At 44.4% G+C, this 71,567-nt stretch overlaps 3 protein-coding genes across 7 annotated transcripts; 2 read left to right on the top strand and 1 right to left on the bottom strand.

Moving 5' to 3' along the window:
- Positions 1 to 2,400: 2,400 nt before the first annotated feature.
- arhgap11a (Rho GTPase activating protein 11A) lies at positions 2,401 to 10,694 on the top strand. Of its 4 annotated transcripts, XM_071518959.1 has the most exons (13): positions 2,401 to 3,068; positions 4,176 to 4,243; positions 4,335 to 4,431; positions 4,524 to 4,780; positions 5,299 to 5,462; positions 5,555 to 5,695; positions 6,433 to 6,507; positions 6,917 to 7,090; positions 7,180 to 7,309; positions 7,415 to 7,523; positions 8,289 to 8,403; positions 8,521 to 8,975; positions 9,012 to 10,694. In XM_071518959.1, the coding sequence occupies exons 1-13, from the start codon at positions 2,940 to 2,942 to the stop codon at positions 10,032 to 10,034; spliced, it is 2,937 nt and encodes a 978-aa protein (XP_071375060.1). In that variant the 5' UTR covers positions 2,401 to 2,939; the 3' UTR covers positions 10,035 to 10,694. The 4 variants fall into 4 exon arrangements, with proteins under 4 accessions (XP_071375060.1, XP_071375059.1, XP_071375058.1 ...); XM_071518958.1 differs by having other exon boundaries at positions 8,289 to 8,391; positions 8,521 to 10,694; XM_071518957.1 differs by having other exon boundaries at positions 8,521 to 10,694.
- Positions 10,695 to 14,045: 3,351 nt separating this feature from the next.
- Positions 14,046 to 14,688, top strand: grem1b (gremlin 1b). Its single transcript, XM_071518968.1, has one exon. It carries the CDS (start codon positions 14,046 to 14,048, stop codon positions 14,592 to 14,594), a length of 549 nt encoding a protein of 182 aa, XP_071375069.1. The 3' UTR covers positions 14,595 to 14,688.
- Positions 14,689 to 16,507: 1,819 nt separating this feature from the next.
- Positions 16,508 to 67,581, bottom strand: LOC139643720 (formin-like). 2 transcript variants are annotated; one of them, XM_071518963.1, is made up of 18 exons: positions 65,985 to 67,581; positions 58,560 to 58,726; positions 53,102 to 53,222; positions 50,924 to 50,985; positions 48,110 to 48,822; positions 46,105 to 46,246; positions 41,264 to 41,351; positions 38,237 to 38,298; positions 37,884 to 37,972; positions 36,605 to 36,734; positions 36,330 to 36,476; positions 36,119 to 36,178; positions 35,885 to 36,005; positions 29,899 to 29,991; positions 24,565 to 24,616; positions 20,770 to 20,919; positions 19,244 to 19,325; positions 16,508 to 19,140 (listed from the first exon to the last, which is right to left on the bottom strand). In XM_071518963.1, the coding sequence occupies exons 1-18, from the start codon at positions 67,579 to 67,581 to the stop codon at positions 19,096 to 19,098; spliced, it is 3,921 nt and encodes a 1,306-aa protein (XP_071375064.1). In that variant the 3' UTR covers positions 16,508 to 19,095. The 2 variants fall into 2 exon arrangements, with proteins under 2 accessions (XP_071375064.1, XP_071375063.1); XM_071518962.1 differs by lacking the exons at positions 58,560 to 58,726; positions 65,985 to 67,581 and adding an exon at positions 53,506 to 56,051.
- Between the last annotated feature and the right edge of the window lie 3,986 nt (positions 67,582 to 71,567).

Here is a 71,567-nt window from a genome sequence, read left to right as displayed (position 1 = left end):
GGCTGTATTTATAGGGATTATCAAGAGTGTGCAGAAACAGTGATGGTGATTTGCTTCCACCTAGTGGTTGAATCAAAATGATTGAAGACAGTAGTGACCTGCTTATTTACTTTTAGCAGCTTCACAAAATATTTCAGAGCACTTTTCACTTAGCACAATATAAAATAAATCAAAGTCACAGGTTGCTGCAAACATTTCTATTAAAGTTTTCTCAGATTATATTCTTGTAGATGTTAAAGATGAAGATGACTGTAAAAGGATGATATGAAAACAGCTTCAGCACACTTTATTGAAGCTTTTTTTTTTCCAAAATTAAAGCTTGACCTTCATCAGAACATACGATATACTGTACATCAGGACATACGGTATACAGTATCCTTTTGATATTTGATCATGTTGTCACTGTCCATTTGGCATCTTGTTGCCTGAGTAGTGGAAACTATATGAGTAAACAGCCCTAGAAACACTAAACTGACAAAGTAGCTGCACAAACAGAGGTTGTGGCACGACCGCATGGCTGCTCTGAAACTGAAGCAGGAACAGTAAAAAGCTCTATAAGACTCGGCCAACAGGATATGACCATTGAACTGTGCCTTCCAGATCTAGAGCCAACTTTTCTAACCTTCACTGTGAATGAGTTTTCAATCAAAGCTTTCAAAGTGTCCATGTCCTTACATTGGTCTTCTGACCTTGCTAACAAGTTATCAAGGATATGGATGGTCAGTATACAGTATGTCCATCATGTCATTTACGAGCCCCTTGATGCAACAGACACCAGGGACATTGATGACCATGTTAATATCCTGTACAGTTTAAAACAGTCACAGCTGGTGGTTTGGTTGTGGTCTGATTGCTGTGACTCTGTGGTAAACCAGAGTGCAGCCTGCTGCAATAAACATTTTACTGGTTCTTCTGTCATCATATAAAGGACATCAGATGGGAGGCCTTCCCCGTTCCCATCATCCTTAAATATTACTGTCAGACACATTATTTCCTGATGGCACTGTGGAAACTTGATGGTTGCATTCCCTCATGGTGAGGTACTGAATATTATCAGTGAGCTCCTGGGTTGTGTGTTGTGCTCACTACTGGAGAAGAGTGTGTGAAACTGCTCCGACAGAGGTAGCTGAATCAAAAATTACATTACTTCTACTGGCTCAGCACTGAAGGCTCACAGCATTAGTATCTGTGGTGTGCGAGGACTCTCACATCATTTTGTCCAGAAATTCCGTTTCCATAGCAGAAACAGAGGCTTCCCAGAGAGCCTTCATCATATCTTCAATATGTTGCCCTGAGTTTTGGGAAACAGTTTCTACTGTGATAATTGCAAAATTGAATTAGGTTAAACTGTCCCAGGGTGTGACAGAAGAAGAAAAACTCCCCTGATTTTACTATTGGCCTTGATTTCATTTTCACTGCCAATTCAAACAAGCACATAGTTTGTTGTTGTTAATTACCAGTAATATGGCTTTCTGACAATATGTGGAACGCCCACTCAAACAAACACACACTCAGATATGACCTGAAGAGAAAATGCTATGCACAAAAACAGGGTCAGAGAGAGATTGTTTGCCTGCTACATCCCCAATATTAAAACCTCCCTTATTTGCCTATCCATTAGGACAATGATTCTCAACCTTTTTCATATCAAGGACCCTAATTTAGTCCATATCAGAGCCACAGACCCCCATTTGATGAGATTTTGTCTCTCTGACCCAAATCTGAGAATATTTTTATTGTTAGATATAATTTTGTCCAGAATTCCATGACTGTCTGTATTGTAGGTAGAGAGATAACAGAGAAACTATGATCAGAACAGCCACCTACATTCTCTAATTGTGTTAACTTCTTGTAAATGAAATAATGCTGAAGTTCAACAATTCATCAATTTGCAGGGGACCCCCTGGAACCCCCTCAAGGACCGCTGGTGGTCCCTGGAACCCACGTTGAGAACCACTGCATTAGGATAGGCAAATAAGGGAGGTATGATGACAAAATGACAAAATGTATAAATGTTACATTGTAGCTCTAGTGAGGACTGCTGTAAACATGTGTTTAGTTTGAGCCTGAATATAAAAAGTCATTAACATACCTAACCAACTAACATAAGACACAGTACAGTACACTCAAGGAGGTTTTGAGTACAGTTGTGTGAATTTTCCAGTGCATTTTCCATTTTGAAGGGATGCAGGTTTTGTATTACAGCGTCAACCGGTTGACAGGAATCGTCCATTCAAACATTGGGCCAAAGGGGAAAGCCCCGCCCAGTCAAGCTACCATTGGCAGCGAAACATACTTCGTAGTGAAGGATATTCGAACCGTTCCTGGCCAATCACAGCGCAGAACGTAGGGAGCGCTGCCGTTTGAATGATCTGCGGAAACAGCCTCGGAACCGATTTGACGAGCCAGCGCACAATGCAGTTAGCCAGCTAACTTAACGATTTTCGAGCGATTGGGATCGAGTAAAGCAGTAGAAATTAAACAGTTCAATGGTTGATTCGACATACATTGTAGTTTAGGTTGTATGACAGCCATACGCGGCTTTGTTTTTTGTGCGAAGCTTGTTAGCTTACGTAACCTGCTAGCTAGCTAACTGCATTGCAGCCCGTCATATAAATGCGCTCGACATGTAACGTTAGGCAAGTCGTCAACATCTTCTTGGGACTGGGTAGTTAGTAGTTGTTTTCACAGTTAGGTTTAAGTCAGCAAACTGGAGTCTTGACCAAGCGTTTTGTGTGCAGCTAATAAGAGTGAGGATGAATTAATGTTAAAAGGCAGCAGGAAGTGATAGACAGACTCGGGTCAGGACAGGAAAGTTACAGATTGCCAACGGGGAAGTGTCGGTTGTTTTGGTCCTGACAGAAGAGCGTGGATGACTTGGACGAATTGTCTTGCAAAGTTCATTTGAAAAGTAAAGGTGACTTGTGTGAAGTGAAAAAATGAAGGTCATGGAGAGAAACGTGATGCGTTTAGTGGCTGTACAACACCTACGCACAGCGTATGGGATAAAGACAAAGAACTGGAACAAAAACAAAGCAGTCAGCTGCAAGATAACAGCTAGCCACTCGGTAAGTTTGAAGAATATCATTTAACACTATATCTAGTAGCCTACACATAACCATTTTATTTTCAGTGACTGGAAAACTTTCTGACAGTTTGTTATTGTATGTCACGAATCAACAAATTAAGAGTATCAGCCCTGAACAGACTTTCCTATTGTTATGACTGTTGGATCTAATTTACATATTGTTGAAAGCATGTCCACCCCCCTTATCGAGACCCATTTGTTTGCATGTCATTGTTACCCATAATCACTCATTGTAGATGCTACTTTGTAGGCAACTTCGCTGCGATTATTTACACCTGCGTACATTTTTCTTTTACCAGCAATAGAATGCAAAGTCCAATAACCATAAAACAGGACAGTGTGTTCCCTTGAGATTTATGGCTGTAATGGTGTAAGACAATTTGGGCAATAGAGACACATAATTTTCAGCAACAGAATTTAACCTCTTAGAGATATGCGTAATTGAATTTAATGGCAGTCACAGTTCAGAAAGGAACAATTGAAGTCCTGTTGCACCTAGCGTACGTTACTGGTAATTAGCTCACAAGAGTCACAAGGTTTGTTTCAAGACAGCCTGTTGCTTTTCAAATGCACATTGAACTTCCCCATTTTCAGGTGTAATGCCCTAATATGTAGAGGAAAAACTGTGACAACCTTGCAGCTCCAACAAGTTGGATGAATCAAAGTGAACTGAAATGAAGTAATTCTGCTACTCTGGGAGAACACTAGACAACATTTTGAACCAACATGCTTTTGCTATTGTAGCTCTCATCATGGCTCTCTGAAACACATAGGAATGTTTGGCAGTCACTCAGATCTGTTTGATCAAGAGAAGCATAAGTCTGGATCTCGCAGCGTCTGGCAGTGGAATGCCTGTCTGTCACGGGGAACTCTTATGTATTTTGCTCAATACCGACCGAAAAGATCACATGTTTGGGCTTGAATGCCTCTAAAGGTCTGACATTAATGTTTAAGTGAGGCATGTGATGCCATTGACAGGTTATTAGGGTGCCAAATAGATGATTGGGCTAGTTCAGCAATTTATAGCCTTCTCATTTGAAATCTAACATGGAGTAGAATTTATATTACATTTTTTTTCTTCCCCCAGGCGAAGGTTTTTGGGATACCGCTGGAGAACTTGCCGCACTATAATATGGAACGTGGGAGTGTACCAAGGCAAGTGGAGGAAGTTGTTTTTTCCAGAGTTTTGTAAGTTTTTTTTTCCGGTTTTATACATTTTATGCTCATGACATCTCTGTCTTCTCAGCTTTCTGGTTGAAGCATGTATGAAACTGCTGGCGCATGTGGACACAGAGGGCCTGTTCAGAAAGTCGGGCTCCATTGTTCGCCTGAAAGCACTCCGGGTGAGTGATAGCTTATGTTGACCTTACTTTCAGTGAGGGACCTTGACCCTGGGAAAGGTCTAACACAGTTGAGCCTTGTTTTGTCTGCCTAGGCTAAATTGGATGCGGGCGAGGAGTGCCTGCCCACCGCACTTCCCTGTGATGTTGCTGGTCTGGTGAAGCAGTTCTTCAGGGAGCTGCCAGAGCCGGTGCTACCCACAGAGCTGCAGGAGGCCTTCCTCAAGGCCCAGCAGCTCCCCACTGAGGAGGCGAGGACTTCTGCCACCATGCTGCTGTCTTGTATACTGCCTGACAGAAATTTCAGTATCCTGCGTCACTTTTTCGACTTCCTCCACAATGTCTCTCAGAGGTATTTTCAGTTGGACTAATTCATCGATGGAATTTTACATTGTTTGTCTATGAATTATTTACAAACATCCATCAAAATTATTATGGCATAGGCTCATTTTGAGTTGGTCTTTTTACTGTTTTTTTGTAACTTCATACTAGGGCTGAACGATTTTGAAAAAATATGTAATTGCGATTATTTTGATTGATATTGCAATTGCGATATGATTAGCGATATTAAAGGGAATGACATTGAAAAACATATTAAAATGATTATGGTGTGATTTTTGCGGGGATCTGTACCAAATAAAGATGTTTTCTTAAGTCTGTAGAATATGATGTGTAGGCCAGGACATCTCTGCAGCATGACAATATTTAATTTAAAATGGTATTTTGACAAACATTTCGCCTTTTAACAAATATTGCGCCTCCTGCGATTTGAAAATTGCAGTAGGCCATATTGCGATTTCGATAAAATTTTGATTAATTGTTCAGCCCTACTTCATACTTATGTTTTTCTTTTTTCCCTGCCTATCCCAGGAGTGCAGAGAATAAGATGGACAGCAGTAACTTATCTGTGATCTTGGCTCCCAACCTCCTCCACTCTGGTGATGGTACGGAAAAGATGAACGCCAGCACAGAGAAACGGCTCAGGCTACAGGCAGCAGTGGTCCACTGCTTCATAGAGAACTCCAACAACTTTGGTATGACTCAAGACCCCTTACTGACAGGCCATCTGAGTGTCTAAACTGAAGCTTCATAGCACTAAGTCTTGGGCTGTGTCTGTATGTGACAGGTGTGTTACCGCAGTTCCTCATGGAGAAGGTTCCAGCCATGATGGGCTGTGAGGCTGGTATTCTCTCTCCTACTCTTGATGAACTTGAGGAGCTGGACACAAACTCAGGGATGAAGAGGAGACGCAGGTGCAGCTTAGGAGGTAAGACTACTTATTTACATCATTGGAGATTTATTTTTTCTATTAAAGCTACAATATGCAACTTTTTGCCTTGAGATAGGAAGTGTGTTGTTAGTCCCACCCTCCTCCCCTCAGTTGGTCAAGTTTCCACCCCCAACACTTGTCACTCATCTTGATGAGCTGTTTACCTTGAAATGGCATCTAGCCTGAGGCTGAGCTAACTGGCATCCATAAAACCCAGAACAGCCGTTGAAGAAGCAGAAAACAACCACAGAATCCACAATAGATAAAAAGCAATGACAATGTTCACCTGTGTTCGAACGGGTCTGGTCTAATGAAAGCTGGTAAGGTATTAAATATGAAAATGTCCCTTGTAGGCAACAAAGTAAGGGTGAGTTGGGCTTTCAGTGTAATGTAAGCCAACGGGTATTGCAGTATTGCAGTGTTGTGAAAAACACAATGACGCATACAAATGCACATTACAAAATGTGCATTTAATTTTCCCTGTAGGTGGTGTTGTAAAAATAAATTACTGCATAATAATAGTAAAACCATGAAACCGTGATTTTTCACACTATATTCGTACCGTCAACATCTCAAACCGTTGCATCCTTAGCTACAACTTCGCTGTGCTGATCATCAACAATCCCTGATCATCAAAAAGTTGTGTATTGTAGCTTTAAATACATCATGTGGTTATTTTGAAGCAGCTTCAGTCAGTGGATACTGTATATGGTTTGGTTTGTCTCGCATTTCAGATATGGTCAATGGCGCTCTGAATAAGTTAAAAACTAATAGAACACCCACAAAAGCCACCCAGACAGACAGTCTTGGTAGGTATTGAGGTCGGATTGCGTTGCCTGTCATGTAGCATGATAACAGTAATCCAGCTAATCTACTTTGCACATCAAGAACTGAACTTCTTGTTCTCCATTCAGAAATCAAACTCTTTATTTCACCTCAGATTTAATATTCTATTGCGCTTGTACTGAAATGGATTCACAGCTGCCTTGATAGTGAATGATAAGTGTGATTTGGTTGATGTGAAATAATGCCTGTCTGAATTGGCCTTTCTTTTCTTCGCCTGCCTGTCATTTGCGCTAATGGTCTTCCGCAAGCTTTAGTCAAGATCTGCTCATTCTACACAGTGGCTTGGTTCAGAATGAGTTTTGGGATATTTTCAAAATAATTGTGCAAATCCTATAGATTTTTACTACATTAATCCTTTTATGATTTTGCCAGTCTTTGCTTCTGCCACTCCTGTGATTGCAACGCCAAGCTCCAAGCGAAAACTTCCTTTGGAATCTGGTCAGAGTTTTGGATTCTCAAACAAGAAACGTAGATCCATCAAAAAGAACCTTGGTATAGACTTACTTCCCAATACTTTGTTCAGCGGAACCTCCACTCCCGGATCAGGTATTGATGATTGTTTGATCAAATTGGCTTACAGTATTATGCTATTTTGAAAGCTTGAGCTTAAACTTTTCCCTCTATTTATGTTGTAGTATACAGTGCATCAGAAGTCTTGGACTCTTCCCACAATGCCTTGTCCTCAGCAGGGAGGTCTAGTAGGCAATCAACTACCTCTGCAAGGAGGAAGAGCCGACGACTGAGCAACAGGCATGCGGTCAACAGGTATGCACCCAGCATACGCACCGTCAAAGCTATATGTGTATTCTTAGTTTTATATTACATGAGATTATTGTATATTAAGTGTGTTTCAATTCATGTGCTTTTCAGAGTTGAATCTGGAAAGGCTGGTTGCTTTTCTCCTAAAGCCGGCAAAAAAGAAGCACCACGCAAATCTCTGCGCTTGCGCTTTAGCCTGGGGAAGAGCAGTAAAGATGCTGTAAGTGTGGTTGCCTGAAAGACTTCAAAATCCAATTATCTGGCTCACAGATAAATAACAATCACTGCCAATTGGGCATTTTATGTACTTAATTGTATTAATCAAAAAATAATCTCTTTGCATGTGTGGTGTAATTTTAGGGTAAGTTGTTGCACAGTAGCACTTTCATTATGGTGTAATATTCTGTGGTTCACATTTCTCTTAGGTAACATGTTCAAAATAATGCATGCATGGTTTTAAGATGGATCTGCATTCTTTTTTGAACAGCTTTACATTTGTAATCGTACAAAATAACTAAATAACTTAAGAAGATATTTTGAAATGTTCATACTTGTAAGTTACAAAGCCATAGCATGTTTGATCTCAAACCCAATTTTCAATGATTTACCATGTTCAACAGTCAGAAGAAAGAATGCTATATATATATTTTACTAAAAGGTGTAACCTGGTTTGGGTATTTACATTGGGTGAGTTGTTAAATGTTTATTATAGAGCTCATTTTCTAATGTCTTATATGTATATTTTTGACTTAATAAAATTATGTTGACCAACAAAATCCATTATCTTGTTTCTTCTGAGTGAATTTTATCATCCTCTGAAGAACTAACCACAAAAGTAACTAAATTAACATATTTAACGTTACATTTTGGTTAACATCTGTTGGGACCTTTTTAACAAAATAATACTTCTCTAAAGCTTAATCCTCCTTGCGGTCTAAGTAGATTCCTTCATCTTTCATTTCTCATTCCATTTCTGGTGATAAAGGGGTCTGAGTCCATTGGCTGGCGACTTGCCACTCAGGAGAGCACCACCAGTTTTCGCTTCACCAAAGACACAGAGTTCAGCCCGTCTGTTCTGCGTAACAAAAGTGAGTCCAAGAGTGAGTATCCATCCAACAAATCCAATCAGCTGTTTCCTAGAAATTGAGAATATTTGTAAGTTCAACCTAATGCAACAGATAATATGCTAATGCTAATATCCCACCTACCTTTTATAGGCTCTAAGTACATTAGTAAGTCTGAAGACAACTTGCTGACCCCCCAATGTGACTCAAGTGCCCACCGGACCTCGTGGAGTGGGGAGACCCCTGAAGGAGCCCAGGCTTTCAGCGGTGGGTCTTTCACAGATACCCCCATGAACATGTGCCTTAAGAACAACTACATGTCTGAGCCTGCCATCGTTATATCCAAGCCCCCAACAGGAGCCAGCCTTCCCAAGAAGCTGTGTTGTGCCTCCAGTGCTGAGAGCCTGGAGAGTGAGGCTTCCCTCACTGAAGCCCAGAGCCAAACCGGTCCCACCCTGCTGAAAATTAAGAAGGCCTTCACAGAATCGGTCAGTGACCTCCAGGCTGTTGTACAGGACCACAGCAGCTCTACAGGAGAGAACCTGACAAAACCTACTGAGAGCATCCTGATGCCTCCACCAGAGACTCCTATAATCAAAAATCTGTCTGTAGACATGGAGACCTCCAGCTTCCCAACCCAACAGAGGCAGCTGGCTGTTGACCAAAACATAACTTTTGGCCAGATCGAAATGACCTCTTTGTCTCCTTTGCATATCGACAGTGCGCTGTTTGAAACCGGTGTATATTATAGTCCAGCAGTAAAGGCTGATGATGGCTTTCTTTGTGCTGGCGCTGTCAGGAGCCATAATAGCTCTGTGGTTGGTCAAACTGAGACAGACGCTGAGCAGGTGAATTGCAGCAGGTTGATTGATGCTCTGGACATCCAGAGTCCTGCTCACTTCAAACTGGGTGTCTCCTCCGGGCTGCAGTCCACTCCGTACAGGTCAGACCTTGACCTCTGCGATGAGCTCATCACGCCTAGAGTTGCTACTAAGATCAGTATGGTATATGAAAAAGTTGCATTGTCCCCAGAGATTGGTACCAAAGTCCAAAACCAACAGCCCATCTCACCAGAGAGTCTGGAAACCCAAAAGCGTAGGGTGGCAGACCACATTCAACACTTCAACAAGCTCACCCTGTATTCTCCCAAAGCCTCCAAGGCCCAACAAGTCAGGTCACCCCTCAAGTTCCAGCGCACCCCTGTGCGTCAGTCTGTCCGCAGGATCAACTCTCTTCTGGGAGAGAGCAGGAGGCCCACTAGAAACGTGGAGCCTCTCCCCACCAGCCAGAGTGGCCCTGTGGTGAAGGCCACAAGCCTGGAGAGTGGCCTTTACACTCACCCACAGCTCCAGCCTTACCAGGGAGAAGCATCAGTGGGACCGTCACATACCAACATCCGTGCCATAAAGAAACCGCCTCCAGTCCCACCCAAAAAGCCAAGCACCCTAGCCCGTAAACCCAAGGCTCTGGGTGATGTGACCAACAAGGTCCAACCCAAGGCCAAAGTAGACTCCTCTGTCCCTGCCAGTAAGATTGATCCAGCAGAAGCTCAGAAGTCTCTAGTGCAGCAGGTAGCAGAGAAGGATGTGCACCATTACAGAGGTTCCCCTAGAAACCCTCTCAACCAAGGACGGCTGTTGTCTGCCACTAAGCCAATAGATTTATAGTAGATTTATCATCTCCTTTTGCCTTCTATGTTGTCTCTGTACTATGCAGGCCTCTTTGTCTGCTAAGACTGTATATCTTTAAAACATTCTTGCTTTGATTATCCATAGTTTTCAGGGGTTTAATTTATTTTTACCTAGATGCTGTTTGTGTTATGTTAGGGTCTAATGGGAGATGTTCTTATGCTGTTGCCTTAAACTTTTTTTTACTCTAGCTTTAGTTTAAGAGAAGTTTAGCAATATTGACACATCAGCCTTTAAGATTGTATGCTGGTTTGGTAGTGTTTAGATTGTAGTGTGCAGGCCAAAAGATGTACGATTGATGGTATGACTGGAAATTTTTAGATCGAAGTCTTATGCTTTTATTTATACCTTTTTATAATCCTTAGTTGGATATATGTCTAAAAAAAAAATACTGTTTACTGGGGAGGGAGTTAAAGCTATTTCTTTTTTTATTACAGAATATTTTCTTACTGGAGTTTTTCTTTTTTTGTCATTTACAAATGTAAAAAAACAAACAACTTACCTTTGTTGGATGTTATGATTTTCTTTTCTGTGCCAAGCAGTATTGATCAAATAACCTATCCGTTGCAGTTCCTTAATGTCACAACCATCACCGAATGAACACATTGCCATGTGAACTGCTTCAGACAAATAAACTCAAACAGCATTAACATTTCAGCTCGGTTTGTCTTTTTTCTTCAGTGTGATTTGGAGAAATGATGAGTACTTGTTTATGTCCACAAGGGGGAGTTGTACAATCACTTTAGACAGAATCAGACCGACAACATTGTATTCAGTTGTAATGATAGACGTCATTGGCTTTAGAAACTTTATTCTATCAAAAACCCAAGATCACGTGACTGTTCATTCAAAGTAAATAACATAATTGTAACATGTTGAATCTCTTGTAACATATTACACTTAGAGTATTGGTCACCTGTTTGGCTATTAAGATAATTTATTCAAAGCATTGAAACAAAGGGGTTAAATTGAGTGGTTTGTAGCATGATTTCTTGAACCGAAGTTGGGCCACACGTGAAAAAGATTTAATCTGTGACACTTAAAATAATTTTGATATGGGTTTGGATTTATTGCTCAGATTAACTCAAGGTATCTGAGTTCAACAGTTTAAGACTTGGATCCAGTAGGCTAATTGAAAATACATCCGGCCCAAAACGAGGCTATATTTGCCCCAACTACTTTAACATTTCAGAGTAGCCTAGATAACACTCATTTCATATCATCAAGCCTGTATTTTTCTTGTTGGAGAAAAGTCTCAACAGTGAGCTGTGACGGGGTGGAAGGTCAAATTCATTGCATGAGATTTATTCTGCACACCCCATCGAGAGGCTTGCAAGCTTTTTACGTGCAGTAGGATTGATTGATCTGGGCCAAAATCTCACGTCAAGACCTCGCCTGTTCCTGCAGCAGTTTATAACAGTATAATGACAGTATCGTCATACAGTAGCAGCAGCATGCACTTTGATTTGATAGTCCACATTTGCGTTATGAAGCCGTGAATGTTGCAGGCTGGACGCTTGGGCCGCGGCCATGTGTGAAGCAGATGGGCAGCACGGCGAGTCTTTCTGATGCTGGTCTTGTTGGAGAGGATGTTTAAGTGCAAGTGTCAGGTCACCAAATTTTCACTTTTCTAAAACTCAAACACACTATGAAATATAATGTTATCCATCGGGAATGTCGACACAGAGTCTAGTAGGTCTAACAGACATCATGCGTCAGGCTTGTCCTTTAAAAGCCGTAGAAACGTTGAATTGAATTGACAGATTCTATAGAAAATATTTGTACTTCCCTATGACTTCATGGTTTGTTCTGAATTACAGGAAACTATTAATCTCCTGAACCAGCAACAGCGAGTGGGCGCGGGGATGCTATAGATATTAGTCTGGCTGTCTCATTTTCCAGAAGATGTTGATAGGGCTGAAAATGTGTTCTTTCCTCAACATAGTTCACTGGAGCCTGTATAAAATTAAAGGCATCAAATTTTCACTTGACATTTAGTAAAAAAAAAAAAAAAAAGGTAGACGCCAAATATTTTCTTGAATTAATTTTATCGTAATAAGAGCCATTCATTTTGATTGAAGGGGCAGAAAGTGGGCTCAAGATCACGGATAACCAGTTTGCATAATTGAAATAATCTGGGAATGTGCGCACGCATTGCAAATCAATAATTTTGGCAACGAAACGAAACCATATTGGTACCACATCAGTCGAGCAAGACTTGAACCATAGATTTAAACGGAATAAATTATTGAAATGATCTCTATTTCCTAAACCTATTAGGTCTCGTTCTGTAGTTATCATGCATAATTAATAGCTCAATATAACGGTTCTTTGTTGGCAGCATAGGCCTACATAGGACAACCTAATCTGTAATCTATAGGCCTTCCTCCAGGTTCTGTGGGACGTCCACATGTTGACATGCGCTCTGGTTATGCTTCGTCCTATATGTTACACCATCAGATTTTAAATTTAGGCTGTTTGGATGCAGATCATTTCCAAGCATGTTATAGACCTAATGCGTTTCAATTAATGCGAAACACTGCAGGATTATTATACATGTCTCGTTAGATTATGAAATCTAATGAAAAGTTTCTGTCTAAACAGCGAATGACCGGTGGCTCACTAGCGCCTGTGGTAGTCAGGAGCCTATAGTGAGTTTATAGTGACCTTGTCGTAGCTACTTTATAATCTCCCATGGTATCACTATAATATTCTTATAGTTGCGCTATCTGGAATTAAAGTTGTGGTGTAATATCCTTCTAAAGGTGATTATTAGATTATTTCACTCTCAAAAAGGATGTGTCATTTTTACACATGTCTGTGTATTCTTGGGGACATCATAGGCCTACATTTGTGTTACGTTTCAACATGATAATATAACATAGTGGTGGCAATGTATTGTCATTAAAATGTGTTGAAAAGTAGCCTAACACAAATGTGTGTTGTCCTAAAGAATACACAGACAGATGTGTTAAAAATGAAACATCCTTTTTTAAAGTGTAGGCAACAGTTCCTTTGCTAAGGGCGGTGAACGTTTCCTGACACTTTTAATAATTTGTATCTTATAAACAACCTGCGGTGCATTAAAATATGACCTAGTTGTGAAATACAAAATTTCCCCAAATGAGTGCGTATAAGCCCGGCCTGCTCGGTGTCTCCATGAAATCTTTACCCCCCTCCCATTCCTCCACCCCTCCCTGCCCTCGCTACTCCTTGGTTGTCTGTTTTCTTGAAGTGGGTTCAGGGAAGTGTTGAGGGGACGGATAGTTTTGATTTTCCCTACATCGTGCTTAGCCAATAATGTAGAGGGAACTGTTGTGCACATCTCAGCTGGCAGACATTTAAAAAGGAGACAGTCCGGCGCTGGAGCAATTTGTATTAACCCCCCCTCCCCACACCAGCCCCAGTCTATGGAGTGGTTAGTCTCCCACCCATCCAGAGTCCCACCAGTGTACAGTCGACATTATTAGGTGCCTATCACCTCGGAAGGTGCCATAAAGGACCCACAGGATCGGATCATCACACTTGCGGCTACGTGGAAGCTTACACAGGTGCGTGAATTTGGATTATTTCTGATTACAATATCCATGCATAATGTTATCAGTCACTTGATATTTTCTAGTGTATGTAGTTACCAGTTAAGTTCATCGGGCTTATTGAAATAAAAATATCTTTACTATCAGTATTTATGCAATCTTGGACATGGTCATGCTTTAGTGAACATATTTCGGAAAGGCCATGCGTATGCTTAAATTTGGTGGTTTTCTTTTGCAGTAATTTATAGCGTATATGAACAGATGTGACATTTAATATTTCTACCACAGATATTTAGACTGGGATGATTAAGAGATATTATTGTTTTGTGTAACTGCAAAAAAGCAAGTTCTAACCGTGCGTATTTACGCAGCGTAAAAGCTTTGGCTGCTGTGCGTAACCCGCACAGTGTTGAAACGGTATAGGTGATGATTTTTTCTTCTTCCCCCCCTAAGGATGGCCAGCTCGACGCGTATCTTCTGCGGTATGGTTTTCATCATGGGGCTGCTATCCTCTCCCGTGGATTCAAAAAGAAACCGAGGCTCGCAAGGCGCCATTCCTCATCCTGACAAAAACAACCCAAACGAATCGGAGCAGCAACCTCAGCCACCGCAGGCGGGCTCCGGGTCCCGGCGGAGGCAGGGCTCATCTGCACCGGCCGAGGAGGTGCTGGAGTCCAGCCAGGAAGCCTTACATGTGACGGAGCGCCGATACTTGAAACGGGACTGGTGCAAGACGCAGCCCCTCAAGCAGACCATCCACGAGGAAGGCTGCGTCAGCCGCACCATCATCAACCGCTTCTGTTACGGACAGTGCAACTCCTTCTACATCCCCAGGCACGTCCGCAGGGAGGAGGGCGCCTTCCAGTCCTGTTCGTTTTGCAAGCCGAAACGATTTACCACCATGACTTTCACTTTGAACTGCCCGGACCAGCAGCCATCCACCAAGAAGAAACGCATCCAGCGCGTCAAACAGTGCCGCTGCATATCCATAGACCTGGACTAGAGACAAGCACGATTTATGACGAGTCCTGTCTTTTTTTACTATTCTTACTTTTAAACGGCTGGATTGTTCAGAGAGAAGAAGAAAGGTTGCCACACAGCCTACAACATACGCATGTCTCCATGTGGGGATATGCTCCGCTTGCGAGGACAATTACCACACAAATAGACTGTCTACATGTACTATCATTCTCCTCTTACACAGTATGTGAAACGCATTGAACATTTTATTCATCACCAGTTTGCCAAGATAGAAAATAAGCAACACTGCACGGGAACTTTAACTTGGAATGGGCACGTTTTACGCACGGCTTTCACACCTCAATAATTAGGACTGCATTAACCCAGGTTTATTTAAGTCTATAGCTTACTGTTCAAGACAGACAGAAAATACCCCACTCATTATGACAGGAAACCATCCCGTCTAGACAAATGATTTTGTAGTTTTATGTGTTTATGTTTGTTTAATTGGATGTTTCCACTATGTGGAATTTGATGGATGAGTGGCGATATTAGTCAGAGTGATGAGATGCTTATTCCGACATTTCAAGAATCCTGGGGTTAATTGATTTCTGTGAATTTCGACGTCCATCAGTAAAGATAGTTTTTTGTAAGTTGAGTGCCTACTCGATTGAAGAAATCGACACCAGGTTTCTGTGTTAGTTAAAAACTTACAAATGTACAGCGGTGGTTTATACACTATCGAGATTAAATAATTGTAAAATGTAAAGTCATCATTAATGTAACCAGTTTGTTTATTTCTTGGATTAAGTTATCCATTAAAAACCTAAAATAAACTGATATTGACATATTGTGCAACCTTTTGTAACCTGTCAGCTGATGATAAAGCGAAGTGCATGAAATGGAACAGTAAAAGTGACAGATAAATTATCCCATGTCATCTCCCGAAACACCTAACAACAAAACAACTAAAGCCATATTCTCTCCCATGGTGAGCTGTTCTCTTCTTGCTTGGAGCCAACCTCTTGCTGAGACGTCCATGCTTAGACCTTAAAATAAATTTCACCCTAAAAGTGGACAAGTTTATGAGAAAAGATGTGGTTACCTGTCCTCTCCAGTAAACCCTTCAAACGATGTCATTTAACTTCACAGTGTCATCTTGCAAGGCTCGCAAATCAGTCACAGACCAGTGTCCAAATGCCAATGGAGCGGGAATCGTTTTTTCTTAACTGCGGCAATTACTCAAAAAAAAAAAAAAAAAGAACGTTATTATTATTATTTTTATCAACAATAATTGTCATTCTTCCGCTAATCATATAGGTCTTGAATAGCAGCTAAACAGCATAAGGTGCCAGTGGTGATTTTCGGTTAGCGCATTAATATTTAAATGAACAGTAATGGGTCAGGTGTGACTTTTCTGGTATTTTACAGCGGCTTCGCACGTGGCTCAATCAAAGCCGAGGACCCCGGAACTAACTGTTTTCTCAACATCAACTGGGGCTTTATTGATCAGTGCTTGATCAATGAGTGTAAAGGAACATAAGCGCACCAGGCGGTTTAAGTCGATGTGAATTGGTGAAAACCAAGATCCAAAGTTTCCATTATAATCCACTGGGCATTTCTCATTAGAATAGCCAGTCTGTTGGCATATTAGTTATAAATCTTAGACCAAAATGTGCCTATAATGTCCATGTTAAAAATTCATTTAATCTCACATTCAGTCTTAAATCTTGTTTTTCTTAAAACAAATAAACTGCCAATGGCGTGAGATAATTCCACTTGTTACCAATGCAAATCACCTTGTTTCAGGAATTTTCTAGAAACAAGTGCCAATGTCTTAAAATGAGGCAGCAAAGGAATGAGACAGGTCACTCCACTAGAAAATGTTGCATGATTCAAGAAAATTCTTCAAACAATTTGATTAGCACTGGGAACGAGTGGAATTATTGCCAGATTTATTCAGAAAATAAGATTTTCAAACTCGATAATAAATGGCTTGTCTACACGTCTACACAAACCATCTGTGGAAGGTTTTTGATTGAATGACTCATAGTTTATTGAATAGTTGAATTATGAATCTTCCAAACCATTGATGATTACTCATGTTTCTGAAATAAATATCACATTTATTTGCTATACTGGAGCATCGCTATTCCTCTGAAAGCAGGCCCAAAGGAAGTGTTGAAAGTAGAAAATTTAGAGAAATTGGGTTAACACATGTTTCAAGGTGCAAGTCTTCATCCAAACTCCTCTGGCTGAGGCTGAGGCCTCGTTCTGCATCCATTATTTTGATCTTTAATTTTAAAACAATTCCATAAAATGATAAGAGCACCCATATGAGAGCTAAGGCTACACGAACCAACAGAGGCTATAACAATTCATTGTTCAGTATTAGCTCATTTTGTTTTTCAAACCCATTAAATTGTGTTGTTTTACTTCAAAGTTATGAAATATCTTTATTTTATACAAAATGAATGGCACACGTGAAATACTTTGGAGGGTAAAAAAGTAATTCAAGGTGCAGTTTTACTATGGATAATCTGATAATGGAACCTGTCTGAGGTATATCAACTCGCATGGCTTCAGCTGATATGCTTAAATGTTCTAACTGCACAAAATAAAAGCCCCCTCTCTCCAGGCCAAGATTAAACAGAAAAGGCAATTGTCTTCATTCTATGCAAATGACTCCCCACATATGGTCAAGTATACCGCAAATCAGTGGGCATAAATCTTGGCTCAACATACAAGTAACATCCATATGAAAGTATTTCTTTTATCCAACGGACCTATCAGGCAGCTTCTCAAAGTCAATTAAATTACATCTCATAAAAATACAGCCTCAAAGGGAACAAAGCAGATGTTTTTTTGGCATAAAATAAATCTTTTCATTACATAAATAGAGGCTTATCCAGGCTGATACAGGAGCATAATTACTCTATCCTCCAATGCTTACATCTTACATTTGTGAAAATAAAACTATAAACTATAATATTTAGTTCAATACATATACTACAGCTCTCTTAAAAATAACATTTAAGAAAATCAAAATGGATGCTTTCATTGTGATGCAATACAATTCATAAATCTCATCATCATAACAAGGAAACCATATCATTGCATAGGAAAAGAGGTGCAAAAAAGTGCAATACATTTGAAAAACGCACAGGGGAATGTGGCACAGCGAGCTACTACATACAGCTGTTACAAGCAGGAAAGTGCTTAAAACTGTGCCAGACAAGTGTCATGTACAGCACTCATTAAGAGATGAACAATTCTGCATAATATACATTTAATATGTTGGGTAGATGGGTGCAGGGCCAAGACCTGTTGCCTTCTTCCTAGTCATTCGTTCATCTTGGCCTGATGTTTTTGAGTACACGTGTGTGTGTGTGTGTGTGTTTGTGTGTTTGGGGGCCAAGGCTAGGGGCCAGAATTTTGCTGCTATAGGGTCTGCTATTCTCTGGCCCTCACCCAGGAGAGGTCAGTCTGGTGCAGTGCAACAGAATACAGTGAAACCACCACCTACTGATTAGTACGCACATGAGTTTATATACAACATGTCTTCATCCGGGCTTTACGTCCAGTTAAGATCATATATCATATTCCTTATACGGCTACATCAGCAGAACATACTGCACAGTCCCTGCTAATTCTAAAACATGAAACGTATTTACAAGACTTGCAATGAGCCGCGGAGAATGAAAAGCTATTCTTTAAAGCGAAGTACAGTGGATATTGCTGTCTCATTCCTTGTCATTCTTGGAATACTGCTCTGTTTGGTCAACAGTGATTTTCCTCTGAGCAAACAACACCCGGCAGCCATATTTGTTCATATAGCACAGCGACAACACAGACTAGTATGTATCTCTAACATTTTGAATATATTTGAGCTTAAATGCTGTCCTATGTAACATCTACAGTATAGGAGGGAATGGGTTCTCAGCTCCTGTAGATCCCAGAGGGGCTTGTGTCGGGTCACCGGTGTGGATGTGCCAGCTGGCATTGTTGTGAATCCCACTGACCCCTTGCGGCCTTTCACAAGCTGGGCACCCAGAGGTCACGCCAGGCTGGATGAATGAGGTCAACCTTTGACCTTTCGGACTCTCATCACTCCGGCTGTGTCAGCCGTGCATCCTCGGTGCAGGCCGGGCTTGTAGCTCTGCAGAGCGGCTGCACCAAAAAGGTCCTCTTCTTCCACTGGGGAGCAGCCCGTACATGTTTTCTGTGGGGTGGGAGGTGGGGGAGGTGGGGTGGGTTGTTGGCGGACCAGGCACCGCTGCTCAGAGAAAGAGTGGTTGTGTCCAGTGCTGTTAGTAGGACCGAGGTACGGCAGTGGGGCTAGTGAGGGTTCTGGCAAGGTTTGGTTGAGAGTCCATAAGGGGCACAGAGGGTACGCTACGCTATGAGGTATGATGTTGGGTCAGAGGCAGGTGGTGAATACAGGAGGGATGAGGCCTGCACGCTTTCTCATCTGTTATCTCCTCTACCTCTCTTTCTGCCACCAGTCCTCATTTCATCTGTCGCTTTGTCGCTCATCATTTCACTCAGCTGGAGGACACACTGGCTTCCTTCTGCCGCAGTCTCTCTTTCTGTTGGCAAGAAGCACAGGAAGATTCAGTGCGCTTGTATTGATTTCAGCGCCGACACAGGAAAAAGGAGCTTTCAGGCAATTCCATTTAGATCTGCTCTTACCAGACTGTTGGCGTTGATCTTCTTGGTTTCGACTCTCTTCTCCGCGGTGAGCTTCTTGATGTTCTCCTGAGCTTCCTTCAACCTATGAAAAATAAACAAAACTTTTAGCTTGAAATCTATGACTTCATATATCTAGATCCTGCCTTTAACCTAGTCCTAAACTGGAACTACACACTGCACGTACCAGTACTAAAACCAAGAGAGTTGAACTAATTTGATACAATATAGATATAGTGGCGTCTCATCAATCTGTCCTAGCTGAAGTTGTTTGGAAGAGCACACACACTGCAGTATCCCCCTTGGGGCACTCTGACTGTGTCATGGAGGCATGTAGCACTCCACACACACACACACACACACACACACACACACACACACACACACACACACACACACACACACACACACACACACACACACACACACACACTCAAACACAGTGACCCTCTGCAGTTTGTGGCCAGTGAAAGCCCCACAAGTGTGAAGCAGGGCAGGATGACAGTGGGTCGATGAGATAATGAGGCAGTCTTTAAAAACACTTGGCTTTTATGAGTGTGCAAACAGTATTTAAAATAAAGTTAATTGTACATAAGCACAATCAGCTGTGGGTAATGTGAGACATGATTACCTAGTAAACAATTAAGAGAGAGCACATGGATCCATAGCAGGGCTGTGAAAGCATTAACTCCTCCACAGAATTTACCATCTCATGGGGAGGGAAGGCTCGGTTCAAAGATAGTAAGGCTGTTTTGACTGAGTGTGTGTTGTTTATGTTGTGCGGACAGCAAATATAAACTTAAATACACGTTTCAATCGCTCACAGTTTGAAAAAATTAATCTAGGAGTGTAAAGAGCCATGAAAGCACCACATGATTCTTAAGACTACAATAGCATATGACCATACAGTCTGGTCAGTCAGGACAGCTTATCTCCCGGCTTCAGTCCTGTGCATTTTCACAGGTCTCTGCTCTTTGGGCTGTAGCATCATGACAGTGTTTAATAGTTCTCCCATAGCGCAGCCTTTAATGACCACAGACCCCCGTCCCCTCGCTAGTAAAGCCAGGCGGCCGGCAGGAGGGTCTGCTGTCCCTCGGTGGGACGTCGCCCCCCCGACATGACGCCTCAGGTCAGAGGGAACATCATAAATTCAAGCCTAGCCTTTCAGACGTAGGACCGAGGCCTCGGCCGCGCTCGTGTGCCTCCTCTTTGATGGTCTCCCTCTCTGCTTTAATTACAACCCACCATCAACACATCTCCCATGTACAATTAGTGTTAATTTGACATGTCATGCAAAGGTGAGGGAGACAAGCGGTCTAATCCGAGGATGAGATGGTTAATTCTCACTTTGGTAGCTGCTGGAGTTGGAGTGCATCCACTGACTCAGAAAGAAACAGATTTTTCAAACAAATCTCTCCACCGGACACTAAAGAGATTGGCAGGCTTACCAAGTCTATCACTCAAGTTTTCACAACCTTCACTGAACAGAGAATTGGGAAATGGAGCAACTCCGCCGGAATCCAACTCACCGCTCCTTGGAGATGTTCTTGCTCTCTCGCTTCCAGGTGTTCTTGAAGTCATTGCAGAACTCGTACCAGAGCATGAAGACGTAGCTGGGGGCCACCTCCTTCTCCCCGGACTTCGGCTTGAGCCCAAAGTAGCTCACCATGTCCTGGAACCTGTGGGGAAGGTAGAAAGGAGGCAGAAATAGTGATGGTGTTAACACATAGGCTATTACTTTATTTCCATTTCACTGAACTACTCTAGATTTCCATTTCAAAATGAAAGAGGAAGATGAAAAAGATGATGAAGGAAGCGTGTGTGTGTGTGCACAAGAAACAGAAGTAAAGGATAAAAAAACAAAGAAACCAATACAGACATCGCACACACAGAAAATGAGGGATAGAAAAATGGGACAGAAAAAGAGAGAAAGAGAGCTGGAAGGAGAGTGTCCACCCTGCTGGGCCACAGGGGAGAGCCAGTAGCGGCGGCTCCATTATCACATTGACCTCCACAGCCTGCAGGGGAAGACTGCCAGAGGAGGCAGAAACAGCCAAGAACAGGCTGCTGCTCCACCAGACACACACACACACACACACACACACACATACACATACACACACATTATTGTGAAACTCACACATACAGCACATACAGGAACATATTTATTGGCAGACAATCAAAGATGTGAATATGATATGACATATGCACATGTGAGAATACACACACACACACCCACACACACACAGGTGTGCGCACACAAAAACCCAAGGCTACAGTAGAGACTGCAGCTTGTGGACACATGACAGTCTATACAGACAGTATGTGAATTCACAAACTGATCCTGGATTTTCTGTTTTTTACACTGCATTTTCTGTTTTTTTCACTGGCACAGACTGCAGCCTGTTGTAGGCCAGATCCTCAGCCTAATTCAATTGTAACCAAATCTGTACTCTTTGCAAGGTTCTCAGCAGCACTCGCGAGGCATGAAAAGCAGCCTGCTGCTCCGGAGTCCCTCCCTAACCCAAACATTAAAGACATTTTCTAGCCCTGCCTGTCAGAGGTTTGATAAAGAGGGGCCATGATTCAGGAGATGGTCCCGGTCCCATTGACACCGAAGGAGACTCTGACCTCCAGATGCTAGGTGGCTCTTGCGACGCTAATCTAAGACATGTTGACGTAGGGTGAAGCGGTACAATGTGCTGCGCAGACGGCGAGCTGCCGGAAAGAAAAGGGCTTCTGCGTGAGCCTGCTCCCCATTTTCCAATGATGCGTCATGTTGCTGGGATGCTCAAGAGAAATGTAGAGGAGAGCGCTGTAGATCATCCCCTACTCCACAAAAGAAATCAGGGGGAACAAGGGTCTGGGGAGTTTTGATTCACCAAATAGACGTGCCGTCCAGGTACCTTTGTTGCGGCCGGCACGGTCTGGCATGATCAATCAGGTCTCCTCTCCATTGGCAGCTCTTTTCCTGACCCTGGGTCATCATGTCAAAGCAGGCACAAATCAAACAACGTCCTGGACTGTGGCGAGCTTAGCGTCTTCCTTTTCCCCCTCTCAAGCATATGCAACAAATAAATACACAAACCTTCACTCAAAACAGATGCAACTGCACTAACACATGCAAGTATACCTACAAAAAAAACAAAATCAAGCTTAACTTAATTAATTTGTGGGCGCATAACACGCATGCACACAAACACATCCATACACTTCTGTAATCCATGCTATGATGCTATTGCCGTGAGAGGTTTTACTGCAGTACCCACAGCCGGCATTCCTCACTGACAGCTATAAAAAAGACCCATTACAAAACCATGAGCAACCATGAATATCAGGGAAATATTTGGACAGCCAAGTCAACATTCCTCTGTTTCCCCAGTAAAGAGATTAGGGAAGTAAACTCACTGCTGCAGGCTGATTCAGCAGAAACAAAGTGTAATTTTGTGACACTGCCGTCATATAATGGCTGAGCAAAGTAAAATACCAACTAGTATTAGCAAAGCCATAAGTGCATAGTGATGGCAGAGGCAGCAGTTGCGCCATATGAAATTGAGCATGATGTGGGAGCAGGGAACTTAATGGGCCGGAACTGTGGACAGAACCAGGAAACCTCAGTGGAACCCAAACATGAACCAGACAAATTAGGACTGCATGTTGAGGAAAAGGCCTCGTCGCTCACCGGGGATATGCCCAAATGACATCAAAAACAAAAGGGGGAAAAAAAAAATCAAGCAGTGGACTAGTTAGAAATGTCAGCCTCACTAAGGTCAGATCCGTGTTCCACACTTGCCAATTAAGCTCACAGAAAATTCACCCCATACGTCACAGAAGCAACTTGAGAGTAAGTGATTCTTTGATGGTGGCTGGCTGCGGGTCACGGGCATCTAAACTTACCGACTCCTCGCGGGGCTGAGGCTGAGGTATTAGGTAGCACTGGGGATGTGGTGTCTATTGCCTTTATTAACACCAAGCCGTAATGTTGCGGCCGCTGCCGCTGCTGCTGTGTGTGTTTATGTGTGAGTGATAGTGTGTGGATCCCTCATCCAGCACAGATGTGAGAGCCCACCCAGGGCCCGGTGAGCCCACCGACGCCCATATTCATCAACAGCGTGTCACTTTTACGAGGTGGCTCTGTGGGAACCCGAGAGAGAGAGCCCCCGCTCGGCCTAGCGCCAGTCGGCCAGCCCCCTCTTTAGATGAAATTAAAGGAAAACTTCATTAAAAGGCAAAGGTGCTGTCAGCCGCGGGGCCCTTTTGATCAATATGCCCCTCCAAGTTCAACACCTTCATTACAGTGGTGTCACTCACACACATGAGGGTGCACACACACATGCGGCAGCCCAGCAGATAGAGATACCACTATATCACCAAGGAGAGAGAGAGAGAGAGAGAGAGAGAGAGAGAGAGGTGCAGTCATCCCTCATTGGTTCTCTTGGCTTAAAAACAGCAACATGAAACAGAACTGTTTGGACCCATTAGCTGAGTTATAGTATTGTCCAAAGCAATCAACTTCCTAATTGTTTATAGTTTCCATTTTCTAGCGTCCGGCATCTTTCACTTTCTCCTTTATGTGCTTTCATGATTTATTTTGGAAGTGGGAGAGTTACGATTTAAAGCAAACAATTCCGCTCTCTATCCAAACAAGGCAAAAATAATCTATTTGCTTTGTTTGTCCATCCCACCATCTTTTTCCAATATGAAATGTTCCAGATATGATTTCGCTCGAACACGAGCTAAGCGGCTGCCAGTGTGTCTTATGCCTATAAATCAGACGCCTCAGAAGACTCTCTGGAGTTTTCTGCACGAAACATGGCAGATAAGAATGATAGGAACTGCAGGGGAGGAATCACAGGGCGTTCAGTGTTAACATACACTATACTGCATGTTTGTGTGTATAGAAGTCCAATGCTCTTTGTGGTAGGTGTGGACATCTTGTGTGTGTCTATATGGTGCATCTAAACAGGCCTACATGTAAGCACAAGTGTATATGATACTTACAATTTCAAGACAGAGGAGCCAGGATACTGAGAGGCCCCAGAACCCTTATCAGCTGCTACTACTAATTACATACAACTATACAAACGGCAAGCTATGTTATCTATGTGAAATAACAGATGACTGCTACGTGACGTTCGCCATCCATAACACTTGGCAGCGTTCCCGAGCGTTTTTCAGGAGCTTCAGCACAGACGCAACACTGAGATACTGCTGAGGAATGGAGTCCACCGAAAACATCAAGATTCTCTGTCCAAACAGATAGGATACCAGGGCTTGTAAGTTTAAATGCATTTTGGCTGGGGATCGGTAGGGAGCTCTCCTACCTTTTCTGTGCTGCTTGGAGCTGGTCGTCCGCTGCCGTGTGCTCCTTTTGAGCTGTAAAAAAAAAGGAATAATGGATTAATAATGAAGAGAGATAACGGGACAGATTATGGGGCTTGTAGTGGCAATTATGGGGCTTGTAGTAACCATAGGAGCAAGCATTTCCTTTGGCAGGTAAGTTGATCCTGGATCACTGGTATTGCTGCTGGGTGGAGTCCGGAGGGGCGGCGCTGTGTTCATTAGCGCTGCCTTGCTTCGTCAAGTGAGGAGTGTAGAAGAAGAGGTTCTCTAGGTTGAGATGTCAGTGATACAGCGAGATTGTTATGGAAGTGTCAGTTAAGCGCATTGTAAAGTTTGACATGCTTCTGTGTGAGTGTGTTGACACAGGGGAGTGCGAGGGTGGGGAGTGGTGGCCTGTGTTGCGGAGGTGTGTGTGTGTGTGTGTGTGCGTGTGCGCGTGTCTACATGTGCATGTAGGGGAGCTGAAGCAGGGGCGCAGGGTTGAGCAGCGAGGCTTGGGAACTGGAGGCTCCTGTGGACTCCTGCCATGTAAAAGTGTCTAAATGCAAGGCAGATGTGTGCGGCGGGCCAGGCCGAGGTGCAAGAATTTATCTAGGGCCAGAGAGTGCCTGTGATCTCAGATTTATTGCATTTTTCCAGATTCATCCTTTTTACAATGATGGGGGGGACCTTTCCCACTTGAAGATTTAAGAGGGGGAAGTCTCCAAAAAATTGTTCAAAGGCAGGTTTGGGGGTCTTTTGGGAGAGGGTGAGCTTAACTCTCTAACCAACCACCCCTTTTACTTTTACTCTGTTTTTTTTACATGTATGTGGGCAAGGGGGCTGAGGTAAACCTAATGAAGGGGGGTGGCCATGTCTGGGATAGGGGGAGGAGGGGGAAGAGAGTAGGAGGGAGCAGAGGAGAGGGGCCGTGACCAATGGCGTTAGTCTCAGTGGGGGTCAGGCTGGCGCCTGAGGTACCCCTCTGGTGCGACTGTGTGCAGAGGTGGCACTGGTGCCGAGAGAGCGAGGGAGAGAGAGAGAGAGGGAGAGAGAGAGTGGCCTAGAGTGAGAGGATGTGTGAAGTTTCTCTTCCTCCGCTCCCTGTGTAAACATGAAACCAGTAGTGGCTAACTAGAAAGTTATGAGACGTGCATGCTGAGAGGGACAATAAATTAGGGCTTTAAAACTCTGACACACTTTTCCAAACCGCTGCTTTACCTAGGAGCCAGATAACAAAGGAGATGGAGGGAGGGATGCTTAGGAACGTGAAGATTTCAGTGAAGCGTCTCTCCGTCTCCCTACACCATCTCTCCTTGGACACAACAATGCAGTCAGAATCATCTCAAAGACTTTGACAACAAAGTACTTCACCAAATCAGGTTCCCTGGATAGCTGTTAATCTGTAAATGCTACATGGTTGACCCTATCTACTCAACTCACAGTTATCTTAAGTGGAACTTCGATGACTGGGTTCTGATTCACTGACAACAAAGAAAGCGTGAGGATGTGAAGACAGACATCCATTTCCTAAGAGAGCTAGACAAATTAAACTTACACAGCCTGAGATTAAAGGCAGGAATTTGTTTTCAATTAGTCATGGCATGTATTCAGCACTAAAAAAATATATGCCCCTCCAAATGTCTCCAGCGGTTTCAAAGAGCTTCTATTAAAAGGGGAAACAGAAAGGTGGTTGATTGGTGATGTTGAAACCGCCATGGTCTGATCTGGGAGGCTTTTTAGTTTTAACCCCGACAAACTGTTCTGGAGGAAAGGAGAGGGAGAGTCACGTTTCTCAATGAGAGAAAAAAGCTGTAGGGGAAATGTAAAGAAGCACTGTAGAAGTCAGTGAGCGAGATCAGATTAACACTCGACTCAGTAAAATCCAGCGTATCCACACTTCATAAATCATTCTTCAAATAGAAAAAACAACAGAGAATAAAAAAAGGCTAAAATGTGGTGCATCTAAATTCAGAGGCTACAAAGGATGTGGGTCGAAAGAGAGGCGACAGCAATGCAGGGAGATGGGCAGGGAAGGAGTCGTGGGTAAATGGGTTGGGGGGGAGGGGGGCGGGGGTGCTGGCTTACAAGAGAATGGATCAATGAATTCTGAGGTGTCCCCTGTAAGATCTGGAGGAGATCACACAGGCAAGTTTAAGAGGCAGAGTGCAGGGCGTTTGGGTTCACCTGCAGGCCCTGCTGTGAGCCTCTCCACAGGCTGTGGGGGTGAGGGCTGGGTTATGGGTCAGTGCTGCACAGAAACACAACTCGCAGTACAAAGTTGTGTCTTATCTGTTCATCCATGAGGCAACTGACGCTGTATTCCTCTCCTCAGCGCCGTTTCTTAGATATTCATTTCAATAGTGCGTGTAAAATTAACATCTGACATCCTAAACATGTCCTACACCTCTCTGCTGCATGAGCATTTACCTGAGTGACAAATTCCCTCTCAGTGATGAGTGTGTGTTTGAGAGCCTCAACCACTCTTCGATGTGAGAACTGTTGCTTTGTTTTGCCTTTTGAAGTCATGGAATCACGAACGATGATTAAACACCACTGCTTCCAAAGCATGGGCAACAGCTAGAGGAATTCTGTTTATGAAAGAAAGGTTTACAAGTATTCCACTGGAAAGTTTATGTTCAAGATGTGTTTTTGTTAACCAATGCCATTTTGTAGCCAGTGGCAACCACAGTGGTTTTAAAACCTTTCAAATATTCTGTGATATTGACCAAGGCTCAAGGGAGGGTCCGAGCACTCAAAATAGTTAAGGTGGATAAACTAACTAGAACAATGTCATGGCAGATTTCCACTTGTGCGGCGACCGCGAGAAGAATACATGATGCCAACACAGACTGGGTATGCAGCAACAAACATCTTTTTAAGAATTGTACTGCAAACATGGCCTCCCCACAAATTTTCACTCTGCACCGCAAACATATGGCTACAATCTCCTTGTGAGATACCTCATCTGCATCTTTTATAGAAAGAGCCTATTGTTTCACCATTCCCTGCAAGTATTGTGCTGCAATTAGCCCTTTAATGTAGTCAAAATGTAGACTTCCTTGTGCGATACTGGCACTTTGGTCTGTCACTAAGACTTTGGAGAGATAAAAGAGCTTATCATGTCGGCCACAGACAGGTAGCTTCTCTTTACAAGCCTGAACACTGATGTCCAATCAGACCCTACAGGCTGAGTATATTTTGACAGCTGGTTCTTTGCAGTGCGCAGAAACATGTGAAGGTCCTTGCCCTGCGGCATCTATGCAAAACCATCAGGGTAGAGATTGCAAGCAGGTGACCGCTAAACTGGTGACCGAGGCTTGGAGTCCACAATTTTTTGGTTGCATTTATACTGTTTACCCAGCGTCAGAGATGGTGAGAGCTTGATGGATGCGGGAGGCACTACTGGATCTACTGATGTGACAACAGGCTCAGGGAGAAAACTAATGGAGCCCTTGGTGACAAAATGACATGCCCTTAATGGTGTGCTCTCAACTAGAGGGGGGAGTTTCTGTATATAATAAAGCTTTGGTGACTCAAGCATGTGGAGACTGGTACGTCCGGCTAAAGCTTTTCTCCATGTCTGCACCGAATGTCTATTGCCCAGCATGGACTACAGTTTCTTTGATGTGTGAACCATAGCTCATGGAAATATGTACACAGTCACCTCCAATAAATTAACCAACCAAAGCACCTATGTTTAAATTATTATACTCATGGTTGAAAGTGAGTCCTTTGAAAGTGACTTAGTATCAGATGTGGTGGGACTCTGTGTGCCTTCCTTCCCTTTCTGTTTCCATTTCTTTCCCTGCAAACTGTCATCACCCCTAGGTGCAGTTTGTAGGTTCTATTCTTTCCATGACACAAGGCACAAAGCATAAGCTGCCATGTATCCTAAAGGTATTGGAAATCTCACCAGTAAGTTGCAGCTTGGGAACTATCACAAAGCTGAGGAACTGGGGGATGGGTTAATCCAGGGGCGGCTGCTGTACCTATAATGAAGGGTGGGAGGGAAGAGAGGAAGAGAGCGCTGCAGACTGGGGCAGAGAGCAGGACAGAGGGCGAGATGATCAGAGAGAGTTGGGCTAGCTTCGGCCCTGTCAGGGTGGTCCCCAGCCCCGCTCCACTGAGGCCGGCCAGCCTTTACAAGGCCACAGCCGGGGATGTCCTGCCAGCTTTATGGCAGCCAGGAGTACATGAGAACCATGTTAGGGGCAATGTGATCCCTTCTACAGGCCTGTAGACTCCTGTCCTCGTGCTGTCTTACAGTGCACCGAGACGCCCTCTCCCAGCAAGCACTAACACACACACGCACACACGCACAAAGAAGCACACTCTCTGCACCACCCAACTGACTGCCTGACAAGGCAAAAAGCATAATTATACGTTTGCACTTTAAAGGTCCCATGCTGCGTTTCGAGAGGAAAACAGGGCTTTTCTACCTCTGTAAGCTCGGTTTCATGACGATCTCCTCAGCTGTAAATTGTCAGTCCGAAAGAATGTTTTCATCTTTGAAGACACATGGAATTTTCTTTCAGTTCCTTCACAACTTCAGAGGTGACGGGCCAGCTTATGAGCATGACTGAGGGCAAGGAGCCATTATCACACTCTTTAGCGGCTAGGATTTGAGTGTGTCATTTGTGCATGATGGGGAGGCAGTGGGAGAGGATTAGACAACTCTGTCACTTTGACTGCCAAGACTCCGACTGTCTCAGATGGGGGGAGAGGTAGAACATATTTTTATAATTACAATTAATGGAGCACTACTTCATAGCCAAAGACTGCATAAACACATTCAAATATGATGTCCAGCCTCCATGAGTTTCAGTAAGCAGAATGTCCTTCTTTCGTTCTAAGTTGCCCCTGTAGCTGTGGTGACAGCGTAGAAATAATTATTGCATTTAAGTGGTAATCCACAAGATCCTTGATTTTTTAAATTATATTTTGGCACCATCTTTGGTGCTAGGCAGTTATTGCTGTGGTGTTTTTGCACTGCACTTCCCAGAGATCACCTGTCAATCAAACAGTGTCGCCAGTACCGTTATGTGACATCTTTTTCCTTGGAATTTCTGTTGATGAAGTTCTGTACCTCTTTTCTTTACCTGTTCAGCCATGGTGGCTTTTGCTGCTCATGCTAACTACCCAGTTCCTCTATTTATTCCAAACAAACCGCTGTTGCTGCTGCCATTTATATGAAAATGTTACGGATTATTACTTTAAGTTATCACAACTTTTGTACTAACATATTATTAATCCTATACCATATAATTATAAAATAAAATATACGTAAACGTACATATGTTACAAACTTGAAGAGGAATCTGAGCTTCACTCACCAGCAGAGACAAAGGCCTCCATCTTTTCCTGGAAGGGCTGGAGGTGTTCCTCTGAGGAGTTCGCACACACCTTCTGCACATCCTTCTGACAGGCTGGTGGGGAGAGCAGAGAAGAGAAGGGTGGGAAATGTTAAATATGTTCATAAATAAATAAATAAATGTGTTTTAATAAACATTACTCAGCAGAAATGCCTCTCTGACGGAATGGAAGATTTAAGGTGGTGTGTGAGCAAAGCTTTAGATTTGTGTTTTATTCTTCATTCAGTCAGAGATAGAAAACAGTAACAAGCACACCTCAAAATAAGGCAATTCATTTATAACATATGATATTGGACATCACACTTCCAACACCTTGACATGTGAGCAATGGGAGGAGAGAAAATTGCAGTGGACACAAGGAGTGAACAGTAAATGTAGCTTAATTTTAGGTGCAGGTGTAAACTATGACAACTCCTTCAGTAAGTCTAGTGACTGGTTCACAAGGGACCGCGCTTTGCCTTCAGAATTGATTGTACATGCAAGCGTATCGGTCTGTGCATACGACTGCAGCAGATCTGTTTGCTGTTTGTGAATGGGTTTTGTTTATGGTGCCAAATGACCCAACTCACATAAGCTCAGAGGAAACAGCCATGACTGGGCCCGTTCCAGCCAAACCGTTCCCATTTCCTCTTAACTATTAGCCTGGGATGTGATACGCAGAGACGCCTGGTGAAATGACTTTGGCACATTCCTCCAACCTGTAAGTCATTAATGGCTGCAGTAAATACCTTATGACTGCATTGCTAAGTAGTTCTGCAACACAACAAGAGCATTACCAGATCTAGCTGCAGTCTCGGTTCACTGCTCTGCTGCTTTTAGATCTGTTTGGTTCTCACATCTTGGCAGCGGAGCCGTTACACCTGCAGCTTGGTAAACTTGGTCTGACACGGAACACCTTTCATTTATTGGTTGATCTTGAGAAATGGAAGAGCGAACACAGTGTCTGCTCATAGAAAGTGTGGAATAACTACATACAGCCACACAGTCTGTATTCCAAGACACTTTTTAAATTGCCTGAGTGAGAGCCAAGGGTTATCAATATAAAATCTGTGACAAAAAAAAAACAAAACTAAAAAAAAACACAGCAACCATACAAAACATGACAAACAAAATATCCTGTTTGGACAAACCACATTTCCTTACCAGAAATCCCCCAACTCAAAAGGGCCCATTAAAACAGTGTTCAAAACAGCAAGTCTACAATTTAGAGGCGGCTCTCCTCCAAATGTGGTCCAGACAGCAAAGGCTGCAAGGAGGAAGCCCACAAAAAACAGCAGCTGCAAAGAATAAAAACTAAAAGCTCTAGTTTGGGACATTGTCTTTGAGTGATAATACATTTTGGAGGGGTGCATTCAAAAGCAGCAGTCTCTTGTGAGTGACTGACTGATGCCATGGATCAGGCTAGAAGGAAGAGCAGAACGTTAGGAGCCTTGCCGCAGCAATTTCAGGTTCTTTATTGGTCACAAATAAAGCCATGCTGTTTTTTTTTAATAGACCAGTGAGCGTTAATCTGTGCCTCTTTGGCTCAAACAGCTTCACAAACTTCCTTGTTATAAACCAAGAGGAATCAGGGGCAGGAAAAGAGAAAGTACTGGTGCTGTTCTGCAACAAATGTACACAATTCTTTTTTCAAAGATATTTTGAGGAAATAAAGGGAATGATATGCAAAAAAGGGAGTCTTAGATTCAAACGCCCGGCACTTAGCTAGCTGATTTCTAATTCATCACCAACTACACTACAGTCTGCGCCTTCTGCTACTGTTTGAGCCGTTTGTCCTATCAGGCTAGCTGTCCAGTCATCTAGCCACAGGGGAACAGTTCAGACAGACAGAGAGGGTTGCGATGGGAGCCGCAGCACTAATCTTTAATGCCCTTCCACTGGTACCACACAGGGAAAATAGATCCGGTTACAGGCAGTGGACTCAGCATCTTTTGAACTGGGTGCTGCTGTTTAATGTAGGCTACATCCAAACATTAACAGGACAGCATGATTTAGTCATTTGTTTGTCCATTGGTATATTTGAAAGAAACAAGCACAGATAACATTGATAACATATCAGTTACAGCGTAAGAGGCACTGTGCATTTTACAGGGCTGGAAGTAATTTCCAACACCAGTGCCTTGATGGACATTCATTTATTGATTGATTGATTAATTAAGTTTATGTTGTGGGCTGTGTTAAACAATGCATAACCAGAAAGAAATTAGAAATTTTCCTGTGTCTGATTTTGGCTGCAATGTATAAACAGAGCCAAGCAGAGCCAGGTACAGTAGGCCACACTGTGGGGATTCTAAAGATGATTCACTGTTGCAACACTTACAAACCTGTATGTAAATATCTAGGGTAACCCCGTACAATCCATCATGTTTGAATGGGACAATGTAGACTAGCCAGAAGATTGCATCATAAGAGGTAACATGACAGCAGCTGTGGGCAAAGGGGGGGTGGTGGGTCAGATGGAGAGTAAAGGGGAAAAAAACAAACAAGTCTGACTTCTGCTCCAGGACTTCTCCTACGCGGTTAGTCGAATGAGTGACTTTGATGTCAATATGTGCGTAGTATTTTACCACAGTAAGCAACAGCCCTGACTGCAGCTACCAGGAAATCTCTGCACACCAAGACAATGCACAATTGTAGTGGGGATTATAAAAAAAAAATTTTACACAAACAGTGGATGGAGAGCTTGCGGGACACCACAAAATGATAGAACTAGCTGAGTGATGAATGTGTCCGTCTCTGAAATGCCGCCCCGCCCCCGCACCCGCCCGCCCCTGTAGGTTTGGACCATGATAAAATGGCGTAAACACTGAGAGAGCAAACAAGTGAAAGCAACAACAAGGAGAGGGAGAGAAAGACAGAGGGAGAGCCAGACAGACAGAGATGGAGAGACATAACCACATAAGAATACACTGTAATCTGATATCCACTGCTGGGTCAGATAGGCTTAATCGTTATTCACTCCAGGTCATTTCTAAAGATTTGTTTGATTCCCAAAGATTTGTGTGATTTGCACATAATTGCTAAAAGAGGAGAATTGTCAGCAGAACTGCAGTTTCCAGTAATGCAATCGTTCTTTTCATCTTGTGTTAGAAATATGTAGCATTGACCCTTTGTGAGCCTCCTTAGCCTTGCTGTGAAAAACAAATCACATTTTTGGAAGTGCTTTGGAAAATACTTTACGGTCTTTGCAGCTTTCATCAGAGGTTGAATCTGAACCCAGTTATTTATACCTGGGATGTGGAATTCTCTCGCTAATCCCCAATTATATACAATCCCAGCAGACTGTCAGACCTCTGGCTCCCTTCTCTCGGAGGATGAAGCCTGCTCTTTCCCCTCAGTGAGGCCAGCCAGGAGGCCGCCTCAGTGGGGAAAGGTAAGACCCTCTCTCCCCTTTCCACTCCCCATAAATCAACCTGTATCAGTCCAGGCCCATCAAACCCCAGCCTACATGGTGCTGCAGAACACGGTGCTGACAAGTAGCAACGTTGGCCAGGACTTATGAGATGAGATGGCGCGTTAACCCCTTGTTCAGGCTTGGAGGCAGGGAGCATCAAAAGCATCTGAATGGTCTACTTTGGTATAAGAGGAGATCTACTGTGTTGTACTGTTGAATAAATAATGTTAGACAGAGGCACTCTCGACACTCAGCAGGACTATTGTCTTGTTCGGTCTGACTGGCGGCACCTCAACACGCCGACTTCACACATGGAATCCGGAGCGGAGCCTCCATCATAAAACGGACTTCAGGCTAAAGGCCCTGCCTGGACCTGACATTAAAGGCCATTTAAAATCAAGACACTGTCTGATTTGCCACGGTGATGAATGCCTAACCTGGGCCAGGCCTTCTGTGAAACACTAAACTCCCCTGAGCAGCAAATGAGCTCTGACTGTTCCTTTTTATTTGATACTATTTCATTCAGTAGCGTCCCTGCCTCGCTGTCCAGCCCAATTACCTAGCAGTTAAAGGGATCTTTATGTATGCTAGCCGCGGTCCTCGCCGAATGAAAGCGGTCCTCTGAAAATGCAACTTCACCAGTCTTCCAGGAACCTCTGGTAATACTGCACTGCTTTTTTTTTAAAAGAACACACACACAACTGAAATTAAGTTACCACCACTTACTGCTTTAGAAAAAAAACAAAGCCCAATTTGTAGAGGGTTTTTAAGCTAATCTTGATCTTTCGTTTCGGTTCTGGGTTACAAAGTCGACTGTATTTGTATGCCTGCGTATCAACAAATGAACTGTGGCAGAAATAGAATGGAAGATATTCATCTGTGTGGGAGTCGAGTCTGAGTCCTACAGTAGGCTTAGATCCCTGTGGCCTCCCACTCATCCCTCTCCCCCTGAGAGCAGCGCAGGGAGAGGTCATCACCCTCTCCCCAAACAGGAAGCCCCATCAAAAGAGGATCATGTTTCTGCACAAGCCAGTGAAGGAGAGGGCAGCCAAGCGGACGGGGACTCTGACCCGCTCCTGAGCATCGCCTCTGACTGCACACTGCACACACACACACACGCATGCACAGACGCACGCTATAATGCTCGCACACAAGCTCCTGCGAATACAAATGCAGTGCAACAAGATGTGTATGCAAGCACAAACATCACACACACACACACACATACAAATACCGTCGGCGGCTACTACATGGAGGGGGCTAAGCAGGGAGAGGTTTCTGACTGGTGTGCTAGCGCCAAGTCTCCTGACCCTTGACCAAAGCCCGGGGGGCGAGACACTGCCAACTACTGCAGTCTCCACCTCTAGATCAGGTGAGAAGCGGGGAGCCTTGCATGCCGTCTCTAAGTCAAACAGATGGAGTAAACGGAGGTGTGATTCAGTGCTCGCTGCTCCGTGTCAGACACCGTTCAGAATGTGGATGGAAGTGATCTGTGCTAGCTTCATAATTAAGACCAGTTGCTTTCTTTAGGCTGGTTTATAATAGCCAGGCATAAATATTTATTCCTGGCGGCTGGCGGAGAGGATAAAAATGGTGGGAGTCATAGGTGGAGCTCACCAAACATGCAGAATTCAATGCTCGCCCTGTGCTGCTAATACCCCCGAGGACTCCCACGCCAGACTTTGCTGCAGTCGAGATCAAATACGAGGGCCCTTATGTTGCATTTATTGTCTTCAAGTCTTCCATTTTTCCTAATAAATGAGTGACAGCTTGAGGTGGGTCTGGGTACTTTAGCAGACTCTTTGTATTTTTCCCCCAGGTCAGAGAGGAGCGGGCTTTAACAGCGATCTAAAAAACGTAGGGGAGAGTTGCGGAGCATATCTAATTGCTTTCATATGCCGTATTATTGGTTGATTTAAATAACGACAGACACCGGGGGTGCTGGGGGGCATCGCCTTTAACCCCTGCATGGCCCTGGCCAAGACTGACTGACTGGCTGGCTGACTGAGAGGCTAGGTTACTGAGTGGCTCGGCGCCTGTGACACGATCAGCGCGGAACACCAAAAGCACTTCTGCCTATTTACCCGCCAAATGTCATTCTGATGTTTCGTCAATGCGTTGGAATTTGCTTTTTGGACTTTGCTCCCGCTTTAAGTGCTCTGGAGACAGACAAATGAAGATGCTGCTTCAGCTGACTGTTCCTTCATTGGTCTTGAAAGGGGAAAGGTTGTGGTGTTATGATGATACGGCTGTTAAGGCATGATACAATGTCTGGAAACTGGGAAAAGCTGCTTTAAGCCATCCAAGGTCCAGAATACGCCCGCAAACCTCTCTGCACAGTGCAGGAAAAGTGCATGGGATGTACATTTACATTTAAACTGCTCTGGTGAAAGAAGACAGCATACATAATTACACTGACTGATTTCCAATGAAACAAAAATGACCTAAGCGCTAAAATGTTTTAGGGAAACCCAGCCACGTAGTGTGTAGTTTAACCCTTCATACCCACACTGGAAATTAATGTACTGGTAGATAAAAGAGGGCGTGTCCTACCAGTCAGATCTCTCTTCAGCTTCCTGGTATCCTTGGTGAGGTCATCAAACTTGACCTGGCCAGCCTGGAGGAAGTCCTGAGGCTCGGGCAGAGGGAACACGCTCTTATCTGTACCGGCATGCTGGAGCAGGGGAACAAACAGAAAGCATATCGGCATCCATTCTGTCACATATCCTCGAGTAACAGATGTTTTAAGAGTGTAAAATTTGGTCAGTTTGATTGACAGTGTCATACCGGATCTAGATTTCGCAGGTAGTACGACACAACGTAATCCACCAGACTCATACGATTGTCCTGAGGGAGAAATGACCAATGATTAAGATTGGAGTGCAATGACGCTTCACATTATGTGTTGATACATTATTGTGATTTTATGGTAACATCAACACTAACTGATGATACTTTGGCTGGGTGTTACGGTGTAAAAGGAAAAGACGTGGGTTACCCTGCTCTTGACGTCCTTCAGTTTGGGGAGGATCTCTAGTCCGAAGCCATCAGCCTGGCCTCTAGTCCTGTTCCCTCCGTTCATATAGTTCCCAAAGGCCAGAACCAGACCCATCACCTCCCGCAAACTATTGCACTCTAGGAGCTCCTGACACACATGCGCACAAACACACACATATACACAAACGCACACACGGCCTCTGGGTTAGCTATACCTCTAGGCGGCATGATGACACTTCTTTTCTAAAACAGTGTGCGTTGGCGTGGCGGTCTTACTTTGCTGACATTGGAGACAATCTCCACCTTGCGCCGGATGGAGGAGATGCTATCGAGGAACACCGCCTGGAAGATGATGCAGTGGGCCCGGCCCGGGAAGTCAGGAATCTGGGAGAGCTCATAGAGGAACCTGGAAAACAGGAGGGGAGGAGGAGCGGGAGGAGGGGGAGGAGGTGGAAGAGAATGGGGTGTGATGTGTTATGACAGAATTAAACAAAATGTCCAACAGGAAGAACTATTTTGGGTCCTTGGCAGGCCGCGCTTCCCCATGCAGGGCGGCTGAGTCAGTGTTGCTGTTCACAGGCAGGCAGGCAGCTGATAGTCATGAGCGGTGCTGCTCAGCTGGGTTTGAAAGGTCCATGGGGTCGGGGAGAGGGAAAGCAGTGAGCGGCGCACGGTGATTGATCAAAGGTAGCTTTGGCCTGATGCGGGACGACTCGTGTAAACAGTGCCGTGTCGGAGGGGAGCGGAGCGGTAACATCCTGTGTGATTAGGGCCCGCTGATGGAGGTAGACACTGAGTAGGGATGACTCAGGCAGCGGTAGTGACAGCTCTGGTCAAACATGGAAATAGGAAGGCCAGGCTAAGCGGCACCGCTGGGACCGGGCCTCGTTAACTGGCCCGGACTACTTAACCCTGACAGGATGGGAACTATAGCACCAACACCATGCATGTGCACAGACATAAGTGCACACACACACACATACAGACATATGAGAGCATATATATATAATCTTAGCAGTGTGAAGATCCCCCTCTCTGTATATTTTCTATCTATATTTAGAGGAAAGGAAATGTGACAACATTATTGAGCAAAGTAATAGAAGAAATGAGCAAGAAAGAGGTAAAACAAATATTTGCAGTGTAAAAACAACACTAGCACTTGGATTATTTGCCTTGCAAGAGTGTGAATAAATAGTTGAATGATGCCACCATCTTTAAGCGCTGGCTTACTCCAATATCCCCTCATTACAGCTTAGCTGTGAGGAACAATTTAATTAGTCAGTCCATTGATAGGATTGCAGAAAACCTCAAAACAATGCAGTTTCCTTTAATATTATGGAACTAACCATTAAGTGGTTGTGCCATCTGCTGTGAAATCTCCAAAAACGTTGTTAATTTAACAAATTTTACAGGTGTATTATCTATAATATAATGTTGATACCGATATTTCTGTGAAAGCCCGATATTCCACTGTGTCTGTATAATGTATCATTTTCTGTACAGAGTGTTATAATACATCTTTGAACTGTTACTTTGAACTGGTAGAAGTACTTACTGTTCAGGCTTGTCCAGCAGTTTGACCTCATCCTCTTTGGAAGTCTCATAATGTTTCTTAATCTTGTCCATCTCGTCACTGGTGGCCCTCTATAATGATACACAACACACACAATAAGACATACACTGACAGAGCTAAATGTGTTCAGTGAGCATCAGAGGACTGGAGCATAATAACAAAAAGCTGGCATCACTGAGAATAAGCTGTAGGCTATGGAGCCCAGGTGAAAGACTCGTTTGTAGCAATAAAAAGAATTTGGCATCTCTAGTTTCTCTCAAGCTATCGGATGACTTTACAGCCTCATACTTCTCACTTCTTTTACCACCTCACACAGCCCTCTCCCTCATACTTACATTTTCATATAAAGCCTCAATGGTCTCCAAATCCACCACAGAGTTGTCCACAGTAAGAACAGCTGGAACAGTAAAGATATTTATTATAAGCATTCAGTCTTATAAATGGATAAGATCTTGGCCAAGGCATGCTGCCTTTTAACTGCTGCCAGGGTCTGAAGAACAAACTTTTCCGATCAGGGATGTAAACACACGATAGCCCTGTAATTTTGTAAAATGTTGGGTAATAACAAATTATATTTGTGGCAAACCCTATGGTAAGCTCCGGTGTTGATGTATATTGCAGGGGGATGTAATGACAACATAGTTGATGTCCCAAGGGTGGAAAATTAATGGCAAAACCACAAAACTTTGAGACTTTGACTTTCAAAACCAAAGTTGTACAATGAAAGTAGGGAATCAGATTTTAGAAGAGGTCATTTTTAAACGAAAACCAAAGTACAACACATGTAAGACATGTATGCACATTTGTAAGGACGACTTCTACACTCCGCCATACCTGCATAACAGCCAAAACACATCATTCAATTACCATGTAGTTGAATTATACACCTATCAGAAGTGAGTAATTGGGAATATTAGCTTGAGGTGGTGAAGCTGGGAGCGTGGCCAGGCTGCGGGGCAGACTGAGTACGAGTCCCCACATCCTGGGCCAACACTGACGCTCCTCTCCTCTCCTCTCCAGGCAGGCTGGGGGACGAAGCCCCTGGCCACAGCTCACAGCAGAAAGCCTGTAACTGCTTAACCCCTGGGCCCACGGCTAGAACCACCACAGCCAACCGTAATGATTTTTAGGAGAGGGAGAGAGTAGCGAGACACAGAGCTTGAAAGAGGTGGGAGGAGAGGGAGAGAGAAAGGGGTAAATAGAGAGAGAGAGAATGCAGTGAAAGGCTGGTGGGGATCATGACTTGATGGCATGAGCGAGCATTGATTTTCTTTACCTTCTTTGCCTGCAGGCTGCTGGCTGGTTTAGTTTCACTCAAAGGGGGAAGGTGACTGGAAGAGTGGGAGCGTGGAAGGTAGGATATAAAAGACTGCACGGAAAGAGAAAGTGACTCCTGTTCTGTGTCTGAGAGGTGTCACGGGTTTATGGCTTAGCGAGGGAGGAGGACATGACGGGAGGGATGGCTCCAGCGCTCCTGGATCAGCTGACGGCCGTCTGGTTGGTGTCAGCTAAGGAGGTCTGCGCACCACCTACTGCTCCCATATCAGTCACTAAATGGGACACGCCATCACTGTCACCGAGACGAATCACGAATCATCATCAAGAATTTCCAGATAATCATTAGGATTCAAGCTGATCAAAAGTATGAGGCTAGAATTCATGTGTTTAGATTTATTAAGTCTTTTCAATAGCACACTGCCTCAGAATAACATGGTAATGCTTTGCATTTTGGTTCCCAGCCGCTCCTGTTGTGGAGAAGCCGTCAATGTGGTCCCAATGTCTGGATCAGAGAGAACGCTGGAGGTCCATTTCCTACATCTTATTAGAGTGGATTATTCAGTCCCTCAGCCATGCAGCCGTCAATCACACACCAAAGGGGGGCCTGGTCCAGTGTGCACAGGAGCGCTGTGAGCCGAGGGGAGCCGGATATCTCTCCACACCCACAGATCAAAGCCTGCCTGCCAACCGCCTCACACCCTCTCCTTCCACTTTTCACTCATCGGCTTCGGTGTGTAGTTTAAGTGGGGCATGTGTGGTTTTTTTGTGTGTGAACATGTGTGTGTGTGTGTGCGGTGAAGTGATGTGTGGGGGAAAGCCTCCCTTTGCCCTTGAACCATGGTGGCCCTTGAGGTCCCCCAGTCACTCGGGCGGGTGCAGTTGACCCCCTCTCCCTTAACCAGAGCGCTACCTCCTCTACCCCCTCCCTCCCTTGCTCTCTCCACACCCTCTCTCCCTCCCTAGTAGCTCTAATTACATTACATGTCCCATGTCCTTTTAATTTGGCAACAAAGGGCAGGCAAGCAGGCGAGGCCGGGGACCAGGGCCCTTAGAAGTGCTTATTAAGGCGCTGTCCTTCATTGTCAGATTCAAATTGTCCATTTCACCTACACCTCCCATTAAGGCACAAGGAAGCAGCCTCACGCTGGGAGAGAGCAGGCCCTTTTATTGGGCCTTTTCCACCTCTACACACTGACATAGGGACAGAGAGAAAAGGGAAGGGAAAGGAAAGGAAAAAAACAAAAACCAAGTGAGCGGCCTGGTCCTATATGCTGTTTGGCTTGCATCTGAGGTGGTTTTATGTGGCAGTGCGGTGTCTGCTAACTGTGGAAGGTGGGTTTATACACGCTCAGATCATTAGCGGGGTGTCGCTCCCATTAGGCTTGTGGAAACCGTCACTGGCTACAATAAACAGATCTGTTGGCCGCATGCTCAGACTAGCAGGCGGCAGGCACTCTCCGCCACAGTCCCAGGCTCAGACCAAGTCCTGGCCCGTCTATGCTGTCCCCAACACACATACTATGTGTTTACACACACATTCAGTCACATACACACACACACGGCTGTATTTTCCACAGGAACACACAAGCATACAATCATTCCATGCAGTTCTTCCACTGCTCATGTTCTTAGGGAGATTGCGATTTGATTTTAACCAGTGTAGGAGGGATTTCAACCAAGCCTGACAGAAATGCTGAAAGGCTGGTTTTATCCCAGTGTTGCCATCTCACATTTTGACAAATCGAGTCATTTCCCTTCCCCACTGGGGTAACTGGAAAAAAGAAACATCCATGTTCCACTTGAAACGCAAATTAATACATAAAAGTGGCTCTAGTTACAAATTAGTGGCGGTCAAGAGGAAGGAAATTATTTTCTGCTGCATGCCTTGCTATCGCATCTCTAAAAATAACTCCATCTGCATTTCATCAAGAGTCATCCCCAATTTATTGTTAAATGGGACTGTAAATTCAGTTTATTACTGTTGAATCTAAATAAGAGCTCCTTCCTAGAAAGAGATTAAAATGATATCCTACTGTGCATATGCTGCCAGACAGTGCTGCTGAGAAACAGAAAATATTCCGCACCTTGCTGAATGTCCTTCATCTCCAGATGCAGGCTGGATATGAGGATGCCAACTGCTTGTGAACGCTTCCCATCCAACAGCTTGATGATCTAAGAAGAAAAAAATCCATAAATCATATTGTGAAACTAGTAATAGGATTAGTATTAATAAGGTTTCAAACCATTCAAACCATAATTCTCATTTGTTCAGAAAATTAATTTAATGCTTACATTTTTCAGGATAATGAGTCTTTATTTAAAAAACAAAACAAAACAAAAGAAATGTCAAAACTTCTGAACCACAGACAGACTATATTTATCTTTATTATTATAATGTAGCTTTCAAATCATATTGTCAATCACTTCACACACCTGAATTCTTAATTAAAATAACTGCTTTTAATCACACTCTATTTCAAATTCTACCCTTGCTTTCTTTAAAACAATATCTCCAATTCAATTACTCAACCGATGACATGAAACAAATTGAGGAACAGATTGGGAATGAAGAGTTATTTTCTGCTCCGAGAGGCCGGTAGAAATCACTTAGTCACTTCCCGGGCCGGGGAAGCAGATGATAGATGATGAGGGAGACAGGCTGCTTGAAGCCCCAGTCACACTAACTAGTCTGTGAATCCTCTGGATTGACCCCCAATGACCAGACTAATCAACACACGTTGTCATAACCCATCACCATGACGCAGAAGACTGGGAAATACGAACGCACGCACATGGCTGAGACACACTTTGGCAAGTTACATCAGGCCATGTTCGACAGAGAAAATGCTCCCTCCAGTTCCCCAAAGAGCATGTGTGATATAATCAAAAAATATCAAGTCGCAGTGAAAGTACAAAGGCAAAAATGGCACCATAAAAGGACAGTCTAGAAGAGCAAGGCAAAAAGAAGCAGGACTTTTATAACAAACTATAAATTCACAGGATTTTTATTTGTGCCTACACATGGTCACAATTACTTATGACTGAATTAGCCATAAAGCCAGAGAGAGTTTTGGCAAGGTAAAGCCCCGCTCTAAAAGTTAATGTGTCAGGCTTCTTCATTAGGTATTACGGCTACTGGGCTGTCCAGTGGGGAACTGGGGAGCAGAAGCCTTAGAAGTGGGTATTGCATTACAGGGCGTTAGTGGGTGCCATGCTGCTTCCAGCTCTATTACCTGGATCACTGGGGATCTCCCACTCTGGGGACTTGAGACGGCTGCCCAGAGTACCAGGCTTTCCCAACACCTCTAATTAACCACTTTGGACGGGCCACACTAAAAGCGGCCCAGGAACCCTTCCCGCTCGCTGTGGCTCCAGAACTCGCCAATTAGCCTAAACAGTTAACTTAATGAGAAAAGACAACTGATGCTGGATGCTTGGTTGCAGACACGCAAAGAGCCAGAGTGAGCAAGTTCGCCTTGCGATGCTGATGCTGAGACTGAGACTGGTGTCGGGTAGACATCAATAGCTAACAGCTCCCTCCTGTGGACAGCGAGAGAACATCTCACCCGGAACTGGTTACTCAAGCTGAAGGCACTCCGGGGCTTTCATTTGATAGAGCAATGGACACTTTCATATATAGATAGGTCAAAGAGATAGGAAGGGGAGAGGAGAGAGAGAGAGAGAGAGAGAGAGAGAGAGAGAGAGAGAGAGAGAAAGAGAGAGAGAGAGAGAGAGAAAGAAGCAAATAAAGAAAGAAAATGATAGAAGGAGACTCTAGGAGTGTCAATGGTTTGAGCTGTAGCAGGTGGTTGGTGTTAGGCGGGGTGGGCAGGGTGCTGCAGGTTCAGAGCAGAGCAGATAGTTTACACAGCCATGGCGGAGCAGCCAGCCTGCTCCATGGTGTCTGTCTGACTATCTGCCTGGAATCACCCGGGGAGATGTTACAATAACAAATGGATCAAGCCTTCCCATCAATAACCACCTACGATACTCAACATCCTCCCCCTCACCCGGCGGTGTTAATCTTACACCCACTCTCCCACGTCATAGCCAACGCTTCAAATATGCCTTTAATAAACGCACTATGATTGCTCATAAGTCATTCCCAACGAGCCATGATTCTAAACCAGTTAAGGCCATTATTTGTTTAAGGAGATCTGCGGTGTATAAACTTGATACAGACTTGATTTATGTGGGTAGAGGAAATTGCCGTTTTGTGTTTACCGTGTTACCGATGTGCATATGCGTACACACACACGTACACACACACACACACAGCAAACGCAACAGCCCTCATAACTCACTTGATTTCTTCATCTCCTCTCTTAATCTGCCCCTCCATCCCTCTCTCTCTCTCTCTCTCTCTCTCCAAAGGCCCCCTCATCCTCGCACCCCAAATGCACCGACACGCGCATCCTCTCCGGCTCGCAGGCCCCCCACAAGTGCCCCGTCTTCATTGCCTCTTCTACCCAGCAGGAGTGAAGCCACATGCCTGCAATTATACCCCCGGTCCGGTCTGGTCTGGTCTGGTCTGGAGTGGGTGGGAGAAGGCTTCTTTTCCATGTCATCCCCTCTCCTTTGATATGGTAATCAGCGGAGAGAAAGGGCTCCAGAGTAAACAAGTGCTTTGATTTTTGCATGGCACACATGATAGAGATTAACTCACTCATGTAGGCATCAGCTACATCCCCCGAGTTGAAACTTTTGGCGTGTGGAGTTGCTGGAGAGTGGGGAAACAGCTCATATGCATAATGTACACACACATTCCATTCTCTCCCACTCATCTCCTCTCGCTGAACTAAGCCCCGGGCTGCGGCGTTGCCATGATCTGGCAACACTTTCTGAGCAAGTGCGTAACGACGCGTGAAGACGTACTGTCATCGCACGCGTGCACACACACATGCATAAACACATACACATGTCTGTGCAAACACACACAAACACACATGGATACATCCATAGAAACACAAACAGACACAAACATCATAATTGAAACACACCCTTCCCTCGCACAGATACATACACAAACACGTACACACAAAGATCCACTGGCAACAGAACTAGTGCACGGCTATTTGGTGCAGACAGACAGGGAGTGTGTGCTGTTCATGAGGCTGACAGAGGCAGGAGGCAGGGAGTCTGTGTGTGTGTCTGCTGTTGGTAGAGAGACCTTTGGCTGGTCAGATTCTGCAGAGAAAGGTAAGACAGCCACACCTCCTATCCTTGGTCCAGACCTACTGACAGAGTGACAACACTGCTTTCGCTCCGTTTTCTTTCTTCTCCCTCATCCCCCTCTCCATTTTCACCATCCAATTTGGCTTTACTCCCCAACCGTTCCACTCAATCCATTGCTACAAATTGATTCCTCCTCAACTCAGTGGCATTTAGTTTTCACCCCCACTCTTATCTCATCTTCCCTATCCCCCCAAAATCTCCTTCCCCCCTTTATCCTCCTATACACCTTCCCTCTCTCCGTCCTCCCCCACCGATCAACCAGCTGAACTTCTGGGAAGCAATCATAAGTTGATGATTCAGATGATTTCTCTTCGACTCAGAATATAAACTTTTAGGGATAGAAAAATGAAGAAGTAAACAAGTAACTTTTATTATGATGACCTTTCCAATGAGCTGGGCTGCCAAGTGGGCTGAAAACAACCATGCCTTTGCATATTCGCTTTCACCGTGCCGTCTCCCTGTGTAATCGTAGAGTTGGACTGCGACCGCTCTCGCTGGCCCTAAACACAGACCTTCATATTATGTATGAGGCTCCTCTATAATCACAATACTGAGGACAAAACGTCTAAACACAGATATCAAATCATAGGTATCCAATATACAATATCTATACTGAAGACCCTACAGGGCCCTCTCTCAAATGAAAACCACCAATGCAAATTCTATGCTGTACAGAAAGTTCCTCCAGTGATATGAATTTGTTTCAATAGTGTTGCATTAGTGGGGTCAAACCTCTCACAGGCTGACGTAAGCCTAGACAGGAGACAGTTGGCAGGATTTGTGTCTGGATGTGGCTGTCTGAGTTGGATCAAATGTTGGAACGATTGCCGCTTCAGAGTGACCAGACTGGTTGGAGAGTTGTAAGGATGGAGACGAAGGATAGAAGAACACATGGACACACACACACACACACACTGTAGCCCTCTGGAGTGGCCTGGAGCCTTAACAAATTGATCAGAATAGGGGACGTGTATGGATTTAGAGGGGACAGTCTGGGCCAGTGGCCGATTTTTAACTGCTTGGACGCCACAGTAAGGACCAGGCAGCCAGACCGCTGACACAGCTCTGGCTACAGAAGAAGTGCAGAGTTGCAGCATTTGACTTGACATCAACAAGTGTGTCTTTGCTGGGTAGGGGAAAAAATGGTAGGTCCAATGCAAAACATGGTGCATGAACTCTTAAACTTGACCAACATGATTTTGAAGCTCTTCCTACATTACAATCCTGCACAGCTAGGTTGGCTCGTCATGAAAAGGCCAGGAAGGAGTGAAGTCATTATAAACTGATAGCCGGGGCTGACCCAGTACAAGACCTGGCAACTGCAGGCAGCAGTCTGGGGGAGGACCTGAGGAGAGCCGAAATCCATTTCTTCCTGGTACACTTTGTGTTATTTCTTGCTTTGATTTATGATTGAACCTGACAGCATACAAAACCCTTCTCAAAAGGAGCTAGATAAGAACGCATGCTACTTACGTCCGCGGGTGGCTGAAGTAAGAGAAAAGAATTGCCTACGATAACTATCTGTAAAGCAACATAAATATGTGATTAATTGCACTACTGTCATTACCATTATCGCTGACAGTTTTAAAATGGATGGAAAGTCCAGCAGCCCTCACCCGTCACTTTCCAAAGAGCACTCAATGTGCTTTCTCCTATATGAGTGCAGAAAGAGGGAAGCGGCTGAATGTACCTTCTTGGTTTTGGCTTTCTTCTCGTAGGTGTCGGACAGTGGCTTCTTCTTTGGCTGCAGTGTGGCCTTGGAGAAAAGATCCTCAAACTCTGTGGTGTTGACGATGTCTGGCTCCTCCAGAGAGCCCCACAGTGTGTTGTTGCTGGAAACAGATTGATGATTGAAGTCTGTGATCTATATTACTGTATTTCAACATAAAACCATGCATCACAAACTGAGGTTGAAGTGATGACAAGTTGATCACAGTTATGATGAGAGTGCTTACAGAATTGACTTTTTGGCCAAAGTGGAAACAACAAAGTTAGTTTTACTCTATTTGAGATAAACAAATTGTGTAGTCTATTTGTAGAAGCTTATTTGATGTTTATTCAACCTGCCGAGTGTTTATTTCCATTCTCCATTTTGCTGTACGACAAATACTTGGCAAGAATGCCTCCTAAACCGGACCGAAACATCTACTTTAAAAAGCAACATTTATGAGCTAGGTGATTAAAATAACAAGTGTTCACAGTGTTTCAACAGTGCAGAGTTTAAGACAAGCTTGTTTCTGTAATAAAAGACCATTTCCAGCAAATGAAGAAGAATATGGGAGGCAATGTTGTGTTTCAGCAGTTGCTGAGTAACATGGAAAAAGCAAACAGAGGCAGAAAGAGGAGGTGTCCTGAGTCAAGAGGATCTCAGAGTTCAGCGCGCCTCCGCTAACTACACTATCCACGTCTCTGTTCAGTGAAAGTCAGACATCTAACCCTCTCTGCTCTTCTCCTCCCCAGCTCTCTTAATGAACGGGACGTCAGCCACACCCGTGATCAACAACCAAACTCATCCTAAAGAAAGGTTTTTGACAGATAGCGTCCATAATACGCTGTACGTCACTAATTATTGAGTTAGACCTTTTCTACTATCATTCACACATCGCACTTGTGCTTCCAGCTTATTGTCATGTGTTTATGTCTGTGAAGTCATGGGTCTTTGGCAGGTCAGCCTCCCAAAGTCAAGGACCATTTACAATGAGCAAGAGAAGCTGGACTCCACATAGCAACACAAAGGTTGGCAGGCTCATCATGGCTTAAATACCAGAACAATCAACTGCATTGCCAATGACTCAATTAGGGTCAAGTAAGTCAAATTGTTTCTGCTTGCTGTTGGCTTCCTATTGCAATGGTGAAAGTATTTGTCCAGGGCGGCCAAGAGGCTTTCTGCTGAGGACATAATGATACTGTCCCAAAATCCTCCCTTTGATTTCACACTGCTCTCTGAAGGACTGAGGAAAACAACTCCAGTGAACAGGCCCTGACTCCTGCAAACCGTGGAGGGAGCTAGCTTGGAAAAGTAAATGATATATAAACCCAGAGAAAACCTTCCATGCAAGACAACTTTCTAATCGACCAGATTATGCCTTTAATTGAATTTGAACCCTCCTAAAACCTCTGTTCTCCATTCTTTATGCAGCTTCCCTAAAAAGTCTCTCCTGTATGCTGCCAACTGTACGTCGTGTTTCAGCTTACACTTATACACCTGGCATCATTTCAAAGCTTACAGTGTTTCCCCTCATAACTCAGAACCTCACACCATTAACACAGATCACACAGTTGATCCAGCTATAGTTAAACATCTGACCCATTTAATGCCCCTTAACTTGCCCGTTTACTGTAAAATTTATAGCTGACATGAAACTGCTGTGGCCTAGTCAGTCAGTCCTCCAGTGCCGGCCAGGACCAGAGAGAGTGCGAACCACAACTCGACTTCCCCCCACTAATCCAGCCATGGAAATACAAGGCCATAAAGCTGGAAGCCTGGATAGAGGCAACAACCACAGCCACTGTAAATGGGCTGGATAATCCACTTACAATTACGGAGCATCTCAGGGTCCCTCAGACTGGGGAATCTCTCACATATCTCGGGACTGGGGTGTCTGATTGAATATGAGCGTGGGCAACAGCTGATAATGATAATGCATGATGGCTGTGAAAGTGCAATATGAGCGGGTTTCAGCGATGTTACATACTTATTGTCCTGGATCTGTATCCTGGTCCAGTACAGGGGCTTCATGGGACAGGCCGGCTCGATGGTGGGCTTCCGCGGGGCCTTGTCCACCTTTTGACCAAACCCGAAGCCGAAGCCCCCCATGGGCGGAGGAGGTGGGGGGCCGCAGCCTGGAGGGGGCGGAGGGGGAGGCGGACCGGCTCCAGGTAGGCCAGGAGGCGGGGGAGGGGGTGGAGGAGGCGGTGGGCCACCGCCGGGGAGAGGGGGAGGTGGAGGGGGCGGCGGTGGTCCCGCGCTGCCCGGCAAAGGGGGAGGAGGTGGGGGCGGCGGTCCTGAATAGCCTGGCAGGGGAGGGGGAGGAGGTGGAGGAGGAGGAGGTGGAGGTGGAGGTGGTCCAGGAGCACTAGAGGCCGGTTCAAGTTTGCCCCCCAGGCTCAGGCCAATAGTGTCCAGGTTGAGTTTCTTAGGCACGTTCTGTGTGGGGCTCTGGGCGGGCCAGCCGCCCTCGCCCTCGGGGGTTTTGATGAAGGTTTCCCTGTCCGTCTGGACGCACACGTTGCGGAAGGCCTTGGGTGTCAGGTCGTCTTCAGTAGACACGCAGGCCTCGCGGACCTCACGCTCCTGGCCTGCGTTGTAAGCCCGGTCTCTTTGCATCTTGGCGATGACTCCTTCCAGCCGCGACACTGAGACGGCGTGCTCACCTCGCAACTGGAAGATCTGGAGCTCAAAGTCTGCCTGGAAGGAGCGACAACAGAATGCCACAAACAAAACCAAAACTAAGTCAGGGTATCAGAAACTGCAGACTCATTTCAATACATGTAAAATGACCATATAAGGTAGTTGACTGCAGGTTTCCTTGAATGAACTTGGAGGACAGTGTATGATTATCCTTATGAAATGAAATGACATGAATATGAGGACTCTTCACTGAAAAATCATAATCACATCAAAATGATATTTGCTTTGTTTTTGACTTAATTTCCATATTTATTTTTTCTAACCAAAGTTAATAACTGGCTACATATTGGAAATCTGCTAAGCTCAGTGTTCATTTGACATTTCAAACAATGAAAAATAATCCAACCAAAGAGCAGTATTGATTTGAGAGGAAAAGGAAATTGTTTTGCAATGAATCTTACACATGTTCCTTATTAACTTGTGGTCAGTTAGAAAGTGAATTAGGCACGTTCCCATCCTTTCCCATGGCCCAACTGCAGTCCATGTTTCTCAGTGTCAGTATCGTTCCTTTAAGGGTCAGCGTCAAATGAAAGGCTTTAAGCAGACTCAGACTGAGAAACCCATCATTTCTGAGTTCAGCTGACTTTTCAAGAAAACTTTCCATGAAGCAATTGTTCAGCGTTATACATTACATAATATGTCTAGCAGCATGTTCTTTTTGTCTTCCGTGGGTATAACTTTGACTCTTGGTCAACTTGGTAGAGAGAGGAAACAAAACAATTAGACCTGTGAGAAACTGTTTCAAACTTTGCTTTAAGTTAGTCCACCTTTCCTGTAAAGCCTCTGCTGAACAAAACACTGCCATCTTCAACACAGAGCTGGAGTGAGCTTTCATGTTGGAGTGATTTCAAATCACAGATCTGTGTGTGTGTGTTAATAATGATCTCCTCATATCAAAAGAGGAACTGGCAGAGGTAGAACATCTGGAAGGCGTAATATCACAGCTACATATTCTAGGTTTGCATAAAACATGGCAAACAAGATGGGTGGCAAGCATACCTAATTATATCCTTCTTGTCATCATCATGTTACCGGCAGAGTTAACACTCTTTCATTCTTCATTCTTTCAAAGGATCAGTCTAAAAGCATTAACATCTGCTCACTGTGAGAGGGCATCTTTCTGAAAGCAATCTAGTGCTACAGATTTCATTTCTTGAAATTTTTACTACACTATACAGTTTAACCTTAGAACACTATATAGTTTATAGTTGCATTAAGAATAATCTGCCCTCAGTTAGATGAATATATCTTAAATCACTGAAATAATTGAATCAAGTAATACCATATTCAATGACTAAATGAATAAATGAGATGAATGCATTCAGCAACTAAAAAACATTAAACTTTTGGTATAAAAGTGCTGAATGTCATGTCACAGTCATGGATCAGGACATCAGATTATAATTTTGATTGTTAAACATGTTATCACACAAATTCCGACACACAAAATGACTGGTCAGTGTGAATCTCTCTTCATTACCCAGACAAACACTACATTTGACAAAGTATGATAAAAGGTGTATATTTTTTACCTGTCCAGTACTTGGAAAGCACTGATTATCTAGGAATGTGAGTGTGTACAACAGGAAGAAGAAAACAGAATGGACTTCATTGACAGGTTGACTAACAATGCACATCCAAAATTCAACTAGCAATTGCAAACAGCCGTGACATCTGATGGGTTTCGAGAGCCACACTGGGTTAGTACTTGCCAGGAGTTTGCAGCAAGCCAGCCACTGACTTAAAGATTTCATGTTTACTTAGCGCCATCTTGTGTAAGGACAGGAAAACTGCTATGATTGAATAGATGTTCCACAAGGAACTGAAAAAAGTAACTGAATTTCACAGACTTCACACATTGGAATTGCTGTCACATTTGTATTGCTAAAGATTTCTTTAGTGTATTTCAACTCACTCTAATATTGTATACCAGAAGTGTATGTGTGCACCTACTGTGCTAATATTTGGCCAACATCCAGCTGAAGGAACTAGTCCGTCCTCACAGGGACACCTGGACTACTTTTTTCACATACGTTATTAAATGTTTGCAGTCAGTGTTGTGTTTCAAAATGTTTGCAGAAGTCATATGATGACTTACATGTAACTTCTCCAACTCTTCCTTGCATTCTCTCTTCAGCTGCAAGAGGGCAGCCTGGTGCTCTAAAAGGAGGCAGAACAAGCACAGTCGCATTACAACACACACTATCTGTTGGCACGTAAGACTAATGATCATGGTCTCATATGCATTGGAGGGATTAATTTTGATAGGCCGTCCATGCAATAATCTCAACTCATTGCTAGGATTTCATTGCATTTACATAGTGAGACAGATTACGTATTGTGCCACTGTGGGGATAGAAAATGATGTATCTGTGTAATATTCTCTTATTAACTATTGGCTGAAGGATTAGCGTACTACCAAGCTGGTTTACAAGACAAGAGTTATTTCTGTCTTGACTGGCAAAATTCTACTGAAGGGTGGGTCACTTTCACTGTAATGTATTTCCAACTCAACCAACCTGTTTTAAATTACACAGCTGGCTAATGTGAATGCTTCAGTAATGCTTAATTTGTTCTATTGTATTACAGAGTGCTGACATAAAACAGATCATTAGTCAGGTCAACACACATAATGCAAACAAGTGCATTCATTAGTACTTAAAAGCTGTTAAAGTGAAAAATCCAGCCTAAAACAGAATTTGTGTTAAAATGAATAATTGGGAACATGTATAACTTCAGGCTAAAAACCAGAGAACCGAGGCTGTGCTCCCACTGAAACAACACCTGCAGCTACCCCATGGACAATAGACTGGAGGCTAACTATCAATTCATACAATATTTGTTTGATCTTGGGCTTAATTTCACTGTAGCATGAACTACAAAATGTGCCCATATGCCCATTAGGTTACTCTGGATATCATTGTGTCTGAAACATCTGTCATGTTCTGTCTATGTGGCAACTACAGGATTTGTCTCTTGATTTGAATTGATTTGAGGATTTGACTATTGAGTTTTGGCTCTCATTTCTACCTTTGTGAGGGGCTTGTTCATGTTCACAAATCAAGACTGAAATGTCCAAAATCATAGGAATAAAATGAGCATGATTCCGATTTAGGATAGATTTACCTTTTAACATATTTCACTTAAATAATTAGCTAGGGGCCCACACATGAACAAGTTGTTTCATGAGTGACATATTAGTATGAATCTGAAAATACAATAATAACCTTGCTGACCAGAAAAACCACCATACACAGTATTCATAAATGTGATTTCACAGATGCTAATGCATTATCATAAATGTGTTGTGAATTAACAGCCAGGTATTTGAATAAATATGTACACACACACACACATACACATACACACACACACACACACACACACACACATACTATGCTGTTTTATCTATATAGCCAACAGTCTGGACCTTTGCTCTGCTTTTTGAATTCCACGTGCTACTCTCCTAGACAAAGATAAAGCCTGATCCTAGACTGAAAACCACCAGAATAGTCCACACTAGCTAGTCTTAATCCATTTTCCGGGATGAAGCCACACCACAGAGAACATCCAGGACAGCCACACATTGCTGTTGCCACACATTAACCACTTTTAGGCAACACAATATCACTGCACCCACAACATGGAAAGAATGCACTTTTCTTTGTAACTCAATCAGCCCATTGACACTCATGTGTGCTTTTAACCTATTTGTGTGTCTGTCCACCCTTAGAGTACAAGATGGGCCAAACCTGGCCTGCTGCCCAGAGTCTAAAATGTTTGTACCTTCCTAAGACCCACACATGCCACCCTGAGGTGCCACAAAACAGCTCCCACACAAACAGCAGCATTAGTGTAGAGATACAGCTTCACTGTGTTCTTTCTTTAGATGGATTTAAAGGATATCTTACACCTTTCTGCTGATACTCTGCATGGTTTGTCTCACTTCCCTATTAGATCAGCCAGCAAGATTAAGAGTTTTGTGAGTAAAGTGTCTGCTCGGGGTTAAGAGGGTGGTGGCTGAGGGTCTATTTTTGTTTCAGGGTGCAGTAATGAGAAGCAAATAAGGATAGATCGAGTGTCCTCACAGGTACAGGAGAATTTCCATCCAGAGAGATACCATTCTGTGATAGAGGCACTGGGCTGTATCAACAAAGCCAATCAGTGTATGGTGTGTCAGTGTAAACTTCATCGGTCAGCATTCCTGGTCTGAGATGTAAATACAGGCAACAGTGTCCATAGCTATGAGCTCCAGTTTGAAGCTCCAGGTTCTTACCTGCCTCGGTGTACCTGAGCCCCACCTTCTCCTCCTCATCCTTGGGCTTGGGCGGGGGCCAGATGGCCTGCAGGCGCCCTGGGGTCCGGTCCTCGCTGTCTGTAGGGGATGTGATCTCAGTCTATGGGGAGAAAAAAACATCATGAGTATATACCCGAACAATGAATTGACACCGACACCTAGAATTAGAGCATCAGGTTTCATCTGCTCAAGAAAGCATAGAATACAAACCACTTTCAAAGGCTTGCATTATTTACACCCTGTTCTTGTGGGATTGGATATCCATGAGATTATATGAAATTCTGCAAATCTGAATTTCAAATCAGCTATGATATGATGAATCAAGCAAGTGTGGTGGTATGTGGTGTAGTGATTTGAAATGATATAGGGGTTTGAGTACATACATTAGCCTCTGTGGGACTTTTGAGTTCACTGCCAGGAGATTTGGAGGCTCTCTCAAAGATAGATTTCAGATGCTCCTTCTCATTCTTGACTTTCTTTTTCACGGCCTCTAGATCCATAGGTTCTGTTGTTTCCTTTTTAACATTTTTGGGACCAAAGATGCTCCTGAAAGTTTCATAGGCTAAGTCCGTGGTTTTCTTTCTTCCAAGTGGGGATGTGGTGGTTTCTGGGGCTTGAGCTTTCTCCGTCACACCCTCTTCACCAATCTCAGGCTCCTTCTGTTTGGATTCAGGAGGAGGATCCTGCCCATCCTTAGACTTGTTGGTCTCGTCTTGGTTGTCTGGGCTGAGCAGCTGATTGAGCTGTCCCAGCACATTGCCTTTAATTTCAGCCGCTGGTTTGAGCTCAGTCCGTTTTTTGGCTGGAGTGGCTGTCATTTGTTCGGGGAAGAGCTTGGCTTTGTTCACCGTCTTCTTCAGGTTGAGAAGGGCCAAGTCAGCGTCCTTCTCCCTCTGCTTGATCTCTGCCAGCGTCTCCCTGTCCTCCCCCACCGCTCCCTTCTTCAGCACCCGCAGCCCACTGAAGAGAGCTGGCAGCTGGAAAGAAGGGGCTGAAGAGAGCAACGTGTCCCTGGAGGGGGATGAGGTGGAGGAGGTGGGAAGGGATGGAATTGGGGATGGTGTATTTGTTTCTGGTGTCCTGGTGGCAGTTGTGTGAGGCGGACTTCGGGGCGAGGCAGGAATGGCACTTGGCTGAATGACAGCTGGGGAATCTCCAGGAACAGATGACAGCGACATGGGCTGCCTGAACCCTGAAAGGTGCTTTGTCCCACCGATAGTGTTCGACTGCTCCTCTGGGATGAGGGAGGCCTGGACTGAGATTTCAGGTGTCCTGGTGCTGGAGAGGAGAGAGGAGGAGACGTGGCTGGAGAGAGGCTCCCTACTCCCCTCTTCATCCACAGCCTTCTGACCAAGTGCTTCCCCCTTCTGTTCCTTGTCTAGGTCTTCTATCTGCTTTAATGGAGAGGCGGTGGCAGCATGATCAAGTGCAGCCTCCGAAGCCAGAGGTCCTGAGGTGACGGAGGGACAAGGCACAGAACAAGAGTCTCCTCCAGCAAACATGTTAGTCTGATCTGTTCCCACATCTATGCTGCTAATGGCTGATTTGTCAGTTGTGGTCACCCCTGTCCCCGTTGTTTGCACATGCCCAGGCTTGGTGGTGGTGTTCTCCTCAGTGCTGCAGCCATCTCCCTGTTCAGAAATTGAGGAGAGCAGATCTGTCCTAGAGTTGTTTCTGCTGATGGACCTGGCAGTGTACAGAACAGAGCTGTCCTTGAGGGATCTCTCCACAAGACTGTGTTTTCTAAACACAGGCAGCTGGTAGTTTTCCTCTGCCTCAGTGGCACCTCTGGCAAGACTAGTGCAGGGCAGCTGACCCGTGATGCCATCACTATGATCCACTGTATTACTGTCCCCCTCAGGGAGGAGGGGCCCCCTGGTCCCAGTGAGCGTCCCTGATTGGCAAATGCTGCTGAGGGCGCCCTCCTCATCCTCAGTTTCTGTGTCGCTATAGGTTTCCACCATAGTGACCTGGACCAGATCTGGGTCAGCTGAGGTTGCAGGTGCTGCTTTACCTCTGTTGTTAGACTCCTTGCAGGACTCAACTTCCCATGATTCAACATTCTGCCCTTTATCACAGGGAGCGGCCATATCATCCTGAAGTGTATCTCCTCCCACTGTTAGCTTGTTGTCACTGTTAAAATTTGTAGCAGCACCTTCAGCCAGAGTATTCTTGTCATCAGGAAGCTCCTTGAAAGATGTCAACACGGCCGACTCCACTTCTGCCTGAGAGGCAGACTTCTCCCAGGTGAAGATACTGGAGAGCACATTCAGGAAGGAACCAGAGGGCTGCTTCCCCTGTCCATCTGAGCTGTTACTTACACTGTCCATTTTTACTCAACCTGTGGCATTCACTGAGGGCTAATAGAGGCAAACTGAGCCAGGTAGCAGCTCCAGCACAGAGTGTCCATTGAAAATGTCACAAAAGGTTCATCTCCCCACCTCCAGCTATCCAACCTGCTCCTGTTCCACCTCTACCGTTGCCTGGGAACAAAAAGCCTTTGTGTGGACAAATTCCCCCAGCTCCTCTTACCCTCTCCAGGAGGGCGACAATTATAACAACACTATCCTTTAATCCTGTTTAGCTACACAAAACAAGGCTGCGTATAGTAGACTTTCTCTATATCACATGTAGACAAGTATCTACTGTATATTGTCAGTAGTATGGTACACTTTCCTCTGTGCGAGTACGAATCCGCTGACGTTCTGAGTGAAGTCACACTGTTCAGTGGCTGGAAGCATGTCCTGGTATAATCTCCCTGGGAAAGCAGGAGGAAGGAGTTCACCCGCCTTTCACAAACGTCAGAAAAAGTTCCCAACTATTCCGACAAGTTCAGGAGAGTTGCGGGCTCTTGCTGTGTATGTGCCGGTATAGAGCCTGGGTCAGCGACTAAATTGCTGTGCTGGCATGGGTCTTTCGTCTTTCGCGTGTGTCTGTCTCAGTTTACAGGACAGCCCTCTATGCTGTTACGGGTGTGTGAGAAAAGCCCCTCAGGTTGGAAAAAAAATGTGCCTCACTGGTCTACCCAGTCTGGGCCCGCCTCCCTCCCACCCTGCCTGGGAGGGACCTGTAGCGGCCGGCACCACAGGTGTCTGGTTACCTCTGCTCACTTCCGTAAAATGGCTGCCCGAGGTAACAGTCTAAACACAGAGGGAGAGTTAATCTTTCCCTGGTCAGGTGCATAGACAGAAGTCCAGCCCAGCACTGCACAGCTAAGTGGTGAGCCATTACAATACAGGGCTTAGGCCACAGTGATTAGTCAGTCTGGCTACTGCCAGCTCTAGCTAACACGCTAACACTAAAACCTTTTGTGGTCAGCAGCTCATGAACACTCAGGCAGAACAGGAGTGAATTCTGTCGGAGAAAAATGACATTTTCATTCACTCACCTCAAGCATGAATCTCAGTATAATCTTGAAATGAAAAGAAAATAAGGAGAACAGGCAGTGAATGCTTTGATCTAGAATGGTAGTTTTGTTTTGAAGACATTGTTCAGTTAAGAATTTTCTAAGAAGGTTCCAAAAGTTTAGAAACTTTGTGTGTGACAAGAGGCATTTGCACTGATATGGAAACAGGGAATACCCAAATAGCTTTTATGAGAAAATACTTCAAAGATGAACAAAAGCATGCTCTAACTCCTGAGAGATTTACATATAAATGTGAGTGAAGAGAGTTCTGCAAAGTGCTGAGTGAAATGCAGCATTCTTCAAACCATACTAAGGCCATGGTTGCCCTTAGCAACCAAAGGTCACTCCTCCTGAATGCATTCCTTCAGACTGCCTGATTGAGCACAGTCCAAGCCAAATCTACCATATAGCACACTTCAAACTTTTAAAGAGTGCTTTGTAATGTTCTTAATCCAGTTTTGTGATTACTCCAAATAAACCTTTTTGTTCCATGTCATTCTCGTATGCATCATTACATTTACCCAGCAGTTACTGACAGTGATTATTTTGCACCTCATCAGAAGTTAAAGTAAATCCACACATAGATGGGGGCCTCTGTAGCCGCAGCATTAGGTTATGTAAGACTAGTGGTGTATCTCATACACATACAGCACAGTAAATCCCCCACAGAGGCTGTACTACAAAGAGCCACTGCTGATAGACAAGGCTGAGATTTGACACATACTGGCTCAAAATAGAAAGCAAACAATTCCCTTACAGGTTGCAGGTCATGAAAACACTGCAGATCTAAAAAAAAAACAGTACATCAATGGACTGTGTCAGCATCACATGTGTCCCTTTGTGTATTGAGCTGTTACAACACAGTGCCACTGAGAATGCATCATTGTAGAATAGAGAAGCGTGATTGTTGTGTTTCTTTGAAAGACGAGACATGAAAATGGATGACGCCAAGACGGTGACAATGGAGCCACGCCACGGGTGTGTAAGATGGTTGACAACTTCATGATGATCCACAGTGTCTAATCCTGTTCAACACAAGAGATGAGAGCTACATTTATAGCCTTTGTACTGGCATGTTAACTGATGGAGGTTGCAGGTGGGGCAGTTATTGTGTCCTGGGAAAACAATGCTTTGGCACGCAGATACACAACCCACCTACCACCACACCCAGATAATCAGTCTCATAAGCCACAGGTATGAAAGCCAAGTCGTAGCTGCCAGACAGACTGAGAGACAGTAATAGTTTTTCTCATCATTCTGCCAGACGCCAGATGCCCGGTTAGATAACTTATGACATAATATGAAGTGGCTAGACTGGGTTGTAGGGGAAAGCGTGCTCGACATTTACACTGTATTGTTTGTTCCCGACTTATCTGTGGAAGTGCTTGTCGTGCTGCAAAGACGCCTCTCACTCAGCCTGTTTATTTGCCTCAGTGAAGACTATAAACACCTGGAGACAGCAAACAAACACGAGTGGTTTCTGTGTGTGTTTGTTTGGAAGGCACACATACTGTAGGATTACTTAAGTCACATGCCCTGTAGTAAACAGGGCAGTTATTTTCTATTGCAAGCTCTGCTCAAAAACAAGGAGAAAGCACACTAATTACTCTGTATAACGCGATCTATAGGAAAATAGGTTACAGAAACGTTCCAAATAGGCCGCAAGAGAAGGTACGATTTTCCTGTCTTTGCTCTGAACAACAAATGTTTGAGCAGAATGATTTCAGTCAGTTTTGGCTTGGGACCACAGTCCACAGATTAGCATCCTTGACCTGTTAATACATTTCTAAGAGTTCATGATCAGGTGGTTGAATGCCTGAGTGGAGAGAAATCCTCATAGGTTACAATCCCCGAGGGAAAAAGAGTATGTTGCTCTGGGTGTGAAGATAAACATAAAAGAACTACAGCTAATATTGGTCTTCAAAGTCATACATGTGTCCTGAATTTCCCCACGGGGATTAATAAAGGGATATCTTATGTGTCCTACAGTAACATGTGCGGGACTGAATGCTGGTGTGTGTGGGCCCTCACCGTGCAGTCCAGCTTGGGATAGTAGGGCGTGTCTCCGATGATGTCATCCTCAGGGGGCGTAATGCGCAGGAAGTCCAGGTGATCGGGGCGTGGGACTCGGGACAGGGGCTCCTGGGGGTCATCGCCGTCCAGCATCCAAATGTCATCCTGACGCAGGAGGGAATCCTCTACAGAAACACACACACACACGCACATACATGCACAATTAATGCTCTATGTTGTGCATGTCATCATAACATGGAATAATTACAAAAACAAGCATAACATGTGTGATAATGTGTAAAACGTGAATAGCACTGACTGAGGAAAGTTATTTTTCTGTGTAACCTGTATGGATATAAAAGTGGGCTGAGGCAGGCATCACAATCTTTTAGCATCACAGAGGCAGAAAGAGAGACCCCTATTTTGCTGCAGGCTGGGGAACAGATAGCTATTTTTATCTGCACTTAGCCAGCCCTCTTCCATCGTCAACACCAGCGCCAAGCCACACTGATCCAATAAGGAAAATGTGGCTGTAGAGCACTGGTCTCAAAAGCAAACGCCACAGTCTGCTATTGATTTATACACAAGACACATTTACTGGAACCGAGCCACTGCATGATATAACTTAGAGAATGGTATTGCTTGGCACTGCCACTACAAAATCAATGGGAAAATCAGATAGGTTTGTGTGCCTTGTTGTTCAATCATCCGATGACACATTCATTCAGCAAGGAGAGTAATGTTTTCATGGGGGGCAAATAGACATACTTCACTGAGAGAGACTGCCCTCTCCTGACCACTCTCTCTCACACACACACACACACACACACACACCATACCATCTAAGCGCTGCTTTACCCAGCATGACACCAACCACTCTCTGAAGACCACTTACAAAACAAGGCTAATATAGGATAAAAGGTATATCTCAATATTTCATAGGACTCCCCCCCTCCCCCTCTGTATCGTGCTTCATCTGCAGCAGTATGCTGGGGAGGTTGGACTCATACTTCAGAGCTACTGGCCTTCCTAATTTACTGTGACACATTGCAGACGCAGCCCGACCCGTAGATTGCTGGTGTGTTAATGGCCATAAACAAATCACATGGTATTAGATTCAGGAAGCAGGCTAGTGCTGTGGGTGCGATCGCCAGTGCAGGAGCAGAAATCTGGTGTGGTTTGTTCTCTTGATGCAACCTACTATAAGTCACTTGTTCACTGCTCATGTGTAACAGACACATATTTCCTCTACATCATGCCTTGATGCATGCATTCATTCACTTTTAAGAGAATCAGTCATGCAAGAAAAAGACACACACATATATGGGGCAGGGAAAGTGACGCCAAGGAAGGAGGAGGAAAAGGAGGTGGAGAGGGAGGAGAGAACATACAGAGCACGAGTGGGAGGGGGGAGGTTACTGATCTTGAAGCTTGGTGACCTCAATTTCCTCCGGCTGTAAGACAACACCAGATGAAAATACTGCTATCACCTCTTTGGGTTGAATTATGAGCTGGAAACTGAAAATTACACTTAATTTCCTGCTCGATAGGGTGCTAAAATCTCTCATAATTTTTTCTATGTATTAAGTATCGTTGAATAGGGCGTACAGTATTACTGCATTATTACACAGCAGTCTTTTCAAAAGCATTGAAAGTCCCCTTGAATATATCCCCAGAGGTTGAGTCTTAGCCAAATGGTTTCAATTCGGTTATTAGAGCCCACACACAAAACTAACTGGGGGGTTCTTGCCAGAGCAGAATAATACATCATTGAAAAATGAAAGCATTAGAATTCAGTTTGAGTATTCAACACAATAAGTCATTATGAGACAGCAGCAAGGCCTGCAGTCCCTCCAGTGAACTGGGAGTTGGACAGCAAAGAAAAGTAAGATTAGATTAATAACTTTTCATTATGATAATGCTGCGCTGCCTGGTCCCGCAGTGGGAAATGCTGACTGGAGGTTGGGACGGCTCCAAATGCAGAGTTAAGCCCACTCCAGGCCAAGCAATCTACTGATCAGAAGCAGCAGCACTGTTCTCTCCTCACTTCCAGCTTCATTTAAAGGCTTACAGGTAGCCAGATTAAAAAGAGTGATAATAATAACCATATCTTACAAACCCTGGCGCAATTATTAAATATATTAAACAGATAAACAAAGAACAACACCCATTGAGATGTGTTTGCTATAGGTCTTCATCCCTCTTCAAACATCTAAATATTTATGGTTAAACAGCTTGAGGGGTTGCTGCCCATGCTCCACCTGATTTGACAGCCAGCCAGTCAGTCAATTAAATATGTATAAGGTAGCCCATGCTGCCACCATCTGGACAGGGAGGGGAAGAGCGGCTCTCTGTGTCTCTGTGGACAAACTCACTGCAGTAAAGCTCTACCTCACTGTCATTGTTGTAGTGTAGGGACAACACTCAGTGGAGGGCAGAGTATCTACCAACTTGGTCATTTCAGTGACTTTCACCAAGGTAATGAGATAATTACAATATGAAAAGTAAATTAGTGGTAAACACTGCTGGACCTTTGCCTTTACAGCCTCCTAGCTAAGAATAACACTGCATTGTAATAACTGTAATCAGATATGGAGCAGAGGCCGCTAGATGCATTAGGTAATGAATCTAACTGCATTTGTTTGCGCTCTGAGATCACTTGGCAGTTGATTCATTACTCTCTCTCTCTCCCCAACACACACACACACACTCACAATGAGCTTAAGTTCATTGGGCCTGGGGAAATCTTTGCGCTCATTGCTATTAAATCTTCTCTGCTACCCTAGCAGCCGAGAGTGAATCAAATCATCCGTAGTTTAATAAATATTGGGTGCAGCTGCGATTACACTTGCCTTTCTCTCTGGGGACAAACTGCATGGTCAAACCGATCGACCCAACCCAAGACAACACCAGTCACCAAACATTGTCTGGATCTATACACGTACTGCGCTGCCCTTGAGCAAAGTCACACTACTTTAATAGAGTCTTTAATATCTCAGAAAACCACATACAGGTGTGTTTCCTCAGGCCAACCTCTGTGTGTGTGTGTGTGTGTGTGTGTGTGTGTCACCAACACAGCAGCCCTCCAGGTGTTGACTGACAGTGCAGTAATACGACAGTGGAAATCAGAGTGTGTGAAGTGAGCAGCTGTCAGACAGCATGGGTGTTTATGTGTGCGGGAGTGAAACAGAGACTAAGAGGTTTTGTACCAAGCTGGGCCGGGCTGTGCTAGGTATGATCAGGTTAACAGAAAAAGAATCAGCATTTGTTGGTGGTGGTGCTGTTCAGAGTCTGTCTAATATCTGATCCTGACAGGAGAGGTGTTGTCAGCCGTGACAGATTAATCCACCTGTCACTCTGTCAGTTTGTCATCCCTCATCCATACAGACAGCTTTGTTGATGCTGTATTGAACACTGTATGAAGCTGCAATGAAACCGCTAAAAGCAGAGTTGTTTGCCAAAACCTGAAAGGCAGCCTTCCCGGTCAACAGACCAAACCCATATTCTGTCTCTTTTAGTGTCCACATGCGGCACTTACTGAACCGGTTCATTGCTTTGATGTTATTACTATGGGACTCCTAACATCAAAGCAAGGCCAGGCAAGGCAGAAGCGCATATCCTTTGCATCAATGCAAGTATAAATACAGAGAGATGGCACCAATTACCAAAACCACTCTACCTCCTCCCACAGTGTGTTTTCTCATTCATTATAAAGACACACATACACACAGAGCTGTGCCCAGTGAGTCCAGTGCCCTATTTCTCCCACTAAAAATCCATAACCTCATCATTCAAATAAAAGAACTGGGCCCTGTGGCGTGATGAATGCATCTGGCAGCCTGCACCCCCCTCCATCACTTCCAACCAGGAGGGAGGATCATAGACTTTTATATAAATCATGAAAAATGCAGGATTTATAAATCTCCTGGCTTCTTGCGCGCCTGCCATGGCAGTCTCTCCAGGCAGCCTCGTTGGCTGTGTCTAGTTGTCAGGCTGGCTGGTTGACTGACTGTCAGTACCAAGGTCCGTGTAAGCAGGGCAGCCACAAGTGGAGACTCGGGGAGAGTGCTGCGGTACCCTGAGGGCGAGAGCAGTAATGTAGCATGACATGATGCTCACAGAGTCATCATTACTCATTTCAAATGCAGTTCCGGAGGCTGATGGGATACGCAGAGCTGAGCGAGAGGCAAGGGAGCTTCTGACTGGGAGACGAGAAATTTGGTTGACTTCACTTGAGTCCACTAGTGCGTTCATGGGACAGTGACAAGACGAAACATACCTATAAAGCGATCATATTGAAAACTTTCTTTTAATAGCATATGCAGGCCATTTCCATTCAAAAGCACTGTGATCCAGTGTATCCAACATTTGCCAAGGTGCTTGCGCAGCAAAGTAACTCATTACAGAAAACAAGTTACAGGTTATAAGAGAGAGACCTTTGTGCTCTGTTTCTCAGGCTGTCATATGCAGCTTAGACCAACAGCGTGAGAGAGAGAGCTCTCTTAGCCTAGTTTTGGCAGAATCCACTTCATTATCTGAATAGAGCTGGCCCTTGTCCTCACTGGGCGGAGCAGTGTTGCATGGCAGTGCACTTTCTGTTGAATGACAGCAGGGAGAACCGGGCCATACAGACAAATGTCGACTCACTCTTGCACTGATCAGTTTCATATGACCTTGCTGCAGCTTATTGGGTAATGTGATTAAGGTACCACTTGCCATATCGCAGACAACGAAATAAGTAGGGGATTGAGTGAGTGTGAGTGTGAGTGTTTAGTGGGCAGTGATTTGGGTCACCCCCCCAAAAAAAGAAAGCTGTTTAATACAATAGGACAAACAAACAAACAAACAACACCTCTACCATTATATGGGTTTCAGAGGAGAGGAGAGAGTTAGAATGATAGACAATGATTACAATCAAAGTATCTACATGCAAGACAAATACAGATATATACAGACACACACACACACACCTCTGTAAATGCATAAAGTACACCCTTACACAGACTGCAGTACAAAAGCATTAGCACATGAACTAAACAAGAAGATGTGTTCTTCTAAAATTAACATTTCCATCAGCATAATCAAGCCCATGAATAAGCACTGAGCCTCAATAGGACAGCACAGATTAAAGAGATAGGATCATAATTAGTAAGATATTGGCAAACCATGAAGGGCGAGGCTTCACACTGACCCACTTAGCCCTTTTGGCTAGAGCCTGTGATGTCCATTTATCCGTGTTAACATTTGAAGTCTATTTAAATATTAAGCACGAACAAGGGTGATCTAGTTACCTACCAAGATGCAGCAAAATCAACAGTGGGATTAGCTTTGAGCCTTTACTGTGAGGGCTGTACAGAGTGCAGCATGTGGACCGCATGATATAGGCAACAATGTAAGTCTATCCTGCTCTTTCTGAGTTATTTACAGAGCGCTTATTGATTCAACATGAATTAAACAGCACACAGTATCTGAATGGGGCATAGAGAATTTGCCCAATCTCTCCTGAGAGAGATAATACTGCCACCCTTATCAAAAAGCAAAGCTCATAATCAAATTGAAAGCAGGGACAATTTTGACCTCTGAAAGAACATGGGATTTTCTAAAAATGGATGAGGTGGAGTCTAATTCCAGACAATGTGGATAGTTGTGGGTACTATCTGTGTGCATGTGTGTGGGCAGACAGGGACAGTGTCATTATTTCAATGGGAACTGATTCAGATCATCTCCACATGAGTAATACTGGCCTCTCTATTACCCCATGTCCACCAGTTGGCCTAGCTCCATGTAACTCTGCTCTATTTCTCCCTCCAGCTGTTGCTTTGCTGAGCTGAGCACTGATCACTACGTCGGTCGAGCTAGTATTGGACTATGTCATAAATACAAGAGATACTCAGAAGAGCTTCTTTGCAACATTCTTAAAATAGCTGCTTGCTAATTGCTGGTCTTATTATAGGTATAACTCTCTGACGTAAAAAAGGTCCACTGTCCAAGTATTATTCACAGTCTATTAGTAAATTACACAGTCAATTGAAGGCCATCTGTCTGCTATTGCAGTTTATTTGTTGCAGCATCAACTTTGGTTGTGGTTTGGATCTTGTGTAGTGATTGCATGGATGGCATATCAACTTAAACCCATGTTAGAGACCTCTTCCAAAGATCAAAAGACCAGAGGTCACAAAATTTTTTGTTGAATTTTCTGTGAGTGCCGGTGTTTCGTTTGTTTTGATCCTTGCTACAACTGTGCACCCGATACATTGTTTAAGATTTGGAGTTGTGCGCGCTGCCACTTTTTACTATACACAAAATGTCCTGGCTACGAACTGGAAAGGAGCAGAGAGACTAGCCCCTGTCAAGTGAAGAGAATGGTTGTTGATGAAAAAAAATATCCCATTGAAAACCTTGACCTGAGCCTTGTGACATTTCTATGGCTTTCTAAAGATGATGTTTCTCTGTGTGTTTTAATCCATTTATTCTGTCATTGTAACCATGAGATGCAGCCTATTAGGCCAGATTAAGAAAAGGGGCCTGGCAAGTCGGAAGTTCTGCACATAAGGAAATCCTAATCCCTTTTTCTGTAACCCTTGTGCCCGTTGAGTCCCTGATCCTTTGTCAGTTTCCTGTGAACTGGGTAGGATGTGGGTTTAAGGGAGGGGTAGCAGATCCCTCAGAGCACAAATTGGCAATGCTTCAGTTAACATTGTGTTCATGAGAACCCTGGTGGGGTCAAACTTTGTGTCAACTTTGAGTCTTTGATCTGGGACACTCCCACCAATCCCTGCCTTCCCTGTGGCGCCGAGAGAGTTAAAATGGATCATCAGCAGAGAAACTATTCTCAGGCCCTGCTTGCCCCTTGTACAACTCTTTTGAGTAGTTTTTAATTTGTAGTCACATGTCAAGGCCAGGACAAGTACACACCATTCAAAACCTAAACAGGACAAACTGAGATGTTTTGGCAAAGAATGCCTATGAATTATTGTTAGCATTTTCATTGGTCTAACTAACTTATTTAGTGGGAAATACAGCAAATAGCTGGAGTGGCAATATAAAACTCCCCGTGCAGAAAATGTTGCTGTTCAACAGCTGCCATGCTGCAGTAATAGCTAGAGCATTTCAGCAACAACCTCAAACAGTGGGTCTAGCTGGAAAACTGCAGTGGTTAGGTGCTGAATGAACACACACAAAACCACACACACACACACACACACACTTAAATCTCTCTCAGGGCATCTCTCTCTTGCTCCATCTCACAACTCACTTTACATAACAGCCCTTGCAATCCAGCATCAATGACGCCAGATGAAGGCTACTCTCTGACAAATGCATCATGCTACTAAGAAGATAAAAGCACTGATGTCAACATTAATGTCAAGGCAGGGGGTTAGAACATTAATTAATGTGCTCAAAGAGGGAGGAGCATAGAGATTTTTAATAACACTAACTCACCTGTTGATGTGGAATGGCTGGAGGAATTCCACTTGGAGTTGCTTGGCTGTCTGCTGAGGTTCAGATCCAGACGTGTGATGGTCCGCTTGTTGCCATTCTTGTCGATGACCTCAGTGATGACTTTGGGCTCATCTCCGTTACTTGAGCTGTCCCTCTCGTGGTCCACGTCCTTGTCAGATAGCAGCACGATGCGGTGGTTGAGCTGTGGGCTGGTCTGCTTGGAGGATAGAGGGGACAGCACTGGGGACATGCTCTGGAGGCTATTGGAGGCAGGGAAAGAGGTGTTGAAGACTTCAGCAAGAGAGGGTGAAGAGGGGCTCTTTGTGTGGGATTTGGCTGGGGAGGAAGTTTCAGTGGTATGGGACAGGGGCAACCATAGCCCCTCAGGGTGCTTGTTACCTGCCTTTCCCCTACCGACTCCCAGGGTGTAGTCTCTGCTTGGTCCTTTCCAGTCTCCATAGTCTTGCTGGCCGCTGCTTGTCCCAGGCTGGGGCATAGCTGACCCAGCCCTGTCTGGGTTTGAATGGCTGACATGCTGCACTCTCCCATCCACATCCTGCACCTTGGCCACAACCCTGACCCCCATGTCCCTCTGGTTGATTTCCTCATAGAGCTGCTGAGCGGACTTGACTGCCAATGCATCCTGGGGTAATGTCTCTCCCGGAGAATCAAACCTCTTAATTGGTCGAAGGTTGCTCCCACTTTCCCGTCGGGTCAGACCCTCCATTAAGCTGCAAGAAGAAGACTCAAAGCCCAGGCAGAACTCACTGTCAAACTCAGAGAGGTCATTACAGAAATCCAGGTCAGGGTCAAAGGTCCGGTTGTCCTCCATGAAGTCCCAGCCCTCACGGGTGATGTGGAAGGGCTCCTCCATGGGCAGGATGGGATTGCTGGCTGCACTGACATAGGAGCCAGTTACTGGGGTGTCGGAGGTACAGAGAGAGGCCGGCCTCCCTGGGATCTCCTCCACTACTGAGGCAACAGAGATGGACACACTCCCCTGAACAGAGGGCTCAATGGATGAAGACTCACCCCTAACTTTCTTCTTCATCTTAGTGTATAGGAAATCCTCAGCACTGTCCAGCTTCTTGCCTCCCAGCTTCTTCAGCTTTCTGCTCTTGGAGGTGGCTCTCTTATTCTCCGGAGATACCGTGAGGGAGTGCTGATAGTTGCTGCTGCTGAGAACCTGACCTCCAAGGTCAGCTTCTTGACCCTCCATGTAATCCGGGAGCTTCCCATCCTGGTTGCCCATCCTGACCCTGTTGGCACAATCCCCGCACAGCGATAGGAGATCAGACAGCAACTGGTGGTGCTCTGCCGCCAGCCAGCAGAGCTCAGCAACAACCTCCTTTGTTGCCTGCTGGGAGTTGAGGAGTTCGCTGGAGGAGCCGGAAGACTGGCCTCTTTGTTCGGACACTGTGAGATCCTCCTTTCCCCGGTCATGGTCATTATCGGGCCTTTCCCAATGAGGGGCGCGGCTCTTGTACTTAAAGCTTGGGGCCCGCCCCTTGGGCAAATACAGGCTGATGTTGCTAAGCTCACGGATGGGTGCATAAAGAAGCAAGACGGTGTGTGTGCCCTCCATGATGGGCGCCATGTTAATCACTCAATCACTCTAATTAAGTGGTCATTCCCCAGACAGTGTGATGGGGCTTGCACTGCAGAGGAAGAGCCTGAAGATCTCTGGCTGTTCATCACATGGCCTGTCCAGCTGTCAGAGAGAAAGGATCTCCTTAAGACAAGTAAACACACAGCTTTGAGTCTGACTCTGTAAACACAAGACATGTCCAATAAACAGCTGTTAATCACTCCTGCTGTCATGATAGTGACTTTTTGGACTCTAAATGCCAGATAGGTTTATATTCCTGTATATTTTCAAGTAAAGAATAAATAAAACATTTATACTTTGACAAGTATAAACATTTATACCCACAAGGGTAGAATTGGGGAGCAGTACAGACGATTTGGATGCCAATACGGAGCTAGTTTTTGGAATATGGTGGGCAGGAGGATATAACTGTTCATGTACAACAGTGGCCTTAACTAGGTATAAGTCTGTCAAACACCTCTGTTAAATATAATCTGTATTCAGTGAATTGCAATCACTGCATTGATGCAACGTGAGGACAGTTATTCTACTTTAGACTACCAAAGCTCTCCAACCCTATCTTCATCTTTATCCTCTTAAGCATCACAGTGTGACGAGATTAAACATTTCAAAACTGCATTTCATCAACATTTCACAAGCTGCCGCATAAAACCTGACAGTCACACAAGGTGACGACATCCACATGCAGAGCCATATGCTAGGAGGATGTATGCTAGAGATGTATGCAGACTAAATAGGAACATTTTGCTTGCGCTGCAAATGTTTAGCTTGACATTTCACAACATCTCTGAACTGTTTACATCACAACATAGCCCCGTGGATGCTGTCACCTTGCAACAACTAGAAATGCATTTGCCTGTATTAGTAGCAACATTTCAGAACCGGCTCTCAGGCTATAGTTGTCCAACAGAATTGGAAACAACAGAGATATTCACCTAAATTAATCCTAAAATCTCATCTAAAAATAAGCATTAGCTTAAGGTCAGCTTTTGTTTGATGTTATATATTAACTTAGAAGTTAAAGAGTACGCTACAGTCAATTGCACCTGCCGCAGGTAAACATAGAGCTGTTAGTAAAGGATAAACAGCGACTTACCCGATTTAGTTGCATGGCAAATATTTTCTTCACATCTCCTTACTGCAGCCAGCCAGTGTCCACCGCTGCCTCCTAGGGTGCACTGGGCTTATCCGCCGTGACTGATAGGAGTTTGGTCCAATCGGAAAACCCAGCGTTTATTTGGTGCTCTGTGATTGGTTCTTTGGCATTAGTCCATCCCCCGCATTCTGAGTCAGTGCAGCTGCAGCTTTCAGGTAGGCCACATGATGGGTTTTTGCTGTGCATCTACAGAGAAAAGGCCAAGTTTGGCGATAAAGGATATGTAGTCGCTGCAGTGACTGTAGTTTACTGTAACTGTTGTAGCAATTCCCAGTATTTCTCAGACTGAACTTGATATTTTGTTGTACATACATAAAGACTAGACCATCTGAAAGTACGGGCACTTTGTAGGCCCAAGATGACGCCATTTCTTGTGAAATAGAGTCACCTAGTGGCTAAGTAGCATTACTGCTAGATAAAGAAGTTGTATACCGAGTTCCAATACAGGATTTTCCTTCTAAAAAGCAGACATACTCACACTCAGAGCATCGCTACCAATCTACCAAATTAGTGGGTACATCAAGGAGTTCTTGCACCGGGGAAACAGAAAATAAGTCACGGGTTAGATCATTAGCCTGCCACTTATTTAGCCATCTAATCAGGGACTGAGTTACACCTGGGACGCCAGGTGAATGCAATTAACTGCCTGGTAAGATAGAAAATCAGCAGCATTCTGGGTCCCGAGGACCAGGATTGAGAACCACTGATTTACATAATCAGTTCATTAGTTCAAGGGTATTCAACCATGTGTCATGGAGGGCCGAGTGTATGCAGGTTGTCATTCCAACCACAGACACCAGGTGTTTTCACTGATTAGTTCGATTAGGACTGAAAACCTGCATACACTCGGCCCTCCATGATACATGGTTGAATACCCCTGCATTAGTTAATAAGAATAAAACCATATCCAAATAGCAGCGACACAGCTAAGTGTGTAAGCAGCTCTGGACAGTCAGAGTAATGATCAATGCTAGTATTCAGCGCTGCATAATTTCTGCACAAACAGCACTAGTGGTGGAATCAGCTTGATAAGCTAAAGTCGAAGGAAGAATGAACTGAAGTGGGAAGAAATGACGAACCGTGAATGGAAAGGAGAGGGGAGGGAAGGGAGAAATAAGAGAGGGAAGACGAAAAGGAAGGAAGGAAGGAAGGACATAACTGAATCACGGAATTAAGTTAAGGATACATTAGGAAGAAATGATTTAATAAGTTGACATTAATCAAGTCACAGGATAGACGCTAGAGGGCAGCATCGGATCATAAAAAGTTTCCCACGAGCAATACAGTAATAAGTGTATTTTAAGATGTTTATGTAGTTATAGAAGTGAAGGTAAGCCATATAATGACCAGGAGGCGGGTATACTGCTACCAGCTTTGGGCAATCAATGTTAGGTCAGGCTGATAGCTGGTCATACTGTTTTATGTGCGCAGAAAACGTGGGAAGACCTTCACAGTCGACTACTGAGCTCAATATCTACCCTTCATCTGCATTCAGTCGTTGAATTTACTGAGTGAAAGCAATTTAGTAGTAGACTATACCTGCATGTACAATGAAATGCCCCCTTTGGCAGGCTCAGCTATGTTCTTCAGCTTCTTAATTGGTTACAGGGATGTAGTGGAGGGTAAACCCACCTAAACTCACTGTACCCAGATTGTTATGCTTTTCTGGCATAAATGCAATAAGAAGTAGGCTATCACAATGATGTAGGTTACGTGAACACGGAGCCTTTTGAGGTAAAAGAAACGTGATTATAGATTTTTGTTTATATTGGTGGATATTTGCCTTATGATGATCAACTGGAGGGCACCCAGCTTTTTATTTGCCATTACAACACTGGTTATAATGATTCCCTGTCTAAGTCTATAAAGTCAGTAATAGTAAGTTATGCCCAGCCTATGTCAGAATGTAGAAGTAATTGCAAGAAGCTGAAATATGACCGGACAGGAGCCTTTACATTGCATACTTGATGCTGATGTGCGCCTGCAGCCCCACACAGCCGCATGCCTCTGCTGTGGGTGCTGACCATGGTGCTGATCTGGACGCTGAACACTGGAGAGGGAGCTGCCATGGATTTCCCGCATAATGTGGATTTGCCCTGTTGATTTTCTTTCACAGATTAGCCTGTTTTCTCAGAATCCGTAGCGGAGAGAGAGAGAAAAAAAACACAAGCGAAATCTGCTATTCATTAGATAGCAATTATTTGACTGCGTCTAATAGATTCAGGGAAGGGGTGATTTTTGAATGCTCGCGCTTTCACGAGTGTATTAATAAGGTCTGCCGGTGACGTCGAAGATAAAGACCCCGCTGCTGTGTCTTGACTACACGGCTTGGCTTTCCCCGTTCCTCTCACCGTCCCCAGTTGCTCCAGCCCACCGATGCTCACACACTCCTCCTCCGGGCGCTGGGCGGTGAGCGCGCTTGAGTGACACGGGCTGCGGTAGTCTGCCCAGGCTCCCCCTATATGGCCGTGGATTAGCTATATGCTAATATCGACAGGAGAGAGGAGCCAGCGGAGGCTTCCCGAGTCTGAACAGGCTCCTTAACAGCCATGGCTGAAGGTGGAGAAGGAGAGGATGAAATTCAGTTCCTCAGAACTGTAAGTACATTTCCTGCCGCTTAGACTTGACGCGGTGCGCCGGTAGCTTTGGAAATATCTGTAGCCCCGGGTTTCATGAGGCATGGTACCTTATGTCTGTGATGAATTCTGTCGATTACCTATCAATTGGCTTGCTTGGCAGGTTTAATTTTATTCTGTAGCCTTTGATAACCCGCTGTCCCTTCTTGCAGACCTTAGAGGCGTTGATAGTGCCCTATTGT

Source organism: Centroberyx affinis, unplaced genomic scaffold, assembly GCF_046629955.1.
Source record: "Centroberyx affinis isolate AG114_WGS23_722 - 3 ecotype Tasmania unplaced genomic scaffold, CSIRO-AGI_Caff_v1 ptg000646l_1, whole genome shotgun sequence".
Taxonomy (NCBI): Eukaryota; Metazoa; Chordata; class Actinopteri; order Beryciformes; family Berycidae; genus Centroberyx; species Centroberyx affinis.
Note: the sequence above shows the minus strand (reverse complement) of the source record. Positions and strands in the feature narration are given on the sequence as shown.

Bases quoted from the DNA above. Each gene is read 5' to 3' on its own strand.
- grem1b (XM_071518968.1), top strand. From the start codon at position 14,046: ATGGCCAGCTCGACGCGTATCTTCTGCGGTATGGTTTTCATCATGGGG.
- arhgap11a (XM_071518957.1), top strand. From the start codon at position 2,940: ATGAAGGTCATGGAGAGAAACGTGATGCGTTTAGTGGCTGTACAACAC. The intron at 5,696-6,432 runs GTAAGACTACTT...CTCGCATTTCAG, and splicing joins ACGCAGGTGCAGCTTAGGAG to ATATGGTCAATGGCGCTCTG. The intron at 7,310-7,414 runs GTATGCACCCAG...TGTGCTTTTCAG, and splicing joins AACAGGCATGCGGTCAACAG to AGTTGAATCTGGAAAGGCTG.
- LOC139643720 (XM_071518962.1), bottom strand. From the start codon at position 55,452: ATGGACAGTGTAAGTAACAGCTCAGATGGACAGGGGAAGCAGCCCTCT. The intron at 50,986-53,101 runs GTAAGAACCTGG...GCCTCCTTTTAG, and splicing joins GCTCAGGTACACCGAGGCAG to AGCACCAGGCTGCCCTCTTG. The intron at 29,992-35,884 runs GTAGGACACGCC...TCTCCCCACCAG, and splicing joins GCTGAAGAGAGATCTGACTG to CCTGTCAGAAGGATGTGCAG.